Raw genomic sequence first — 72,089 nt, 5'->3', positions numbered from 1 at the left:
TATTGTTTTAAATCACGTCCATGGTGTGCTGTTGATTTTCATTCTTTCGTGCAATTTCATTCGCTTGAAGCAATTATCCTTTCATTTGACTGCTCTGTGGGACTCTTCTGAATATGTGTTTTGGATAAAAAGAACTCTAAAGTGAAAGACATAAACTTCGACGGGATAGGTATACAATATCGGTTCTCGACGGTGATAGGTATACAATATCGGTTCGATGTGTGAAGATATACAGATTACAAGTTATTTTAGAAGTTCTCAAAACCAGTAAAAATAATTCTGCGCGCCACTTATTGATAATTTCTTCTTGTGAACGTCCTTGAATCCGTGACCGCGACCATTGTTTTCGAAGTGTTCGACGGTGGATGATCGGTAGATTAATGAAGATATATGTTACTGAACTATCGTGTGATTGTTTAATAGCATGGTTAGGTAATAGACGGTGTAGTCTGTAGAGGCGATACGGCGAAATTCCACGGCCCAAGGGAGCGTACATCGCATGGTTTCTTACAACGAACCATAGACAGAGCCGTCGGTTTCCATAGCTACTACGTGAAATCCGGCCTCACCGATGTCCCGGGCCGATGTCCCTGTCCTGATTCGGAGAACAACTTTCAAGCTGCGTGTTGAGGTTCAGATGTCCGATTTTTTCATATTCAAAAGGCTTATTGATTTACAGAGAACGCCCGTCTTGTTTTTAGCTTTAACTTAGCGCAAGATGGCAATTGAAAATTCAAAGCCAAATAGCCAGTGGGAAAAAAAATAGACGACTCGCTCTCACCAGCGGTCGAGGTCGCAATGAAAAAAAAATCGAAGTCTCTGAAATCGGTATCATTGCTCCGCCATGTTTATTGTTGGTTGTACGGCCAGTTTAAAGTCACAGACTTTCTTCAAGGTAAAATTCATATAATTGCCATACCGCGAAGTTCCCTGTGCATTTCAATATGTCTATTTGGAAGCAAAAGCGCCACGGACATTCGATCGATGGTGATGAACTTTCTCCAGGGCGTGACATGTCACCAGTTACGAACTTTACCGGTTTTCGATACGAAATATGCAATATATTATCAGCGTTGTTCACGTTGTGTTTTGAGTTTGATATGGAATATAACAGGAAAACACTAACGATTAGAGTGACGATAGAGACCATGCCCGATACGGAAAAATTGACATCAACTACTTGCATTGAGCATTGACCTGAAACTTCAGACTGATATATAAATGTCGACAATATAAAACATTGAAATGCCGGAGAGAGAGAGGGAGAGAGAGGTTTACGCGGTCGCGAACTGATTATACTCTTTCGGATATGACTTCGGTGTAGACGATACACAGACATCGAAAATGTACACCTACTTTCCAGAAATTCGACTAATCTTATAATAAAGAGTGGAACAAATCCAAAAGTGTTGGTGGAAGTAAATCTTCAGATGTTGGTTTTCTAAAGTTAGATAATACTTACAGAAATATGGTCGTCATAGTCTTCTTTAAAAACTATTATCTTCAACACCACGTTTCTTATGATCGGTGATGTCATTTTTTATTATTTTTACAAACTTTCAATGCATCAAACGCTATAAGACTATCTCATCTGCCTGTCAAGGAGTTACAATATATTTCCAAGGGCTGGCACACGATGTCAACTTACGTGTCGTCCGTCGAGCGGCCGGTGGCAGTCTCACAGATTGTTCCGTTTGTAATCGCGGCCATATTTGATTTTGATGTGACACCAACGTGCGTTTGAGGTTTTTTTGTTACGAAATTTGTCGACCTCACAAAATTTCACAGTCCATGCTTTGAACAGTCTCAACATGGCAAAAATGTCTCGCTTAAATTGTCATCCTCGTTGTTCCAAATTAAATTCGACCACTAAATTATTTCGGCAGTTTTAATTTCCTATTAATTCGACGTTTTTCAAATCGTAATGAATTTTTTCTGGTCGAATTGATAGGGTTTTTGGTATCAAGCTTATCTCTTCGTCGGACCAGTATACCGCGAGATGTAGTACTGTGTTCGGCAGCCATGGCGAAAGTGAATATTGTATATTGGTTGTTGTTTGTTTTATGTTACAAATACCTGTCGCGTGAGGGCGTTTGAAACGCTTCTGAAGCGGCTCAGTCTGTCCACACAGCGATTTGCGGATAGAGTTAATCCCTACAACGGCTCTGGTAGGGCCGACTAAACCGTCTCAAATCTGAAACGCTTCAGAACCATTTCGGAGTGTCCACACATAACTTTCTGTGTCAGTATTGGCCCAGACCGTTTCAGAGACGTTTCAATGGCCTGTGTATGAACGGCATAAATACAAAGTCTGATGGATCATGAATACGAGGCTTTTCAATTTCGAACAAAAGATAATCCCAGGCTTTTTGCTGACTTCAGGCAACATTTGTTAGTGCCCTTTGAAAACAAAAATAATAAAAAAAATATTCCGCTTCTCCGGTTCTGTCGTTCTAGGTGATCATTCACTAAGAAGGATAGATCTCAGTTTGCATTGCCCACTTACCTGCGTTTGTGACATTTATAAGACAGAAAAATGATAACTCCCAGGGGACGTTTGCGTTTCCCTTGCTCTGATTCAATGTAATTACGGTCTCATGAGTAATGGTAGCGCCACAAGGTGGCGTACTATTAGCCCCAATACGTCTTTTTACTGGTCCTGATTATATTTTATTATTGCTTTGAATGTCAAATCAAGGCAATTTTTGTCTTTTTTTTCTGCGAGATATGACGTACTTATAAACAAACTTCTTGACTAATGTATATCTGAGAGCGCTAGTATCTGTGCTGCATGCGACGTACACAGTGTGAAAGAGTCGCCGCGAATTCAAGTCATTAGGATCCTCCATCGTTCCAATTTGCACGACCGGAGGAGGGATATATAATGATAGTTGAAACAGAGCCAAGAAGGTAATATTTTCTGATTCAGCCACGGGGGTACTATGATGTTCAAGTGCTGTATTTTCGCTGTATTCTAAATACTCTTAAATGCAGAGGGGCAATATCTGCGTGAAACTTTGATTAAAATTTTAATATGCCTCCAACGATTGATTATGGAATATGGAATACTCGTAACCGGCACAATCGAAACCGTCATATCGTGCTGTAGGAGTGCAAGGAAAGTATTAAGCTTAGACGAGAAACAATCTTTTAAAGAAAAACAAATTAAAGCTGAAGGATTAAACAGCTTTCCTAGACCCTGTAGGTACGAATGTATAGGGGTAAAACCTTGACTTTTCTGTATTATGTGAACTTTTGTACATGTTTTTTTTTCTTTGCCGATAGCGACGATTGATTTTAATTATCTGTTTTTCTATATAGTTAAATTGATTTTTGTGATAAATGAATTTAGATGAAGCCCAAACAGTGGCACCAAACTGTATAAATATAAAAAACTGACCATCGAAGTTATGCCACTATGGTATGATGAGTGGTCAGGGAATGAGAACAAATATTTTAGTAGCATAACAGACAGATAAATATTTTGCACTCTCCACAAACCTAGATATACTGCATTAATTGTCAAACTTCTACGTGTACCATATCCGTAATGAATAGGCCTATTAATTAATTTTTCGGCAAATTCAAGAAGATGTTGCCTCGAACTGATGACGTCACAAACGCCCGGTACGCAAACACAGACGCCAAGTAATTGCAACACTGACTAATTAATAAAGTTAAAATAGATTTTCACGTCCTTTGAATCACTTTCACAATCGGCTGCAACTCAGCTCTCATGTTGGGTGAAGTACAGTCCTTTTTTGGGGGGGGGGGGGGAGAGAATTAGGGTTAGCAAAATAAATTGTCGCCCTTACGTTTATTAGCCCCCTCCCGCCCTCATACCTTTTGCTCCAAAAATAATTTATCGCCCCTTTTATAATGTAATCTTTGACCTCATTTCCATAACTTTGTACACCTTTCAAATCCTCATTTATGGCTATACCATTTCTTGAATTTGTCAATTTCCAAGTGGTGCGGTCGCATGACTTGTTTGCATACTTGATCATTTCAAATAATGCAGCTCCTGTATTCTCTTAATTGACGTAAAATTTTTCCGTATAAAGGAAGCAGCAGGCGCTTATCTATAGTACCACTATTATACTATTTGTATGTATGTATGTATGTATGTATGTATGTATGTATGTATGTATGTATGTATGTATGTATGTATGTATGTATGTATGTATGCATGATATGATATAATATAATATAATATTATATCATGCTACCATGCGCCATTCTGATTGGACGAGAGCTCATTCCACACGATGCTCAAATACTGTTTTAGCACTGACAGCAGTGTAAAACGGGCCCCTAAACCAGCATTTTCGAAAATTTCCCACTCGCTGCATTTGAACGTACCCATCTAAACCATAGACCCTCGCGAAAAACCGAAACAGTCCGCTTTGTTTCAAGAAAGAATACCGAATTTTGATACACAGATAAAGTGTGGGTCTGTAACTCACCTCTTGGTGAAATAAGTTGGGATCGATGATAAAATACATCTCTGAAGCAGCACATTTGAGTGTGATGTAGACGAATTATTGCATTGAGGCGACAGCGCACCGTGCACTTTTCTTGATATTGCGGGAATCGAGACGTGATATATCCTACCGCCTCTTTAAAGTTCCATTAGCTGTATCTTCTGGCGATTTTTCCGTTAGTTTTGATTGAAATGATCACTGGCTCATGTTGAATAGCCTGTCAAATAACAGAGAATCGCATATTATTCGGAAACATTACGTGCCCGACAACTAAATAACATGTGATTTTACAACGAAAATTTCAATTTTTGTCCGGACAGAAATACAAACTCTGTTGACACGCGGATTCCAACGTAGGCATTCTTCTGCACCTGTGCGAGGAATTTACAGCAATTTAAAAATAAATATTCATTACTTATGCCCGGTCCTTACGTCGTAGTCCATTGTCCGAACACGTTGCGTGGCAAGATGTCTGGCAATCCACGATACGACGCAATGTTGTTTTGATCCTGCAATAAAGGTGAACTTGTCTATCTCGCGTGATCGCGGCGTCACCATATCTGCGTTCTCCCCAGCACGCTGAGCATGCCAGACGTCAACAAACGAGCCGGAAGGGCAACACGTTTGGACAAAAATTAGCAGTTTTATGTGGCTTTAACATCACTAATCATGTTTGTTTCTTCGTAAAACAACATTTTGCAACAAATATGAGCCTCCAACATGGAATTTTCCGGGGTAAAAAATGGTCAAAAGTTACAAATAATGGCCCTTTAAAATGAAGCTAGTATTCGTTCACACACTAATAAATTGACACTTCCTCACAGTAACGGTATGTCAGATATTCTTTACCAAAGTTTGGGCTGCAACAGACCAGGGTGTCCTAACGATGTAGACCAAGAGGTTCAAAATAACAATGGGACGACTCCTGGCGACTGCGACAAAATTTGACATTAAATGCTGCGATGATATCAGCGTCCAGCTCTCGCTGCATCGGGCAACACACACTGTACAACTGTTCATCACAATTGCAGTCATCGTACGTCTGGATTATTTCAAAACTGCATGTTTTCTGGTACGTCCGAATTATCCATCAAAAACACATCCTGTAACTTCACTGTACCACCTCTGAATGTCGCGACGGTCGACGTATACCGTATATACGCGTAGACGGTACAGAATGAGACAAATCTATTTTTAGTATGCCAAAAAAACCAGGACTATTGTTCATATGTAAATTTACGAAAAAATTGTTACTTTTTCTTTAGATTTGAACTCTTGACCTGTTTTCACTCTGCTCGGTTTCATCGGTCTAACAGTCTCGCGTTTCTCTGTTTGACAATCGAATATATACTGTGCGCCGTAATTGGACCATTGGGGAGCCCTTGAACGTGTGTGGTAATGTCAAGTCTGCATAACCACGAGGTTCATACCACATTTGTGCAAGTAAAGTTGAAGATAAATTACCAGGGAGGTTATTACTGGACTTCTTGTTTTTCCAGGATAAATGTTTTCTTTGCCTTTGTGAGAGGAGTCCTATTTGTTATCGAACTTATGCAGAGCGACTTGGCTATGAGGCCCGTTCTGGTCAAAATTATGTTTTATTAATTTTAGTATGTTAGAATTAATTTTATGTAGATTGGAATTAATTTACTAGCACCTCGAATTAATTGTATCTTTCTTTTAATTAATTTTTATATGCTTTAATTAATATTGTGTAGTCATATCGAATTAATTTTATGTGTTCCAATTAATTATTTTTGCTTATCTTTGCTGTAATTAATTTTATGTAGTCTAGAATTAATTTTGCTAACATTTCAAATTATTTATTTTATGTGCCGGAATTAATTTTATGTAGTCTAGATTTAATATATTAATTCCGTCAATTAATTTTGGGTTCAAAATGTTTTCACGTGCTGCAAGTTGAATGTTTGCTAGAATTAATTTCTACCAGTGTCTTGAATTAATTTTGTGTTCGGTCTAAGTAATTATGTGTGTGTACGCTCGAATTAATTGTGTGTTTGTGCGAATTAATTATATGTGTTCGCTCGAATTAATTATATGCGTTCGCTCGAATTAATTTTATGTGTTTGCTCGAATTAATTATATGTGTTTGCTCGAATTATTTTCGGCCGATCCCACAGTCCTTTGCGCACACTTTCTTAAATCAATATGGCGGCTCCCGACCCGGAGTGGTATTATTCAGGCGCGCGCTCGAACCGTGATCTGTAAAAATGGATATCAATAAACTGATCACAAAAACTTTTGTGGTGTCTCCTGTCTGAGGGATCTTGTATGTGATTGCCCATAGAGCCAAGCCCAACCAATTTTGTGTTTTCACCCTTTCTATCGGGCTTTGCCAATCGTGTACTGTAGTGTAGTGCTTTACTGTGAGCGTACGCAGCATTCAAGGCAAAAATGAAGTCTGCTGAACAGATATCTACGAATATGAAAACCAATAAAGAACTTAACAATGACCACAAGGAAATGTCTCCAAGCTTGATTACTGTGAAATGTCCCTAATTACAAATATAGCATTCGGCAGTTTCACCTCTATCTGTATATAGGCCTATATACAGATAGACACAGAGAAACTGTCGCTATACGTGAAGCCGGCCAGTTTTCTCCTCCGGTATACAGGCCGGCTTCGCGTAGCGACAGTGTGTAAGCGCCTGTGTCTATCTGTATTACATATACAGATAGAGGTGAAACTGCCGAATGCTGTATTTGTAATTAGGGACATTTGACAGTAATCAAGCTTGGAGACATTTCCTGGTGGTCATTGTTATTATAAGTTCTTTATTGGTTTTCATATTCGTAGATATCTGTTTGGCAGATTTCATTTTCGATTGCTGCGTACGCTTACGGTACACTGCACTACACTTCAGTACACGATGATTGGCAAAGCCCGATAGAAAGGGTGAACGTTCACGTCTGACGTAAACACAAAATTGGTCAGGCTTCGCTCTATGGGCAATCACATACACGATCCCTCAGACAGGAGACACTACAAAAGTTTTTGTGATCACTTTATTGTATTGATTTCCATTTCACAGATCACGGTTCGAACGCCTGAATAAACCACTCCGGTCGGGAGCCGCCATATTGATTTAAGAAAGCGTGCGCAAAGGACTGTGGGATCGGCCGAAAATAATTCGAGCAAACACATATAATTAATTCGAGCAAACATAAAATTAATTCGAGCGAACACATAAAATTAATTCGCTCAAAGACATAATTAATTCGAGCGAACACATAATTATTTCGACCGAACACAAAATTAATTCAAGACATTAGTAGAAATTAATTCTAGCACACATTCAATTAATTGCAGCACGTGAAAACATTTTGAACCCAAAATTAATTGAAGGAATTAATATATTAAATCTAGACTACATAAAATTAATTCCGGCACATAAAAAACATATAAATAATTTGAAATGTTAGCAAAATTAATTCTAGACTACATAAAATTAATTACAGCAAAGATAAGCAAAAATAATTAATTGGAACACATAAAATTAATTCGGTATGACTACACAAAATTAATTAAAGCATATAAAAATTAATTAAAAGAAAAATACAATCAATTCGAGGGGCTAGTAAATTAATTCCAGTCTACATAAAATTAATTCTAACATACTAAAATTTATAAAACATAATTTTGACCAGAACGGGCCCCCATATGCAGAGCGACTTGGCGCTTGAAGATAATAAAACTTTGCAGGGATAGAGGCGTATTAATAAGTTTTGTCCGAAAGAAGACTGGCTTTGACGTTTTTCACTTGATAATATTGCACCCTGGATTTCTCAGCTAATAGTGTTACGGAGTTCTCACTGTTAGATTGCAGTCGGTAGACCCATGTATAATAATGACTTTACAACAGCTGTACAGAAAGGACATAATTGATTTTTCATCGTTAAGGTAGAACGCGCCTCGAGGACGGATAGTCAGACTATCAAATTTCTACAATTGTTTTCTGATCTACCACTTGTGGGGGCTCATTTTAAAGCTCTTGGAGAAAGAAAAGCTTTCACCGTCTTAGTTTTTCGAAAATTAAAAATTTAATTTTCCCTCATAGAGTAAAAGCATGATTGTCGGCCACTTTGAATTTCAAATATAGAAATTGTTGTGTAATTTGTTTCGCTAGTTCCAAACTCTGTACGGTGACCCCCGATTTTTATTGTTGATTTGGTAAGAGAATGGTTGAAAGTTTCATTCAGGAAAGTATAAGCAAAAGTGTAAGTCTTTCACGTTCGAGGCGCATACTTGACAAAATCCAGGTAAATGACTGTGCCACATATGCCAACCACGTGGTGTAAATAAGATTACAGTCTTTCTTGTATTTTGTAACTGTTTTAGTATTCAAGACTCTCATGCTTTACAATAGTGGTGTAATTTCGATTGGTTACCATGGTTTGTCAGGTAGTCTGGTACTTTTTGACAAATATCCTTTTTTCACAATAGTATCGGTTCATGAATCATATTGACCGAGGATCTTTTCATGTGCTTGAGAGTTACTGAACGACACGATATCTATGTTCTCCAAGTTGCCGAGATAAATATACAAGGTAATGATACGCAGGATGGAATCAGAATACTCTGGAAGATAAATATCACTGTGCAGATTCAACAGAAGTGCTTATCACTCTACTCTAAAAAAGTCTTCGCTTTAAATTGTACCCTATAAGCGAATGGACTACACGCCAAATACCGCAGACCCAAAATCATTGACAGCCTCACAACGTTTGAGTCTTATCGCATTATCAGCCGAACTCCGCAATGACGTCAGTACTTTCTCTGAAGCACAATGGTGCGTTCTTAGGTGTAACTAGATGGAAGACTTGCATGTAAGCTCAGCTATAGAAAAATTAATAGGTGATTTCAATCAAAAAATGTACTTGCAATCATCGCAGGAATACTTTTTTGACTCTTTCTGTCGGTGGCGGCATCTGAACAATTTACGTGGTCTACCCTTCTTCCTTTAACAACTTCTAAACCCTTTTGATACACATGTATCTCCCTGGAGAGCACTGGCCTAGCCGTAATATCCGTCATTGCAGTCGTGGTTAGAGCGAGACCGGGTACCCAGGGGCATAGCTATTAAAAGACATCTGCATCTACACCAGGCGAGTAGCTTACCCAGGCATTGAAACTCGTCCTGATTAAAGATTAAGAAAGAAATCCAAACGTGATGTAACAATGTGAGTTCAGAAGAATTACAGTTGCCTTTTTGTCAGTATTAATCCGATATGCGGATAAGCGATGTTATTAATTCTATATTATTTTCCCCTATAGTGTATACGATTTACCCGCTGCGCCGCGCACTATAAGCAATCGGGTGATGAGTCTCTGGAGGTTCTGTCTTGACGTGCATAGATGAATTGGTGCCAGGGTAGCTGAAACTCTCACACTATTGTCGCGATTTCTCGACGTTCCCATGTGCTAGAAGAAATGCCGTTGTTCATACGCTCATGAATTTTAACGCTTTCTTCGGAGAATAAAATATCCTCACATGTACTTGTAGCAGAGAGGCGATGTCATCTTACAGTATTTTCTGCCCTCCGCATTTCAAACTTCGTTCTCCGTGGAATTCGAGGTTGACCTTGTGGTGGGTGACATTTATAAAACTAGGTCGAGCCTTTCTTAGATGGCAAAGCCAAGGAAGCATGATGTAGAGTGAGATGGCAATGACGGAATCATCCAAGTATAGACTGCATTAAAGATGATGATGATGATGATTAGATGACGACGCAACAATAGCAACAACAAAAGCATTAACTGCAACAACAACAACATCATCTTCATCATCATCAACAACAACAACAACAACAACAACAACAACAACAACAACAACAACAACACAACAACAACAACAACAACAACAACAACAACATACTCTGCACTGTCTCTTCTCCGTGTAATTATTTGAACAAGGGGATGAACTCTACTTGTACGAGAACAAGTAAACTGACATGCCAAAGTTTTAATCAAAATCTTTCGTCATGCATGCGAATCAAGGAGTAAACCACATCCCCAAAAGATCTTGTCTGTCATGTGGAACATTTCTGCACAGAATTCATTAACTAAAATAAAAATTCGATTCTTCGGCAATTCACTGGATGCCCATCAGCTTTTTGTAAAACTGTTTATATCAAACTATCCCGCAATTACTTTGGGTATTCGCAGAATCCTGCCCACTGAACGAAATGGACGTATACTGCATTGCAACAACAAGATTCATATGTAGCAGAATGTGCGAATACATAGTTACTCGCTAATGTTAAAGTCCTAGTCACAGTACAAAGAAAACAGAGGATATAACATTTGGTGTCATTCATTCTGAAGGATGTGACATGTTTCTGTGAGGAGCAGAATGCGTGTAGGCACCATGTCCACTATGTTATGCATATAGGCAAAAGTAGGCCATATTTTGTTGGGTCACCTACCTATATTTTTTATCCTGTTCCGACTTGTCAATGCAGTTCCAGTCCGAGGTTAACAATGCCTGCATACACATTCTCCATTAAGTACGTTTACATGGCTTTATCTTGACACAGAAAGCTTAATGTTGTATCTATTACGCCTTCACTACATAAATCATGCTCGTCGAATATTAGATACTAGAGCGTGTATCAAGCACATTCAACCTCAAATCTATTTTCATTAACATACTTGTCCATTCTTACGCCTGCCAATTTGTACATTTTCACACATCTGACCATGTGCATGTGTCTGCCTCTTTCTCTTTCACTAAATTTCCTCTTTCCCTATTTGTCTGTCTGCGTTTTTCCCCAGCCACTTCGTCTCTGTGTGTCTCATTGGTAAGGCCAGAGCAAATAAAATCTTTGTGTTACGTCCGTACACGCTTTGGTTTTCGGAGTTTTTTATCAAGGGAAAAAAGAACTTTTCTTGCAGATTTTCCATGGCTGATGATATTCTGTTGTAGACCAAAGTAATGGCATTTTACATTGCAACACATTACTTCCAATCATTGAATCATGGATCATTACAGGAATGAGAAGGCTGTAAAATGGTCAAATAATAACATACTATGATTTTTGTGTTATTTTTTGCGCTAACCGCTTACTCGCCCACTTTTCGGAATTTTGAATGGACGTTAAACAAAGAATTTACTTATTGTGGCTATACTTAATATTTCTGATCAGACAGTATGTGGATTTCCATCATTTACAAGAAATAAAGTTCAGTTGATGAGGTCGCGTTGACTGAATAAGTACGCGATCTTCGCAGGTGGTGATGCATTATGGGAATATACAATATGCTGACACAAGTTTAATTGGCGACCTTAACACACCAACGCACAGAAAAAAATCATTAATCTCATCGATACAGCGAAGTCGTTTCCGCCGTAAATTTGGTGCTTGTAGGTTTTTTCTAAATTTTCTCTGCCAGTATTGTATAATTTAACGTTGTCACTATTTCTCAAGGACACGCTATAAGGATGATTTTGAGTTCGAGGGTTCTAATGGTTCTGACGCGCTGCTTAGCTGACGACAGTTGAGACGGGCTCCACAGGGGAACCGAGTCTCGTGTTTGATGAGAGATTAATCACCTTTCAGTTTGTTTTCACGTCTCGTCAGCTCGATTGCTATATCCATGATTAGAAGACTGCAACGAGGGTATACCGCCAACGACGAAGGATTTGTTCCAGTCACTCGCTTCAGACAATATTTCGTCATTGCTTGAGATGTTGGCCATGTTCTGCGGAGTTAAAGTGCTGAAAGAGTCATTGACATACATTTGTTGAAGCAAAGCGCGCCGACAGCTAATAGACTACGAAAGCGATGGTTTAATTTCTTGTACACACTGGGTATGCATGGTCCATGGTTATGCTGACAAAATGACAAAACACGTTGAATCCCTTGTGACATTGTGCAGAGAGATTGCATTAGACACAGGCTTTAGACATAGCTTTATTGTTTCAAACAGGTCTTTTGTTTTTCTTTTCACATGAAACACAATAAATACTTTTGCAGTATTCATCCCGTTACGTGCAGAGAAAACGAACAAAAGGGTGAACTCAGCAGTTAACGTTTAAACAAAATTTATTACGAAAATAAGACTAATTGCTAAGTCAGGGATAGAGTACAAGCTTTAAAAGTGTACAGACTACTTATCTCAGCTGGGACGGCAAAGCTCCAGTCTCAGAGTTGTAACAGTCAGTCGAATGAATGAACAGTCCTTTGGCTTGCAGGCTTGAAGCTGCACAAAGTCCACAGTATAAATCCAGCGTTGACAGTGAAGGTCTTGAAAAGTCTTGAGAATGACTACTGCTGGAGTTTAGTAACACACAAGAGACACGATCCCAAAAGTCTGACTGGAAGCTGTGCACGTCCCTTTTATAAAGGCATATAAGAACAATCTAGAACTTTTATTGACATGCTAATTACTGTTCTAAAATTATCTCCCTTACACAACTAATCAACTTTCCAGAACATTCCAAACATGACTAATTGAATTCAGGTCATGATGAGTGTGGGGGAAATGACCTACATAACACACCCCCTCTTCAAAAAAAGAAAATTTTTCAAAGAAAAATCTTTCTTTTACAAATGTAATCTTGAAAAGGATTTAAGTACTCAAATTTTGTTTTACTCTAAAGTAAAGTTTCTTGAAAGTGAACAACAATAAATTTCTTGAAAGTGAACAACAATAAACTCTAAATACGAGAGAGACAGTCTGCAATTAAATTGTCTCTGCCTTTGATATGTCTAATGTCAAGATTAAACTCCTGTAACATTAAACTCCATCTTAGCAATCTCTGATTTTTGCCTTTAAATTTCTGCAGAAAAACAAGAGGGTTGTGATCAATATAAACCACTATTGGCTGATTTGAAGAAGTAACATAAACTTCAAAATGCTGTAAAGCTAATATCAAAGATAAACACTCTTTTTCGATTGTAGAGTAGTTTCTCTGGGATTTGTTAAATTTGCGTGAAAAAATAGCAAACAGGATGATCTATACCATGACTATCCTCTTGCAATAAAACAGCACCAGCAGCCGTATCACTAGCATCTACAGCTAATTTGAATGGCAAAGTGAAATCTGGTGCAGACAACACTGGGCACTTTGCAGTATGGCTTTAAGTGTATCAAATGCCTGTTGGCATTGCTCTGACCAAACAAACTTTACTTTCTTTTTTTAAGTAAGTTAGTCAAAGGCTCAGTAATTGTGGAGAAATTTGGACAGAATTTTCTGTAGTAACCAGCCATACCGAGAAAGCGCATCAGTTGTCGTTTGCAGTTTGGTATGGGAAAACTTGAAATGGCACTGATTTTGGCATCAACAGGTTTTACCTCACCCTGTCCTACAGTATGTCCGAGGTAAGTCACCCTCGCCCAGCCAAACTCAGATTTGGCAAGGTTGACAGTCAACATTGCTTTGCTCAGTCTCTCAAAGAACTTCCGCATGAGCTTGATGTGTTCCTCCCAGGTGTCACTATACAGGACGACGTCGTCAACGTAAGCTGCACATCCGTCTAGCCCGGATATGACGTCGTTGATCATCCGTTGGAACGTTGCCGGAGAGTTCTTCATTCCGAATGGCATCACCTTGTACTGGAACAATCCGTCTGGTGTAACAAAGGCGGATATTTCACGAGCACGATCCGTCAGAGGGACTTGCCAAAATCCCTTCAGTAGGTCAAATTTCGTCACATACTTGGCTTTTCCCACTCGGTCGATGCAGTCATCAATCCTCGGGATTGGGAAAGTGTCTGTCTTTGTTAAAGTGTTGACCTTCCTAAAGTCCGTGCACATACGATAACTGTGATCTGATTTGGGAACAAGTATACACGGCGAACTCCAGTTACTTTTACTGGGTTCAATAAAGTCATTGTCCAGCAGGTATTTGACTTCTTCCTGGAGATATTTGCTTTTGTTGGATTCAGTCTGTATGGATGTTGTTTTACAGGCTTACTGTCCCCAACATCAACGTCGTGATAGATGACGTTTGTCCTCGTTGGAACATCTTGAAACAGGTGTTTATATTCATGGAGCAGTTCTTTCACCTGTTGTTGTTGTTCTGGCTGGAGGTGTGCCAACTTTGTAGACTCCAGCTTCTCCAGGATTTCTGAGTTCTGAAGCTTGACCGAGCCCAGCTTTGAGTTTAGAGTATTTTCACTCAAGTCAGTTTCAGTATCATTATCTTCGTAATGGCCAGAACTGACGGTACTGACAGGCTGAGTTATAGTAGGATTATCCCTATCCAAATATGGCTTAAGCATATTTATGTGACATAGCTGCTTTTGTTTTCGCCTGTCAGGTGTTATTATGATGTCACTCAATTTCTTATCAATTAGGTATGGCCCAAAGTAACGAGCATGGAGTGGTTTGCCAGGAATTGGAAGTAGAACAAGAACTTTTTTACCTGGTTCAAACTTCCGTTTTGAGGTGTTTTTATCATATTTGGTTTTCATTGACTGCTGAGATGACTCAAGATTTTCTCTGGCTAATTCACATGCTTTAGAGAGTTTTGTACGAAAATCTGACACATATTGCAAAATATTCAGACAATCATCATCGTCTGATAGGAATTTCTCTTTAACGAGCTTGAGTGGGCCACGGACTGTGTGTCCAAATACAAGCTCAAATGGGCTAAAACCAAGAGACTCTTGAATTGACTTCTAACAGCAAAGAGCAAAAAATGAATTCCTTCATCCCACTGCTTCTCTGTGTCAAAACAGTAGGTCCTAATCATGTTTTTCAAAGTTTGATGAAATCGCTCAAGAGCACCCTGACTTTCTGGATGATAGGCGGATGACCTATACTGTTTAATGCCTAGCTGATCCATTACTTGTTGAAAAATTCCAGACATAAAGTTGGAGCCTTTGATCAGACTGGACACATTTAGGGAGGCCGAATAAAGTGAAAAATTTGACTAAAGCTCTCACTATAGTCTTTGTCTTTATATTTCTCAGTGGTATGGCTTCGGGGAACCGAGTTGATGTACACATAATTGTCAACATGTACTCATTTCCTGATCTTGTTTTTGGTAGGGGCCCAACACAGTCTATTAGTATCCTACTAAATGGTTCTTGAAATGCAGGAATTGGCTGTAAAGGGGCCTTTGGAATAGTCTGATTTGGCTTTCCTACCATTTGACATGTGTGACAAGTTTTACAGAAATGTGCTACATCCTGCCTGAGATTAGGCCAATAAAAGTGACTGAGAATTTTATGATAAGTTTTCCTGACTCCTAAGTGACCAGCCCAGGGGGTTTCATGGGCTAGGCGCAATATTTCAGCACGGTAGGGCTTTGGAACCACAATTTGATGTTTTATAGCCCAATCGTCATCAACCAAAACATCTGGAGGTCTCCATTTACGCATGAGAATACCAGATTTTGTATAATAGGAAACAGAGCTATCCGAAGTTTTACCTTCATCATCTACCCTGTCAAACAAAGACAAAATATCTGGGTCTTTGTGTTGTTCTGCAATGAGATTTGATCTAGAAAATGTCTGACTTTGGTCAGCAGAAGTTTTACTGGAAGTTTCAAATCCACGAGGGATAACGGAATGATCCGTGTCAAACACCTGACTGAGAAAGGTGTCATTTAAGTCAACATCTGTGACATTTTTGAGAGTATTTTGATTCTCGGAAGTTTTCTTTGACATGGCTCGAGTAATAGCACATGAAGGAAATAAATCGGGTATCTCTTGTTCAATTGGCTCTGGATCCTGATCTAAAGTAGGATTATCAGTCACAAGTGGATTAGTAATGACCTTGTCCCCAGCAAGGTCGTTTCCAAGAAGAAGGTGAATCCCTTCAAAAGGCAAAAAAGGCCTAATACCTAAAGCCACAGGTCCAGAAACAAAGTCCGAAGACAAATAGACATTATGGAGAGGAACAGGAATGTAGTCATTACAATCTACCCCCTTAATAAGAACTTTAGAACCTGAAAATGACTTTTCAGAAAACGGCAGGGTATCTGCCAACAAAAGAGACTGGGAAGCCCCGGTATCTCTTAAAATTTTGACAGGGGTAGCGGAAGAAAAATCACTAGAAAGTGATATAAAACCATCGTGAATAAATGGTTCGAAAATACCCATAATGCTATCTTGAGAAGAATTGACCTTGACCTCATTAATTGGGGATGAGAGGGATTTAACCTCAGAAAATGTGTTGCACACATTATTAGACTCTAATTGAGTTGATGAAGAAATAAAGCCGGTTGGCTTAGATCCACTTTGACCACTTTGACCTTCACGTTTTCTTTTCAATTTGAAACAATCTGACATTAAATGGCCGTCTTTCTTACAATAATTACAAGAAAGTGTACCGAACTGTTTGTCAGAAGGAGATTGAGACTTGGGATCTGATGAGTGTGAGTGTTACTTAATTTTGTGAACTGTTGTCATTTGATTTCCTACTTTCCTTTGAAAAATTCTTGGATGAAAAGGAGGAGTTAAATTTACCTGCATTGTTTCTGTATGAAAAGGACTGGGATGGTTTGCTGAGAAATGAAGATTTGTGGGTCAATGAATAATCATCGGCCAAACGTGCAGCAACCTCTAATGTATCTGCCTTTTGTTCATTGATAAATGTCTTGATGTCACTCCGAATGCACCTTTTAAATTCCTCAATCAAAACAAGTTGTCGTAATTTGTCATAATTCTGACTGACCTTTTCCGAAGAACACCAACGATCAAACAGTTGTCTTTTGTTCGAGCAAATTCAACGTAAGTTGATCTTTCACCTTCTCACAATCCCTAAATTTCTGACGGTACGCTTCAGGCACCAACTCATAACCTTTGAGAATTAATTCCTTCACAGAATCATAATTTGAAGCCTGCTCTACTGACAACTGAATGTAAATTTCTCTGGCTTTACCCACCAAAGCACTCTGCAAAAGCATAGACCAGGACTCCTTAGGCCAATTCAGACTCTGAGCAATTTTCTCAAAATGGAGGAAATATTTATCAACATCCTTTTCTTGGAAAGGGGGAACTAACCTGAAATGCTTAGTGATGTCAAACTTGTCTGAAGGGAAGAATTTTCCTGACTGTCCAAGCTCTAAACGTCTCATTTCTAACTGTAGTCGATGTTCTTCCAATTCTCTCTCCTTTTCTCTCTGTCTTTCTTCCATTTGTAATTCTTTGTCTTTCATTTGTAATTTTTCCTTTCTAATTCCTATTTCTTAAGCTCCAAATCCTTTCTGTATTTCTAATTTTAATTTTTTGAGTTCGAAGGAAGACTCAGGCTCATAATCTTTTAAGGCAGACTCTTCAAAATGGCCAGAATTAACTAAATGTTTTGCAATCTTGAACTGAATTTCTCGCTTGCGCATAGATCTTTTGACATCTACTTTAAGGAAATTTGCCAGTGCTATGAGGTTGTCTTTTCTGAGGGAATTAAATGTGTCCTGATCAAGGTCATCCATAAATTCGTCTGGTTTAAATTCCGCCATGATTGGATTCGCTGAGTTCACAGTATACAGTAGTTTTGAAAAGGCAGGCAAAATGTTGTCAAACGGCTCAAAATATTCGTATCCCGGACAAGCCCCCAATTTTGTTACGTGCAGAGAGAACGAACAAAAGGGTGAACTCAGCAGTTAACGTTTAAACAAAATTATTACGAAAATAAGACTAATTTCTAAGTCAGGGATAGAGTACAAGCTTTAAAAGTGTACAGACTACTTATCTCAGCTGGGACGGCAAAGCTCCAGTCTCAGAGTTGTAACAGTCAGTCGAATGAATGAACAGTCCTTTGGCTTGCAGGCTTGAAGCTGCACAAAGTCCACAGTATAAATCCAGCGTTGACAGTGAAGGTCTTGAAAAGTCTTGAGAATGACTACTGCTGGAGTTTAGTAACACACAAGAGACACGATCCCAAAAGTCTGACTGGAAGCTGTGCACGTCCCTTTTATAAAGGCATATAAGAACAATCTAGAACTTTTATTGACATGCTAATTACTGTTCTAAAATTATCTCCCTTACACAACTAATCAACTTTCCAGAACATTCCAAACATGACTAATTGAATTCAGGTCATGATGAGTGTGGGGGAAATGACCTACATACAATCCTTTACAGCGACAATACCTGTAATCTCTGATGATATTTAAAGGCAGGGGTCGTCGGAATTGCGCGTGTGCGACTTTCTTGTTTACAAACAATGTATTTCATGCATGATATATAGATGGATCATGTCAACATAGCTGCAACATTTACATTTTACGATATTCATTGTTAACAAATATGTTTTAACTTTCATCAATCGCCAACGTACCATATAGATACAGTGTTCACATCAGTCGTACGGGTCCCTGGCAACCTTTGAGCAGAGTTCCGACGATCCCTTCCCTTTTAATTATTATTAGCTTTGCCTACCCAGACTATAGTCTAAAATATGAAATGCGGTGGTTGGCCAATACATTCTAGACCGGAATAAATATCAACTGCCAATAACATCAATCCCTATAACGTTGTTCATAGAAATTCCATGTACCACATGAATTGCATATAAACTAGAATTACATCGATCTTGTATAGTTATGTTTGAGTACCAAATAAATTTACCTAATATATAATGTATGTCTCCAACTAGTTTTGTTGTTATTCATATTTTCTTTTTGTATTCGTAATTTTTACAGTCATGCATGTCATCTAGAACTGATTTAAACCTGCCTTTGTGTATTGGATGGAGTTCCTAGAATATGAATAAAATTGTCCATCCAGACTTAATACCACGCACATAACACTAGACGCTATACACATAGAGGTTGTGTTGACAAATTTTAAACAGAAAAGTACAGCCAATCATGGGTCACCTATCAGAATACCTATACATGTAGAATGCAAATGCTAATACTGATTAAAGACATAAAAATGTAACAATGATAACATATACGAAAGCAGAAGCTTTCCAAAGAAATTTATTATTTTTGGAGTGAGTCAGTAGGAATGTTGGTATTTTCCCAATAAAAATTAACCCAATCACCACAACCAGCTGTACCGTAGATTTGAAAAGACTACTTAAAGACTGAAAAGGCGGACCTTCCTCGAGGTATCGCAGGAAAATACACATCGTTCATGTCTTAAAGGAAAGGCAACTATCTATCTATCTATCTATCTATCTATCTATCTATCTATCTATCTATCTATCTATCTATCTATCTATCTATCTATCTATCTATCTATCTATCTATCTGTCTGTCTGTCTGTTTGTCTTTGTTTATCTATCTATCTATCTATCTATCTATCTGTCCATAGACCCTCGAGAAAGTTTTTCTCGAGGGTCTATGATCTGTCTATCTATCTATCTACGTTTTCTTATATATTATATACATACATACATACATACATACATACTGGTATTTACTTAAAGTAAATACCAGTATGTATGTATGTATGTATGTATGTATGTATGTATGTATGTATGTATGTATGTATGTATGTATGTATGTATGTATGTATGTATGTATGTATGTATGTATGTATGTATGTATGTATGTATAATGAGAGAGAGAGAGAGAGAGAGAGAGAGAGAGAGAGGAGAGAGAGAGAGAGAGAGAGAGAGAGAGAGAGTTTATACACTCTTTCAAAACAAAAAAGGCCAAACAAACTAACAGACAAAAATTAAAGTAATGTTTATCAACAAAGATGAGATTTATAATCTTCTACTACTATCACCGTCGTCTCTGTAACCTCCATAAATGTAATAATCTCCATAAATGTAACATCAACCATAATTGTAATAAAATGCACGCATTAATGTAATATGATATCACCCATAAATGTAAGAAAAATCAACCATAAATGTAATAAAAAACCAACCACAATTGTGATAAATGGTAACCATAATTGTAATAAAAAATCACCCATAAATGTAATACTTGTCAACCATAAATGTAATAAATCTATTTTGTTGTTTCAATTGAGGAATTAGCCCTTCAATATTTATCTATGTAAAAAGGAAAGCAACTCCACACATTATTCATATCTTAATTGTTTGCGTTTAGTGTGTTTTGTATATTTGAAAGTGTATTTTATGTTTCCCTATTTTGTGTACAGAACTGATTTGCCATGGCGAGACACAGCTGTAATCTGAAGGTCAGTGCAGTCTCTACTCCAGAGTGGAGGAGACTGTATAACACTACGATCCTTTAACGCCGTTTTTTTCGAAATTTGCCGTACTTTCTTAATCAGTCGCCTCAAATTCGTCTTCAGTGGATAAATTGTGTGGAATAATCGATAGATTGTCTGTATTCCTATGTTGTCCCACTTGAAGTTTGTTCCTTCACTGGGGATGTTAGGATGTCTAATTTTGTTCTACTGTGTTCAAGGTAGTGTTCGTATTGTTTTTTCTTGATTGAAATATGGATATATGTTCTCGTCAACATGGTTTGTGTTGTAAGTTTCTGTTATAAGGTTGTATATTTCTCTGTAATTTGTTCTGAGTCATCTGTCATAAACTTTGTGTGGTATCACTGGTTGACAAGTTATTTGGACGCATCCTTATTATGTAATTATCAGTGTCTAGAACTGCTGTTCCACTTCAATTATCTAACGCTTTGATCGGCATCTCGCCGTTTTCTGATAGTGTTCTCAAAAGTATTTTATTCTGTATTTCGGAAAGGCAACCTAGTTTCAGGAAAGTATGCAATAAAATTACACTAGTCTTATTAAAGTTATTATTTACTCAGGGCATTGATAAACAAATGATCACATATACAAGTTTAAGTTTATTACATTTATGGTTTAGTTTTATTACATTTATGGTTTATTTGTTTATTACATTGTGGTTGCGGGTTGTTAGTGTAACATTAATGGTTGACTGTTTTATTACATTTGTGGTTGATTTTATTACAATTGTGTTTGATATTACATTTGTGGAGATTATTACATTTATGAGGTTACAGTCTCTGGCTGTGTGATGCATGGTATTGTTGCTTTAATGATGTTGTTGCATGAGTTCCTCTGTTTTCGCTTTTTAAACACGCCCACTCACTCTGTATGTTTGTTCTTTTGCTGTAGTATTGTGAAAAATTCTAATCGATCCGAACCTTTATATTTAAAAATGTCTTGTCAAGTTGACACCATGTGTGGTTCATAAATTATTGATGAGATACGAGCATTGATTGCTGGATGCATGGAAGTAACTAAACATACTTTCCTGACTGGATGTCGCCGTCTTCCCACGAGCACAGACCGATTAAAACCTGTATAACTTGCTTCTCTGATCCAATCTGACCACCATCTATGGCTCCAAAGTGATGGTGAACATCGCTTTCTATTAACTTTGTTGAATGCCTTCGAAACCTTGTTATTGAATGGCGTGATTTCATAAGGTTTCTAGTAGGCTGACAGTAATCCTGACGTGACTATACACGTCTAGACTGTTCGTTATCATAGTCTTGTCAGAATGCACACATCGTGTAGTGCATTGGTATTGTTCCTGTGGGAATCGGAAGCAGTGAAGCCGTGAACACCGGGTCGTATCCAGCACACTCGCAGAAATGTAGGCTAGCGGGAAGTCATACAAAAGGCGTTCGGCAGTCTACACCTGGTTACCAAACCAGAAACTGAACCCCCGCGCTTGCACTATCGTGGGGCCAGTGAAGTGGGCCGCGAGCGGCGGAAGCCTTGACAGCGAGCAGTGAGCTCATTGTCACCGTTTCGTAACCTGAGGGACTCGGTAACCTTATACCGAGTCCCTCAGATCATAAGTTTGCTGTTATGGGGAAAAGTTGCTCATGTATGACGTTTTGAAGGAGGTTAGGTTTGGTAGCTATGTAAGGGAGCCCTTAGTTTAGTATGATGGTGCTGTACCTGATTAATTTTGAAGGGGTCACTGTTTGGTAAACTGTCCTATGAGGGCCACCTTTTAAAAAATGAGTTAATAGGCGGATGGTCACGTTTACAGAAAGTAGATATATAACCACGACTATTGATCTAAAATTTACCTAAGTTAAATGACACGACGATGATACTTTCATCCGACGGACCTCGACAACCCCTCTGAGCAGTGCGAGGCCCCAACACCTGACAGACTTAGACCGAACAAGTTGATCCGGTATGCAAATAAAATTACATCTATTGTAAGTGGATTCTCTTTAAACTTACAAATATTTTATATGACTCGCTCATGACGTGACTGTGGTAGAGATGTCCTATAATTTTAAGGGAAGTAGAACATCCCTGAATTCATACAACATTCGTACAACCCTTATTCGTAAAAAAATGTATTACGTATTCAAGGAAGGCATAAGGTAAAAGTAGAAAATATACAGGTTCCGAGGAAAGGAAAATCTGTATATTTTACAGTGACGTGCCTCCTGACTATATTTTGTAAAGTGTCGGTTTTCATAAAGTGCCTCCATTGTCAGTATACCTATCTATCACTTGTGATTTACAGGGGAGGAGACCTCGTACTAAGTAGGGAAAAATCACTCGGTGGCAGAAATCAGGCGACCCGTTTTAAATTGTAATGTGAGTTCAGCATGCTTCATTTATATCGTCACCCGGATACCATTTAATACTTAAGTCACTGATTCGGTTGAAATCTAGTGCCGTTGCTATGGAAACTGCGGTATCCGGTAACATTGAAGTACATAGTTACTTTCTCTGCTCGTTCAGGCTAACGAGCTGACGGCAACGTACTCATCTCCGTTGTCGCCGCGTTGGTTGTGTTGCTCAATATGGCAATTGTCGCGTCTATCTGTCGATGATCGTGATGATGTTCTGCCTGACTACCATGGGTTTAGGAAACCATAGATTTGCAGTGTCAAAGGAGAAGCTGACAAGGGCAAATTTGGCTCCGTGTTTCCTTCTATAAACTTTCAATGTCTCTTTTTGCTAATGGGTATTTACTAAGCGTGTGCGTTCATTCTATTTGACAGTGAACGGGACAACTTTCCTGGAAAATCTGATGATGCTGTGGGTTCTCTTTAGTTGTCTATGCATATTTTTCAAACAGTGCCATTGATGTTCCGTAACTGTAAGATTCAAGGTCAAGTATTGGCCTCGTCGAAACGATGAACTCTCTGCAACAAACTGAGCTTGTAACACTTTAGTCCAAGTCTACAAGCCTAGTATTTGCAAATGCTGTGTTTTGTATTTTGTGATCATTGTTTACATGAAGATCATGTGGTTGTCTGTTTGCATAACCTCCTTAAAATCGGTTTTTTAATTTCTCCTTAATAATAAAAAAATAAAAAAGTAAAACAGCATCGTAAGACATCTCTTTTCGAATGTTTTACCAATTGTGTAGCATACATTTATGAAGACAACTTTCTATTACTTGGTCATTTGTTCAAGAATATTCGACCAGTGATTGCCTGTGACTATTTCAATTGACGATTAACTCTTCACACATTTATACCTTCAGATTCTAGCGGCTGTACTAATTTGCACACGGTTCCGCTCTTTCAGTGACACTCGTGGAAAGTACTTTGACTACTGAGACGTTGATTATCACCAAGAACATCGTGACATAGCGTTGAGGAAGAGACTCAGCATCTTCCTGATGTATCTGTTACACTTTTGTACCGTCCAAATCAAACCCACTCAAATCAAAGGAGTTCCGTCGACGGCGCCAAACAGACAAGGTTACCCTCATGCCTCTGAGACGAACAATTTTCACGAACACGCTTCGGTCGGGCACGCTGACACTTGAAAGCAAACCGAAGCGATGGTATTTGCGTTGCCATGGCGATTTGATTCATCCCAAGTGAGTAAAGGTCGAAGGAAAACTCAATATTAACATGATGTTACATTAAGCTTAGACATCATCAAAAGAAATACGCATCGCGACATCACAAACACCAATACCTTGAGACACTATTTCTGCCACAAGCTTAAAAAAAATTCAAAAATCCCTTACATATCAATACATCCGGACCGGGGGGGGGGGAGAAAGGGATATTTTGTCAAATCTTATTATTATCATGTTCAAAGGGATGCATTTCAAATTTACCCTCACGACGCATCAATTATAGATATAGACCTTTCAACGGAGGTTTGGGGTTATGAAATCAATGAGGTATCTGAACCCGTTACGCCTTAAAGTCCCAGTAGCCTTTACGTTTAATGGTTTTGATTTACTAGTTTTTGTGTTCATTGTCAACAACAGTCCGTTGCAACTGCACTCCCCTAAACATGTTAAGATACGAAGTGTTGAGCTTTTCAATTCAGCCTGTACACGTGTAGACTTATATGTTATTGTTGACAAGTATATTCTGGTCCGGACAAGTATTCAAATGTAACAAATGAAACTGCATTTTACACGTACAGAAGTGCTGTTGACAAGTTAAATTATTAGTGTTTTAACTTGCTTTGGAGAATAAGAACTTGCAAGTGACATAGAAAACATAAATACAAAAACCGATAAAAATACAGCCCATGACCCTTTAACTTCCTATCAGGAAAGTTCTGGTGTTGAACATTTACAAATCCTTCCGCAACCCCGTCATACCTTAAGGACACCAGGCCACGCGCTCCTCGTGGTTAGAAATCAGTGCTTGTCTAAGGGTATCTATCGAGGTGAATAAATTAAAACGTACCCCTTAAGATGACGTCGAAACCTATGGCAACTTATCATGGACCCTGTATTCTTTAGCCTTCTCGCAATCATTCCAAAACGTTTGCTGCTTCGGGTGACACCGTTGAAATTTTCAGGTTTAATTTAATATATATTTTGAATTCGTGAAAAATGGGTGAGGCAATTTGCCGAGTCACTGCTTTCGGTTTCAAATGCGTAGCTACGTTGAAAATTTATTCTGGCCAATTTATTGATCTCACCATAAAATGCTCAAAATGAAAACTAATATTTGCTGATTCCAAACTTTTCGGTTAATTAACTACAGGATTTTGATGACGATTCAACGTTCAGCAAGATGATTTTCAACATTTTATATTCGAGGCTAGCTAAACAGGGGTTTGAATATCCATGATATGATCCCAAATGGTGGTAAACAAAGTCTTCTGCACTGGATATTTACTACTCATATTTTAAGGCTTCTCCGTAGTCGATAAATGTTTCGAATTTACACAAACAGCTTGCTTTACATTTTCATGTCAAAAACATCTGGAAGACATAGAGCCCCTGGCAAGGTGCAGAAAAATGTCTTGTCCAGGGTCTATATAAATGCTGGCCGCGTGACTGTCATGAGTTCTTTTTCGAACAAGGATAAGATGGTATATAGTTCATCTAATGCACAGTGTGAGCATGTAAGTGATATCACATTTATACTTGCAACTCGATATTTTGCATCGCGCATACGTACTAGAGTATTGCGTTCTAAATAGACCTTTTCCCGGTTATCCTACAATGCGTTGCTGTGGCTGTATAAAACATCATATACACACGCGAAACAACAAACATACTGAACTGTTGTACAACGGATTGTTATACAACAATGACACAAATTTGCGATGCCAAAATATGCCTCGTGTATTTTGTATCTATCGGCGACGAACATATGGGTCAGGGTGTAACCTGCCATAGCGTTCAATGAATAACATACCCTGCTTATACCCTACGGCAAAAAAGGTCTATGAGTAACAGACGCTAATTTGTATACCCTAGCACGCACTGCATCATGGAACCGATAAAAGAACTATTCCCTTGCACGTGCCCGCAGACACAATCACTTTTCGAGTGGCCAAGGTTTGCTGGCGAAGACTTGACACCCGTTTCCCAATTTGCAAAGAAACCGTCACGTGTGCGGAACGACGGGGATAATCGCTGTTTTTATGAAACGTGCAAATCTCACAAAACGGGAAAATGAAAAAAAAACCCAATATGTACGTGACAAATAGATTAAAACTGCGGATGATCCATCTTGCCAATAGCATCAGCATAACCTACGACTCCCTGATAATGATTGCGCATGTTTCAGAAGGCAAAAGTGAATTCTCCCCGTATTTTGTAATTCCAAGGACGACAAACACTCCAATTTTTCAATTCTCTCGTTTGTTATTTTACTATTCACTTTCTTCCTTGTTTGTCGATGGTAAGAGATCTAGATCACGATTGTTCAACACTCGGAGCAAAAAGAATCGCCCTTGCGGGTTTGATAATGAACAGAATAAATATGTGGAAGTCAAGAATTTTACGAAGAGTTATAGTAAAATCTGCATCACAACAGATGGGACAGATATTATACAGCAGTGTTCTGTGAACAAATTGTAACTGTGGCACTTATTTCATTTTCGAGATAATGCCTGCACCAGCTGGGTTATACTCAAGACACCTTTTGCATTTTATATAGTCAAGAATGAACAAGTGTGAATATGTAATTACCCTTGTTAAAGTTATTATAGAGAATGTCGAATATCTTTTCTATTTAACAATAAACATTTTTTTCCATATCACAGATTCGTTTTCCCCCTTTCGCTGTTCTTTTATTTTCCAGATTATACTTTGAACAGATAGAACACACTCGATACCAGTACGAAATATTTCAATTTTTATTGAAAACGTTTAGATAAGGAGTCCTTACACACTAAAATCAACAAACACGAACGTACATTTTAGCTGCCCTTCACGAAATCAAGTCAAAAAACTTCAACAGACATTAATTTTTTTTCAGTGATGTGATCCTGTAAATTGGTATAAATTCTCTACTAGTGATACGATACATTTTTGAGCCAAAAAGTACACCTCTATGAATATAAGCCAAAGCCTCATTTATAGCCTAAAGACCATAAATGCAACGACTCTTTCAAAGCGATATTAATATCAAAGGATGAGCTCTAAATATAATCAGGAGTATCTTTAAACATTCATTACGATGTTTACGTTCGCATGTGTATTTCAGCAGACATGTAAATCCAAGGTCGTTATCGTTACGAAACCGTACTCTTCCGTTACCGCCCACTCGGTGAGGGGGCACTTCCTCACCGTCTCACGTTCATAAATGAACTTACACCCAAAGGGTCGTCATTTCTCGTTTATTTCTGTTTAAATGCAATAGGTGAAGGCGATGACTCCTGTCATATGATACAATAGCTACAGTACAGTAATAATTGAGCACTAATATAGCGCTATATATCCACAAGAGTGTTCATATAAACCAAACAAAAGATTCTCCAGTAAAAAGAATGTGACCCTTGAAACGGTAAACAGATGATCAACGTTACAATATCATGTAAATAAGTAAACAGACACCCTTTGTCATGTAAATGTGTAAACACTGATTCAGAACTAGTTCCTACAAATGCAGATTTTTAAAAAGTGAAACTCTATGTTGTCTTTAAAAAATTGACAGGTATTGTTCGAGGCAAGGTATATTGTAACTGTAAAATCCAACACTTGTACACATGATTGTAAATGTAAAGAACTGTAAAAGTTTCAAATTGCTCTCATTTCTACAAACGGAATATTTAAATTTCAATGTCTAATATAAACGGATTTGTGCAAATTCACCATAAACACAGCGTATTGTTATGATACACCAATAAAACAGCCATGTTCATTACAGAACTCATTAAACAGATATCTTGTGTGCAATTTATGCCGAATTTCTAAAAATCTTCATATTGAGGTATTGACTAATATGTACATTGTCATCGCCAAAAGAGTACTCTCTGTCTCTGTCTCAGTCTGTCTGTCTGTCTGATACATACATTGGGAGATTGCTATGACACGTCTAGCAGTGCTATAATCCAGCATTTATGCCTTATTCTATGCACATATAGGTTATAAAAATTTTTTTCATCTCAGGCATGTACATAATACCTAAATTTATGAGTATACTTTTATATCTACACATTAACTCACAATATTTTCGGAAACATATCTATGTAGTCAGTCAAAAACATCGGTACTAAAATCAATCATTTCATGTTTAAGTAACAGGAAGCGAACTCGTTCAAAAGAATTAATTTGTGCTTCAATTTCGTTTCCGTACTGAGACTTCTTCCGAGAATTTTCATTAAGACCTACTCGCTCATTAGTCAATGGAATGTTCGACTCACTTACCGTGGAAACAAGATGAAGGTATCCGATCGGTATTAATTAGGACAGATTTCAGCGATGTTGCCGTAAGAACAGTTAATTATTGGAAGCGGTTTTGTGACCTGTGTACGTCATGGTGATGTTGCTCCCGCGATTTGCCTCAGAATTTGTAGCAGTTGTAGTGATCTGCTGAAATCAAGGATCTTTTACTTCACCGTAGATATTTAAAGGGTGGCCGTCACGTGATATTTGTGCTCGATGATTTCTCCTAGATTTTCTTTTGGAGTTAATGACACACAAGAGGTGTTGTAACAATCGTTTACTGAACAATACAGGTTATCTGTTCGAAACAGAGCAATGGTCAAAATCTCGTTTAGTGACATGTTATATTTATTAAATGTCCCATGTATCGAAAGTCACGCGCCTCCAAGGAGTCAATAGGACGTAGCGGGTCGCATACTCACAATTTGACTTTGAGTGACCCCGAACTATTTTTAAACTTGACCCTTAGGGATATAAATAGATCAAGTTACATGTTGACAAATGAAACACTGTTTTTTTAACAATAAAAATTGATAAACCGCATTTCAGTGATTTAAAGATATCAATGCACTTTTCGATGATAAAAATAGTTCTAATTTTTAACGGTCTCACTCTATCATGGAAATAAAGTATATGACTGTCATTTGCATGTAAACCTAACATTTCGAGTGAAACTATGTAAAGAGACATGTAATAACAACATTACAGCCCATACACTGATACATGGGAATATACCCTAGAGGCAGGAAACCAAATGCGCTCCTGGCGTCGGGAAAATGGTCACCTCGGGCATATAGTCTCTTTTTAGGGATATATATATATATATATATATATATATATATATATATATATATATATATATATATATATATATATAAAATCAGAAAAGCTACAAATTCTCAATGCTTACAATCAAAACTGTTAAACAAACGCTCTGAGTTGGTTTCAAAATGTCGCCACAACAACAATTATTTTTTATATATTGATTCTATTTTTACTACACAATCTTTATGATCATCCTGGTAATGATTATCATCAATATTAACATCTTTGTCATCGTTGTTGTTTTCGTCATCATAATCGTCATCAATGGCATGGTCACTACCAACACATCGTAACAACAATCATTCATTACTCATCGGCTCACATTTACCATTAAAAAGATTAATATAGTTTCATTTTGTTGCTCAAGGCAACTTTTGGCCACCTAGCTAGCTTACTATTATCAGACTTCGTTTTGTTATGTCTGTTTATATCCTAACGATTTTACAAGTTGTGCATACACTGTCGAGAGCGCAGTACTCGCCTTAATATATTCTCTCCAGTTCTTCTGAGAACATACGCCTCAAGTCTGGGTTTTGAGAGTCGGAGACAACCTAGTCAACTGTTTTGCCCAGACTTTGGCATCCGTCTGTAGAAGAGTTTCTTGTGTCGTTACTGCATCAGATACAACCCAGACCGTCCGTGTTCGTCAGCATGAACTGAAGGTACACGGTTTTGACGCTATCTTGCTTGCTATAATGTTTTACCTATATGTCTGATTCAAGCGCTCACTGGAAAATTGATGTTAGCACCATTGATGTTAGCTTTGAAACGTAAGGTCTTCCAATTCATATATCAACATACATATAGAAAGTAGCACATGGTTCAAACGATGATTCTGCTGTAAATGCCGCTTAAGAGACATTTACAAAAGCTAACAAGGATTAAAGCACTAGTCCTAATCATACTAATAAGCAGAGTCTAATAGAGCTAGTTATAAAGAAATGATATACTTTCTAGTGCAAATTAGCCTACAGGTTTGTGAATATTTGAATCGGAAAAGTACAAACAACATTTACATGGATTAATAATACTGTTTCATCATTGTAAAAACGTGACTTTCATCATTGTCTCTCTAAGGTTTTCTCTGTCAATTAACTAAATACATATTATAACTAATCGTTCCGGCCAGCGGAAGTTTTTCTGATTCAGCTTCTCATTCAAGCAGTGATAGGTTGGCAATCGAGAATAATAAACACAGAAAAAGAACTGAAGAAAAGAGCTGTACAAAGCATTTTTAAGCACTGCGATGAAACGAGATCCCTTGCGCAGATATTATGCTCACGAGATGCCCGTTATAAACACGATTTCTGTAACGGGTAAATTTGTTCCCATACTTCACATCTACTTTTCTCTCATTTGAAAAAGAATGAAAAGTACGTTTACTTTTAGTACATATCACACGATACATTCTATATGGTGATCTTTTTTAAAGTTATAGCTCATCTTGTAGCCACTGAATACTATAATTTCCGAACTCGTGATTCATCCTAGGGATTTAATATACATATGAAACATCATTATAATAAGCTTATTTGTATTCATATTTTCTCGCATTGGGGGAGAAAAGAACCCCATGCAGAAATTCACTAACTCCACCTTAGCCCGTTGCCGTGTGGAATTATTGTCTCAGGTCCCATGAATCCATGAGAGAATTGGCATCGTATTTTATTGTAGAAAACACCATTGTCATCAATAACTTTCTTTGATTTATATCATTCCCCTTCGAAAAACATAGTCCACATCCTCTCATATATACACATGTAATTATATACGAAACATGTTGATACTGATGAAAGTTTTCTTCTCACTCCTCTAACAGCTTTTAGTATTAATAATTTGGCGATGTATTAGTCAAAATAACCGCATGGCATCATGCTTTGGCCAATCTTCATATATATTAGTCACCAACGGGGAGTGCACAAATCTATTCACTTTGAAATGTGTCGTCTGCCCGCGCAGATTTATAGTACGCGACCGCCCATTCGTCAAATAATAGACGCGGCTTTTGCGCGGGGCAGCAAATGACCATTGAGCATTCGTCAAACGAAACTACATTTCGCTCGCGTGACAATACAGAGCGTGAGAACAAATTGACCCCACAATGGTGTTCTTACACTCCTATAGCGTACTAGGAATATGAAAAATAATCTTTTTCCCATATCTTCGAGAGTATTCTTCATGACTGGTACTCTGAGTGTTTAGAGTAATGGCTGTAATTCTTTGAAATTCACTGTAATTGACATCCATCGTGAAATTTGGCGGATTGACCTTTGGCGGATTGAAATTTCAAAATAAAGGTTCGAAATACCCTAATTTGGTATTTGACATATGTTTACTATTGCTGTACATTGCTAATTTCTCTAACACCATTAAAGTTCTCGTGGATGAATGTTTTTTCAAAGTCATTTCACGCATTTGTTTTATAATCATTCTAGTTTCGGCCCATCGCCTGTTTCTAGTTTGTCTGGCACTGTTCCGTTCGCGATGCTTTATTGACTTTCATATTCTCGTCGACTTCGAACTTTTGCTGGAGATGGAACTACCCCTGCGGGCTGACGTGCGTATGCCAGCCAGACTCCCAAGCCCTCTCCTCTTCAAGTGGTTATTGAAACCTACGAAGGCCTTCAGCATGGCCCAGCTCTCCTTGCGATAGGTCTCGTTCAGCACGTAGAAAACAACGGTGTTCACGATACCGTTGACCATAGCGATGGATTCCACCACGTAGAACATGGTCATGTTGTTGTTTGGTTGATCAGTATGCGATCGTTGAAGTGCACGGCGATGTTGTACGCGTGGTACGGACCCCAGCAGACGCCGAAGGACACCACAACGGTCACCAGCATGCGTATCGTCTTCTTCCTGGGGTCCATGACAACCTCCCGCTGCTGCTGCGTCACGTAACCCGGGGTCCGACGGAACCAGACCTTCTTCACGATGCACAGGTAGCCAAAGGTCATCAGGAACATTGGCATCAGATACTCGAAGACGGCGAGCAAGACGATGTATGCCTGTGCGGCCAGCCTCCGGGTCCAAAACTCGCCGCAATAACGCACCTCGTTGTAGTCTTTGTCGAAGCCGCTGCTGACCCTGGCGTACATAGGCGTTGGTATGGCAATCACAAGTGACACTACCCATATCATTATGGATATCACTAACACGGCACCTTTCTGCAGGCGTGGTTTAAGAGGATGAAATATGACGTAGTACCTGGAAGGAAACACAAGAGCACGATTCTATTCAATAACTATGTATGACAACTATATCAATAGACGATAAATACACACAAATCAATGAATGAATAAATGTGATATATATATATATATATATATATATATATATATATATATATATATATATATATATATATATATATATATATATATATATATATATAAAAGTGTGTTTCAAGGTTCTTTCTATATTGCGTCATTTAAGTCCTTGTCGATTGTTTAGTCCGCTGCCACAAGAAAGAAATCGTGAACGTCGTCACATCAATTTATATGAATGTTTGTCTCCGGTGTCATGAAATTTGATAATCACAGATGCAAGGAGTTGTTTATATACAATAAATTGTTATTAATACCCAAACGACATCGAATTAAATAAATCAATATTGTCTAAGGTATCGTCTATGACTGCAAAGTGACATTTTAGTTCGAGTTGTTTTTTGTATGAATTTCGAGGACATCAGTTGCCAAACTGCGTATGTTCACAGTAAAAACAATGTTTAGGAACACGATCAGCCCTGAGTCAGTGCCTGTTACAGTAAAACTCAAAAATATACACACATATACTCATTTCCCATTTAGATGCAAGAAATGATCTTAACAATGCAGTGTTATGAAAATGGTGAAATCTTAATTTCGACTTCAACTGTAAGGAAGATCAGAAAGTGAATTCAGCTGCGATAAACCATTGATGGGATATACACCACCTGGCAACTGTTTTTATCCGTCTGCCCATCCCTCTGAGTCGTATAATTTTCGCTCACTTAATGGTATATATAGGACTGGCAAACCTTTTATGTAAACGCAATCAGTTTCCATTTACTTACAAAGCTCACTTGCGTTTTCAAAGATTATGGTCATATTACGACTTAGTGTCCACATGATGTACAAAGAAATAATTGTGAATAAAATTCATGGACAAAAATGTCTGGACTAGAAAGCTTTATCAAGCTTGAAATCAATTACTTAATATGTCTTATTAGTTTCGTTTTATTTTCAATAATTATACACTCGTCGATGTACATAAAGAAGTTCTACAGTAGCTGTAAGTCGTCGGAACTGCACTCAAAGGTCGTACGGGAGCCATAATACCAATGAAAACTGATGGTGATTGATGAACGTTAAAACATGTCTGTCATAATTGACATCGTATGATTTAAATGTTGCAGCTATGATGATAAGATGCATCTAGATATCGTGCACGAAATACATTATTTGTAAAATTGAAACTCGCACAGGCGCAGTTTCGACGACGGTTTCTCTTTAAGTTTGACCATAAGTACTCCTTCTTTCTCTACTCTTAAAACTTCTTAATGACTTATACAACGCCAGATGGTTTGTTTGAAAGACCGCTGTAATTTGTTTGGTGAGTATACGTTTTCAACACACCCTTTGACCGAGCAGATGATAATGGATATTGGATATGACGTGAGTTGGTCTCAAAGTACCTTAAAAGTGATTTGCCATTGATACTGAAGAAAATGGAAACCTAAACGATAACTACGCGATATCGATCATCAAAAATTAATCATAAAAGACATCGCCGCAGGACAATCTATAGCGGAGAAATCCCGACCGACCAGCAAACCTTATTGCCAAACACGTGCATTTAAGATAACGATGATGATGAATTTACTCTTCGCACCAGGCTCATACAGCGGTTAGATATCTCTGTCGTTTAAACCCGCACTTTTTACTTAAAAGGGAAGAAATTTAAACACTGAAACAACTAACATAAACAATCTCTCTTTCCCTCCCCCTCCCTCTCTGCCCCTCTCTATCTCTGTCTGTCTCTCCCTCACACACAAAACACATACAGAGTCACACAGATAATTTATTACTGCTATTTTATTATAGTCGTCACAAATAATGCTTAACGTTGTTCATGTTTGATTTTTTTCCAGTGGGTGAGCAAGTGACCAATTTTACCAGCAGAGGGAAGCCAGACGCAGGTAAAAGGCCGGACAGAAGGAAGCGAACTTGGATAATTACCTTAGGTTAACGAACTTCTCGAAAGTGGGTCACTTTAGATTTCTTTCAACTATTATGTTGAATGTTTGTCTATTATCTACTGATATGTGAATTTCTCTACACATGTTTCAGTATACTGTATATAAGCGCGTATGTCTAGTTTGCGACTTTGCTCGGCCATCATTTTGATGTAGGTTGGAAAAGACGGTAATTTAAATCAAATCTAGGCAATTGAATTTGGATATCTGCGCAACAACCCCACAACTCAAGTTTTTGGAGATGAAGAAGAATACAGTCTGAAGTGACTGACTTTGATTCCGTTTCATTATATCTATTACGGTTTGGCGATTTCGATTAAAGTCATATTGGCAGTTCAAGTTGACATAATTTTGTGATCTTACGGAGCCTCCTAGCGTCCACATATTCATGGGCGGTTTGTGGCGAAGAAGTTAGATTTTAGAGCTCAAATTACAGCGCTGATTTTGTATCGGAAAGATTGCCTTGACACATGGACGGGTTGGCAATAAAGTGAGTGCTGTGGCCGTAACATTTTGAATAAATTCTTAGACAGGTGTTTACAAGAAATACCATATAATCGATGTTGGGTATACACTGCATACACTGCAACAGAACGAAAACCTCAGTTGTTCTGTCTTAGAATACACCTTCCACCGTTAGTTGGATTGGATTCAAGTTGGATTCAAGCTTTCGCAAGAAGTTATATTGGACTTATAGAAACGGACCATTTCGCTATCGGGTCGGGGAAACCAAGCTACCTTGCGAACAAAATTGAAGGCAGGGGTTATACTTGCCATCTCACGATATACGTGAAAATAGGGGACAATCAGAGTGTCGATGTTACAATGAACATGGCCATAGCCTACTTTTCCTAAAGAAGGTAACGGTTTCTTTGACCGTACTTGAAAAGAAAATTCAAAAGATCTGTACATGCACCGGTCTATGAAGTTGATGCTGGTTCAATGGCCTAAACACAGTCTGAAGAACTATAAGACGAGAGATAAATTCAATAAACCATAGACAATGGGGAAAGAAATGAACAAGTACGCTCTGATTGGTGATTGGGAAGCAACATAATCTTTTATTTATACAAAGTGTGGTAGTGACTAATAAGTGGTTATGCCAATCAAATTATTATTGATGGTTAATATTCATTGAAAAAGTATTCTGTGAAGTAAAAATGGAGATTTCAAGTCGTTACTGATCATGAAGCGAGTCATGTCAGGAATAACGGAACAACTTGTTTGGAGATATATCCCTGACATTAGCGGGTTGCAGCTATGTGGTTGACGAGCGACGTTAAACACCGGTTATTAAAATCAGACTCTGTAAATGTTGCTTTCTGTCAGCCATGAATGTGAAACACTTTGGTTACTTTAATGGTAAAATATTAAATCTTCTATTTTCACGAAACGAGATAGTGAAAAGGTCATTCACGGGCTTAAAGTTGGTCGGAACACAAAAAGCGGAAAAGAGAAGTTATGTATTGAAGTGTATTGTAAAAAAGTAAGCGCCCAAAATAGTAAGAGGGCTGCTGCAGTGGGCGAAGAAGTGCCGGACGTGAGCCCAGCCCACGTGGAGCCGCCGCAGGTGCTGATCTTCGTGGAAGTAGCAAATATTCAGCGCTTGCTGAAACCGATTTGTTTTGTCAATCCCTGTCTCCTGGAATCCTATTGGAACAAAACGATCGCTAAACTGGCAAGAACGTTGTAGAGTATATCTAGAATTCTTAAAGTTGTGCGCCAAATTTAGCGAGTCATACTGAGTTAGTTTCTGAGCCAAAAACCATCAATCATTACGTCATTCCGAGGGCTATTGGTTATCCCGAGAGCACGTTTCGACCAAATGATATCTCCTTTGGTCAGTTTTCATATCTTATATACCGTAATAGATTCGAAGTTGGAGCAACATGATTTAACCTTGCAGGGTTGTTTCTATTTTTGTCGAAACTAAGGCTGGGCAGCATAATGTACCATCTGCAACTTCAAGGCAATAAATTTGAATGAAACAAAAACACAATCGATAATGGATGTAAAGGAGGAAGCCACGATGATTTTTCCTAAAGGGAAAGGAGGTAAGGTTTTTCTGACACAAAATAACATTCTAAAATGGGTGACCATGACCCTTTGTAACACTCACTTGACCGAAAAGTACAGCTCACTCTGCAACTGTCGACCATGACTCCGATGTATAACATTCACTTAAGAAAGCGTATATACGTCTCAAAGTTGTCATAATGCGAATAAGAAAGCGTACAATCGTTTATACAACATGCTAAAAGTAGTTATTAATGATAAATAACATTAAGTAGACAGTCGCAGTGAATGTAAACTTTGTGGAAAGCAACCTCTTTCCAGTATATAGGCAATTCAATGCAGATGTTTTCAAATCTGTAGCAAACAGGGACTCGTATCTACACCGAAACGGAAAACCGTTTTACCCCGAAGTAAAGAGTGTCCCACTTGGTATCAAAACTAAACATACCGTGTCTTAGAGATTTTCTCCGGTGAGTTTTCTCAGTTCAGCCCTTGAAGATTTTTTTGTTTCCCTTGTTAACCCGAAATTGCTTTCTGACAAAGTGTAGCAACAAACAAACAAACAGGCAAATTCACTTTGTCACATATCCATTTATAACCTCTTTCTAAAATTTCTTCACTTAAGCAAATTCAGACTCCTGTAAAATGAGACTAATGTGGAATTAATCATCTTACCCGCGATTATTTTTTTATATAATTTGGTGACTGATTGCTGTTCAAAGTTCAACCTTTTTGTCGGCTTTGAAATGAAATAGCTCCAAATGTAAACACGCCCCTTTTAAGTGCGAAAAAACAAAGACGGCATTCATAATTTAACAAAGTTAAGGGCAACAAATCTAAAACATAGGACAGTTTAAATGATGCATAAAGTGTATCGAATAACATGCAAAAACATTTAGAAGAAGCCTTTGCATATGTTTTTTATTGATTAAAGGTCCCTCTGTCAGGGCCATGGTCCACCGGTTTGTTCAGTTCGAAGAAGTCGATTAGCCTGAATTATACTTGTATAAATTGCGTTACTATCGTCATATTTGCATAATGATACAGTCTAAAATATCTGAGAATCTCTTTCCCGAGCATGCGCAGTGTTACCTGTTCGCCACGCCTGTGTTCGACAAACACTGTTCAAGGCCACACATTCTGACAGTCATTACAGAGGAAGATCTGCCGGTGTATTTATGGATTGAGCACGCCCCTTGGCCAAGCCTTATGGCTGTACACTAATGGAAATGCTTGCAAAGAAAACTACACTACGTGTTTACCTTTTCACTCTGGAGTTTACCTCAAGTGAGCATTTATCATGTAGTATCAGAATTTGACCAATCATAAGGAAATCCGCACAAATTTCAATTTTTATAAACATGCATTTTGATAGCATTTCACAGAATATAGTGATCCACAAAACTGACACTTCTACACACTGGTTTACAGGAAATTATGTAACTCTATTAAGACCCAGTTTATGTCTTTAGGCAAAATCCTCCCTGGGACAATTGGGACACTCCAATGATTTAAAGGCCGGTCTGCTGGTCGTTTGGACTCAGTATCAGAGCCTTGATTTCATGAAGATCGACATTTCAATTTCTTCCATAGAATTAACACTGAGAGCAGCGGCCGTTTGAATTTAAATTGTCGGCAAATTTCGGGTAGTTTGTCACTCTTATCCCAAACTTTGCACGGAGACCAATGATGTTCATTTTTTAGTCTAATAATCTAAGCTATGGTCAAAGGTTTGCTTGAGGAACGTTTGAGTAAACCTTTAATACAATTGTAGAGACGCGCATTGTCCTCAGGTAGTATGGTCCCCGAAAAGGAAAGATATAAACTTTTGCTCGAACTTTCCTAAAGTTAAACTTAAACCATTCACTTTCAAAAGCAAGAATAAAAATAAGTGGTCATCGTGCAAATTCCGGTATCAGAAAAGCAAAGTACCTTAAACTTACGGATATTTGAAATTCAAAATACACGCCATCCCTTCTCAACCCTATCGGGAAAATAAGACGCTTACTCCAAGAGTTTAAACTTAATCTCCACAAGTGGTACATAGGGAAAGCATAATGGAAAACTTTCGGGAGTCCGTATATCTGTCTCCACTCCGAGATGCCTTCTATCATAGGAAATATGATGCTTAAATGAAGAACTAATGCCCCTTGGACCTCGGCCATTTCGTTTTGCAAAACATCAAAAGAGGCACGCTGTGTCAAACAGAATAGCGAGTTCAACGGTCATCGGCTCTGTTCGCTGTCGGAGATGGTAAGGCGTAAGATCAGAACATTTTGTGTTTCCGTTAAAGAAGCCCCAGGAAATAAGGTAGTCGGTCGGGAATATAGTATTCCTTATTTGTTCATTTTTAGTTCAGTGTGACCCCATCAAAAACAGTGAAATTCGGCAAAATCATGCGTGATTCTTGAAAATGAGAAAAATAGTTAGGATCCGGAGGGTTTAAAATAGGGTAGGTCGGGGTTTTTTATTTGGTCTACTTAAAATTCGGGCAACGTGCTCCTTTCCTCCCCCTCGTTTATGTCCACAGGTCTAAATCGATAGTAATCGCCCCTTCTTTGCACTGACCGTGGTGAAGCTGTAATACTTTGTAATCACCAAATCAGATAGATTATCGCGTAAAGTGCATACGCGTGTGTGCCGTTTCTAAGCACTGTCCACTCGCCTTAATTTCACACGGTTAATTTTCTAATAATTCCTGTTTCTGCTAACGTGGTATCACACTTTATCACATCTGACGTCCACTTGAGATGACGACAAAGGTATTTAGCATTTGAGTTTACAAGTCAGGATTTGACAGTCGAGCAGAGTGCAATTTATTATGCTTTTGATTACTTTTGCGCCCAGGTTCCCTGAGTATAAAGACTTACGGAGTCGATATTTGACGCATGCGATCGCCCCATTACGCACGTCTTCTTCACTTTCTTTCGGTTAATCAAAGGAGCATGCAAAGCCTTTAGGGAAATCGACATGGTTGAAGACATTCTTCGATATACATCACATATCATCGTTTCGCTTATCGTTTGGGGGCAGGGGGCTTGGACTGTCACTACGGTACTCTCCCTATTGTAAGCTAATGGGAATAGAGAATATTAAATACTAACTTAACAGTCTTTTGTAAAATTGCGAACCTACACACCAGCGAATGTCATACGCGACTATTACAGCCATTGTCCCGTTGCAAAGAATATGCTAAGTATAATCATTTGTTGCTGGTAATTAACATTCGAAAATCTTTATACTATTTTCAGATTTGCTGTCCAGTCTATGATACCTGGCAATTTAGGTGCGAGATTTTTGCCATAACAGTAACGGTTTGTTTTCCCTGATTAGAAACTTTTTTTCTTCGTTTCGAGATCCTCAAGGATGTGGTAGGAAGGCAACGATACACGTAGAGTGTTAACGTAAGTGCTACATACTGTGAATCATTCAGTTTACGAGTTAGATGTTTTTCTTTTACTGTTGAACATACCCATCCATAAGGCGAAAAGGCATAAGGCGAAGGTCTCAAGGTGTAATGGCATAGAACAAATAGACCTAGCACTTATGATTTACTTTTAAGAGACACAAGTGCCCCGGTTATCTACACTCATCTCATATACTTAATAGCAAAAAGATTTATATATGTAATGAAAATGAATAGTTTGAAACCATCGTTTGCTCTGTATTTGCTACAAATTAAACACAAGTACCGTTTAGAGTACGGAAAAGTGCCCTGGAAAAAGATACATTGTTGTAAATGGATTAAAATACTACCAACAATATATGATCATGCAGACCTGTACGTATACTGTCACACCTTTCTGACAAACACTGTAAAAGTTACCATTATTTTATTGATACAAACAAAACATCTTCATATTCAAAAATGTTTGCATGGCCTATATATTGAGTAAAAAAAAGCACAGCACATAAATTAATATCATGTGCATGGATAATGGAAGGTCAACTTTGTTCATGCATTGGATTGTCAAACGAAGACACAGTTATTATGCCGGTTGAAAATAAAGCCCTTCTACCTGATCTCACAATCGGGTCCCTTGCGTCGTTCAAGAATGATAATAAAACATGACAGTTTGTTTGAAAATCCATCTAAGAAGCAATTACACTTTCATAGCCATGTCGTTCAACACCCCGTTTGCATATTCTTGCCACGTGTTAATACGACATTCTCTTTATTATTAAATTACAATAATATCCTATGGCAAGGAGGTCACTGCAAATGTCGGCAGTGGCCCCCTGCATGGCTATGCAAGGGTTACTCGAAACTAGACATGTTAAGATGAATCTACAGCGTGACTCACATACATTTGTTCTTCGCATATTGAAATTTCATGGATAGGTGTTGATAACACAACCCAGTTTTTCGAATGTTCTCGCAATCTGCCATGCATGCATGTGTACGAAATTTGCAGAAAGGGTCGCCTATCTGTATTCAATATGCATTTATTACTTTCCGAAATCTGCTCGTCCTTTGACTTCAAAAGTTTGCGACTTCTACAACTAGATTTAAAAGTTTGCGATGTTAAGAGTCCAGTGAGAATAACAATTTAGGTTTCCTAGGACATAGTCTGGTGTGATGGGCCTTAAAGTCGAAACAGCAACTAAGAACACAGGTTCTACGGTTGAACTCACTGGATGTGGATGAGACGCCATCTTGATTAAGTATTAAATTGCAATATCCTAAGCAAGGAAAAAGGCGAGCCTCCATGCGATAGAACCGATAAGAGTTGCCATGGACATAACTCGCTTAACAAAGGAAAAAAATCAAAAAGGATCGAATGAGATGCATTGATACTGTGATAAACCTAAGAAAACTAAAGTTAAGCAGTGGAAAGCACCAGGTATATTTGCCTTGTGCCAACCACGTGATATGTTGCCATGAAGAGACAGATTTTACAGCAAAAGCTTTGACTATTTAGGTATTTGTGTACTGATGACTTGCCATGCGTATTTAACCAAAGAAACACATTTGGTATTTCCTTATCAAAGGTAATCTCATATCAACGCAAGTCGATAAACTCATAATCACCGGTTGTGAGGGTTGATTAAATGTTGGTTAGACCAGTAGATTTGCCTCTAAATCGCCTTTTCTACACCATCGAATTTTCCCGGGCCGATGGAGAGAGATACTATGTGAAAAGTGTTTAATGCACAAATTGCGTCCTCTAAATCGATTTGCGCAAGGCACGAAACGAACTCGCGCGAGAGAAACGCAATGACAGCCTACAAACTTACTAAGGCGCCATTAGCTATCCCTTATTGTGTATTTGCCTTTTAAGTTTGAGGCATGGCCATGTCTTTTTGATTCTACAGGTAATTTTGCAGACGGGCAAAACTGTGAAGTGTTCTGACTCGTCAATGTTACAAATGTATACCCTTTCCTTTTACTATCTGTCTGCAGGGGCCAGATCTTGACATGGCATCACATTTTGATGGACAGTATCTAACGTAGATACTAAGAAGCGTGGAAATATAAAAACCAGAGACTGGCGTCGATTTAATCCCTTCCTTCTGACGTCTGAATGTACACATCATATCAAGAGATAAGTTAACTAAAATGTTGCCATAATCACGTATACGGTTCAGGGACCTGAAGTTATCAAGTGCTTGGTTTTAACCAAGCCTACCCAAGCTGACAGAGTTAACACACTGGAGAGTGGAGAGGAAATGAAGTAGCTTTGGGAAGATACAGATAATTAGTTGCTAAAATATGGACATAGTATGTTTCCGTGTTTAGCTGAGACATAGTTTGAAATCAATGTATTAGAGGCTATCCAAAATGTTACTGCTTTTACAGTAGCCGAGGGGTTTTCGATACCCGACTCAGAAAACTCTCTCGACTTCAATAGCTTCGATATGAGCCTTTACAAGCGTTAGACCAGAAAAGTGTTGTTAAAATTTGAGAGGACAATTATCTGTCCCCTAGGTGCGTTCCACCTGAATCAAAAGATAGTTTGTAGCATCTCTTGACGACAAACATTATCCTCTAACATCAAATACACATTTTTGCACTACCTTGTCTGCTACTCTTACGATGAATGCCCTTCTACCCTCAAAGTTCACACCAAAACTTCACTTCTGATCTCGGCAAACTGGATGCTATTCCATCTATACCTACCAAAGGTACATATTCTTTCCGGCGATTAGAAAAAAGTTCAACATCTCTTTTCATTCTATATTGTAATAATAAAAGGCATTGCGATACAGTATAGAGCGAAACTATTGCATAGTATTTTTGTGATATGAAAAAAATCAAAGATGTGTTTGTCTCATTGTTTACTGCCATTGTTAACGAAAACAATGTTTTTTTTTGCTGATAAACAGTATTGTAGGAGCGTGAAATTTGTGTGTTGCTCCTCAGTATTTGACAAAATGAGAGCACAATGGTTCGTCACCTTTCTCCATCGCGAATTATGAGCATAGATTGGTCTGTACATATATTTTTGGGCTCGGTTTGTGAAGTCGGAGTTTGTTTGACATCCGAATGTTCAGGAAGTTGATAATTACTTCCATTTTTCAGTTTTGAACTCGTGACAATTGGCAGCCATATTACACAAAAATCGCACCTTCATGGCGTGAAGTGTTCAGAACGAGGTCAATTTCAATGCGACCATTATTGATCTATATTTATAGTATGGCCATCAATATAGTATCGAAGAAGATATCGATGTCAGGAAGGTGTGAAAGAAATTGTGATGAGACTTTTGTCTCTGTTGAAACGGAACGACGGTTCTTTGAGACGTGACTTGATATTTAAATTATCCTCACCTATGCGAGAAATAAGGTCGGAGAAGGTTGTTAATCAGTGGGACCGAGTTATTATATGCCATTATGTTTACACACGCAAGCACTTAAGTCAACCACGTACAACAACGACAATTTCATGTTGAGACGAGATGAGTTTTGCATGAACTCATTATACCAACGATACAGATATACAAGGTTGAGCTATTTGACAGTACGTTGCAGGGAAAAAGTACAAGACGTGTTTTTTCACTCCATCTGTCGGAGAAGGCTGTCTAATGCTGCATGGATATGTCCATGCAAGACGACGTTTCACCTGGCGGCCGTTTGCTAATATTCACATACAACTGCCGCATCTCTTGATTTTGTTTTTGCAAATTACCAATAAATTTTCGGTTGTTACAGTTTTCCGTTCTTTTTTATTGACCCATCTCGGCGGAGTAACTTTGTCGCCGATACTATCCTCTGTAGGTCCGTGCCTGGTGGTCCATCACTGGGTAACGAATATTGAGTTTTGCTTATTTCGGCTGATCCTATTAGGCTATTCGTCACGCTGTATTTGGTCTGAAAAGGAGCAATCATTTGCGCTAGGATCTACCTGGCAAAGTAACAGTTTTCAGGCGAAATTAAAGACAACAATGCGAACAGGAAAGGGTCGAAAGTTAAAAGAAAAAATGTACAGCGTATTTGAATCTTTCGGAGCTGCCGATTGGTCATTGGTTCCGCGTTATCGGTTTCTATAGGTGATATGTTACCCTACGGACCATTAAAAGTAAGAAAGAAAGAAAACTACTTTATTCAAAAGCGTCTTTCACAATGATCATAGGTTACACTAAAAAACACACACACACACACACAAATCTGCTTCTTTTCAATACGTTACATAAAGGTTCATGCATGAAGCACTTAACAGTCGCCGACCTCTCAATGGCAGACACCGATGTTATTGATTGAAACACAAAACTATCCAAGGAGACAGCTGGTGTTTTACCGGAATGTTTCTATGAATGATTTGATTTTATTAACTAAGTGTGTTGTATGACTTTCTTTTGACCCGCAGTTTATGCATAACATGAGCATTTCATGCGATGGCTTTGTAACGTGTCAGTGAAGAACATCAATTGTGACACGTACATTGTAGGTCATGTGATCACCTTAAGAACTATATAGAAGTTTATGAATGGATCAAGTCTTTTATCTTTAATTCATATGATTGAAGCTACGCTTTTAAGGTATTATTAAAATCTCTATACTTTGACAAAATCGCTAGTGCTCTATCTCTACCGCCTGACAGTATATAACTCCTAGACATAAAACGAGTATTAATTTTTAGAACTAAGAGCCAATACTTGGATTGTGTATCTGGACGACCTCTTGCTTCCAATCCCCAGATGGGAGACAGTGAACTGTAATACACGGTGGAGACACATTAAGCTCTCAGTCTTCACAGTTAACACTCGTTTACTTGTTACATGTAGACGTTACATACTGTCTGCTGTAAGAGATAGGAGGCTTACGATCCATCCATCCATCCATCCATCCATCCATCCATCCATCTATCTATCTATCTATCTATCTATCTATCTATCTATCTATCTATCTATCTATCTATCTATCTATCTATCTATCTATCTATCTATCTATCTATCTATCTATCTATCTATCTATCTATCTATCTATCTATCTATCTATCTATCTATCTATCTATCTATCTATCTATCTATCTATCTATCCATCCATTCATTTATCTATCTAAATGGAACCTCGTATGCCCAAGTACGCTTCAGAAAATGCGTGCATATATTCGCATCTGCACCGCTAACCTTTACTATCATATGCTCGTCTCTTTCTATCTCGGTTTGAATGTACCTAAATTGTCTCGTTGACACTACACTGCACTAGATGTTTTCTTGACCTTGCCACTACAGGTTTGCATTCATTCGTGTATTCCGTGTGAAGACAACTCCTTCGTTAACTCAAATCATGACGTCACAACTTGCGAGTGCGAGGGAACAGTCTGAAGATGGATATTATCAAATGTGCAATAAAAGTGTGGTACGCACCTTTATATTGATAGCTGAGAATGGTTGTCAAACGTTGGAATGTGTACACTTTGTGCAATAGTATGCGCAGTCAGATTTGCAGCTGTTTAAATGTGATACATTTGTCTATAATAAATATATGTCTGTATGTATCAGTGTGTTAATGTATGTATGTATGTATGTATGTATGTATGTATGTATGTATGTATGTATGTATGTATGTATGTATGTATGTATGTATGTATGTATGTATGTATGTATGTATGTATGTATGTATGTATGTGTGTGTGTGTATGTATGTATGTATGTATGTATGTATGTATGTATGTATGTATGTATGTATGTATGTATGTATGTATGTATGTATGTATGTATGTATGTATGTATGTATGTATGTATGTATGTATGTATGTATGTATGTATGTATGTATGTATGTATGTATGTATGTATGTATGTAGTGTGTATGACTGCTTGTACGTATGTATGCGAAAGCATGCATCTATAATGAGCTCAATCTATCTGTCTGTCTGTATGTCAGTCTGTCTATCAGTCTATCGATCGATCGAACGAACGATCGAGCTACCTCTAGACCTATCTATTATCGATCGCAAAATCGAGAAAGGCATCTAAACATAGTTGCGATCATCTCGCTTTGCTTATCGTCTATAACTTAAAGTTGCAGCTGTAGAGATACGGAGGCCGTTCTAACGTAGTTAGGTATCAATTATCTTGTCCAAGATGTAATTCTCGTCAGAGTGCAGGTTAACTAGATATTCGTCATTGCCCGTACCAATTAAACGATCCAATTGAATTACAGCAGAGGCGAACGCGATTTGAATTGTTAATTTCTTCAGCGATTGAAACGTGCTCTCCAGAAATCCTCGTTGATGTTACAAAATTTTGTACGGATCACTGACACTTTTCTTTGCTTGTATTGAGCGTACAGTATAATTGCAGGTTCAAAAGGCTGGCAATGAACCCAGTTGTAATCAAATTACCGAAGTCGTGCGTTAATGTATCGTCACGCTGAAGAATTTTAGTCTCGTGTACCGGATATACAAGAATATTAAGCAACGATTCGATCAATGTGAGAAAATTGAATAGCTTTGTTACGTAAGGAATACAGAGTGACTGTGGAAACTCTATCCCTCATAAAGATATACTTCTCTGTGGAGAAAATATTGAATTGTCTATTTAAAGTGAAATCCGCTCAGAATGACTTTATCGGTTTATCATTTATGCAAACGCATGATTATTTATTGAAAACGTGCTTCTCGGCTGCTGCCGTGATCCGAAAACTATAGTCTAAATCCTTAACCTTTAAATGATGTGATTCATTTCATTCACGAGAGAGAGAGAGAGAGAGAGAGAGAGAGAGAGAGAGAGAGAGAGAGAGAGAGAGAGAGAGAGAGAGAGAGAGAGAGAGAGAGAGAGAGAGAGAAGGAGAGATATTCGGCCACGTTCATGTCAAGATGTCTTCGGATTCCGGATTGACAACGACTTTTCATTACCTCCATTGTGCCTTGGTCTTGTATACGAACTGACATCTAACCAAAAGGTTTCGGCAATGTTACAAAAGGTCAGAGATTTAAGGAAACGGAAATTACAGAAAATCGTCGTAATTGTGGTTTCGACGTTGCTGTAAGAGCTCTTTAGTTTGATCACAATTTGTCTCCTAGAGGTTTAAGTATCCCACAACATTTACACAGTTTTGCAACTTATTTTGAAGTCGACGAAGAGAGGAAATACATGATTCTTGGAAATGCACAGTGTTTAAACCGAATACCAACAGGCACGGATAACCACAAATATTCAACGATGAAAGGGCAATGTTTAAATCCATTATGAAAGCCAAGTGTGTTAGAACTGACAGTACCAAGGCCAGGGTCAACGATCGCCACGCAGCAGATGCATCCATAGACAATTTATTCTGATTGGAAAGGCCTCCAGGGCCCTTCTTTGCTTGTCGCTGGCATTGTTACCTTTTAGAAACCAGCACGATGCACAAATGGTCTACTAAAACCTTAAACAGGAATTCTTAAAACAGCCAAAGTACATACTCGTCCAAGAGTGACTTTTGCTATTTAAATGTTCTACATGTCTGTCGATTCATAATATGGAAATGACAATAGATAGATGTTCCCAGGGAGATTGAATTGTCTATGAATGGAGACAATAAATGTATCAAGTTGTACAAGTTGCTTTATTCCACATTCATCTCCTTGTATGATTTTATCTTTGCTCACATGTCCCATATATTACTGAATATGTTCCTTTAATCCATCACTACACGTTAGGTTGAACTCTATGTTATCGTACACAATATGAAATAAGAAACTACGTACAAGCTCGCACTTGTTTGTAGAATTGTGTTCAGACGTTCAAACACATATCCGCGAGACACTCTCTACAGTTGTGAATGGCGTTACCCGGGAACATGTTCTGAGTTTGAACATCTCACGTTGACTTAAATGGCATAATTTATTGGAGGGGTTAAGGTAGAGTACGCCTCGGGGAAAGATATTCTGATTCTCAATTTCTTACATTACCCTTTTGGTATACAGCTTGTCGGAATTCATTTGTAGCTAGTGGAGTAAGTCAAGTATTTAGCGTCTTATCTTTTTGAATGAACACGGTTGATACGGGGATGGAAGCCATTTTGATTTTTATTGGTATGTTTTGGATGATTTGTTTCTCTGATATCACATTTTGCGCCGTTATCTAGTTTTCACCCAGGATGGCATCAAAAGGGCGGATTTTCCCCCTTTACCAGAAAATTTAGGGGGAATTACACCAGTTCATGTGTTCTACTTGTATCTCTAAGGTATGACTGAAACCATTTCATGGGGGCTGGTTCCCCCTAGAAAAATTACTAAGGGTGCCAACATATCAACAGAGAGGGAATCCCCCTTCCCCTCTCTAGAAGAAATACTGTGTTACCCTTGATCTTATTCATAACTTCGAAAGGAAATGGTTTCAAGTTGCCTTGAGGAATATTTGCGAAAAGGTTGAGCCTTTGAATTTCCAGGCGTGTACTACCTTAATGTAATGTTTTGATTTCAATACAGCCAACACAATATTTTCCCGACTTTGCCGAGGCACAGACATATAGAGAGACAGACTGGCAACGGGTATTGTTCAAGGTATGAAGCGGTTACGTAAGCCCTCTATGTACGCCTCGCCTCAGGCAGCTTTCGCCTCTCTTTTCCGAAGAGTGCCGACCATCCACCTTTCGGCAATTTCCGGATTTTCGTCAATTTTTAAGCCAAAGTATGTTCGGCAAAGTCTGTGTTGTTGTTGTCGTGTTGAGCTGAGCGGAATTGACGTGCTGGGGGAATGGGAAAATTTGAGCTTCGAGAAAGTGAGTTTTACCATTTGAAAAAATCCTCTCACATTTTTATGAATATATAATGAGTGTGTACTCAATAGTTTACGGTCAGTCATATCGTCTTTAAAAGTTGGTCATGGAAGGATGTGTTTATGAAACTGCTGGCGTGTTATGTTTTGATTGGCGTGAAGCAGTGTTTCTGCCACGAGAGCTCACAGAGTAAGTATGGTTGCTACGCGACTGGTAGCACGATGCCATCTCGTCGTACTTTTCGCATAATCTCGTGCAATTGTCAACCACAAACAATGTCTCCAAAAAATATAACACTTATGAAGCTCATTTTAATATGAAAAGACCATAGTCTACCGAGACGACCGTGAAACAAAAGGCATGCCGCGTTGCTAGTCTGTCTTTCTATTTGTCTGTGGCCGAGGTAACTACAGAGGAATTATGTGTGGCCACCGTTCACCTATCTATGGACTCTTGAAACCGTCATTTCCGCTCTCACTGACAATTAGCGCTGATGTAAAAGATGCAGAGACCTTCTTCTAGACGTCATTCCGGATCATAATTGTAAAAAATATTGGGCTTTTTATCGAAGCCTAATAGGGCAAAGAGTTGAAATGTTGTCAACTTCGTATTAAAAGAGTGACGCATTTTGCCAGATATGATTTGTTCCAGCTTTCGGCACACACAATTTTTCTCTAATAATAATAGCAACCCTAGGTTCAGTCACATGTATAAAATGCTGCAAATTAATGGCAATTGACATTTATCGTACGCAGTCTTTCGTTTAACAAGCATGAAATAACGTGTTTCTCCAAGCATGTCTCGTTATCTAGAGCTAAGCAATCTCTCGTAGGTACATCCAATTAAGCATAAGATTCCCTCAGAACTAATTGCTTGACACTTTGAGTATTGTAGAAAATAAACTCGCCTTCGATTGCACTGCTCTCATGGCTTTACAATCCCGCCACTTAGTTAAAGAATCTGCAATCTCCAACTCTATTGAAAACTCTGATAGCTTTATAAGGTAATGTTTTCAAAGCAAAGATCTCTACAACATTAATGATCTCCCGGGAGATCCCCTTGACGCAATCATGTATCTCGGGAAGTTGTCCGGATACGCCTCGGGGTTGTCACGTAATTCTCCACGTTTTGAACGCGAACTTGTCATGTTTTCTCGTGGCTCATGTCCACAGTTAACAACCTATCTTCGTTGCTCAATCTCCCAGTTATCAAACCGTTTACTTTCCACCTTTTTATTTACGGTATGTAACTTATACTCGCTCGATAGAACATTAACAGTTTGTATATTCATCCATTCTGCATTAAAGATGTTTGGACAAACATCAACGTTCGTATAGAATAGTGAATTGAAGTAAATTTTTAGAAGACAGTATCTGACTGATAGTCCGACTCTCAAATTTTTACAGTTCTTTTCTGATATACCACTTGTGGGGGCTCATTTTAACCCTTTAAGGCTGTAATTTTTCCCACCAAAATTTTAGTGCATAATTTTACCAATTTTTATGAATTTTTCCGTGAGTCTTTTAATAATTTTGGACAAAATGGACATCATCTTCCATTGGCTATAGCTTTCTATCAAAATTTCGATAAAATTCAGAAAAAAATTGACTTAGATATATTTTGTAGAGGCGGCAAAAATTGACGTTGGCGCTCAAGGGGTTAAAGCTCCAGGTGAAAGAAAACTTTATTTTTCTCTTTAGAGTTAACACAGGGATGGCGGCCATTTTAAATTCTAAATATCGGTAAACTTTGGGTTATTTGTTTCTCTAGTACCAAAATTTGCACGGTGATCCCCGAATTTTATTCTCGATTTTTATTTTGGTTCCTTAACGCAAAGTTGAGCAAAAGTTTAAGCCTTTCTCTTTCGAAGCGCATACTACCTTAACAAAATAAAATCCAATTTCACCGTCATTAGCTGAACATCTCATCTATCGCGAAATATATTTCTGTGTCTGTGATGACATATGCACGCCACGCTAAACTAGGTGTCGCATTAAATTATTGGAAAATTTGCAATTCTAAGTGCCTGGCACCATGACCACTATAATGAATGATAGCTGCCTAAAACAATAATGCATATTGCAGTGTTGGTTACTGAATATAGGAAGTACAGTGTATCATACCTTTTGTATCATATTTCACTGAGTGGGCAAGTAATTTCAAGATTTTATATGAAATATATCTTAGCTGCATTTTAAGATATTATACATACGTTACGCATGCGTTATGTTCACAATTACGAGTGTAGTGCTTGGAGGGTGCATAATCAAGGCTCTTTTAAAAAGTACAGCAACATAAGGTGACGTAAGTTGCGAAATAAAATAATGAAAATATAGTGACAAGTGGCAGTTATTGATTCTGTAATAAACACAAGTACATATCATAATACATGAGTCGGCGCAAATGTACGCATATTCTGAACCCCCGGGTCCTTTGACTATTCAATTATCCTTTGAGTATTTTACATCGACATTCTATAAATTTGTTTTGCTTTAGATGAATCGTTTCTGGGAGCGACACATCGAGGACTCAGTGAAAGTAAGACGAAACTCGGGGTAATTTTTTCCAATGTTTCGCAGATCGGGGAAGAAAAGATTTGTTCCTTTCCTTGCATTTTCAGAGACTGACTATTATTCAATTTTTTACTGTATTATTCAATTAACAGATCACTTTAAACAGAGCAATTTATGAAATAAATCACCTTCACACTGAATCAAAGACCTAACATTGACACACTATGGCAAAATGAACGAGTTACACCAAGAGTGTCACCGTGTTTGGATTTCGCAAGTAGTCAAGTTGTCTAACGTCACAACTTTATGCGATTTAGAATAGAGTCGCCAGCTTTTAGCTAGATCAGAGCGACCAGCAAGCTTGATTGAGCACGTTGGCGTCAAAGGTGTTCGCAAGCGATTTCTTGGGAGGGGGAGGGGCAACATTTCCTCATATCGGCGGCCGAGGCAAGGCGAGCAAAATGTAATCATCAACGAACGGGAAATAATAAAAAACTCACCCGGCGGGCAGCATTCAGTTGTAGGTGGCAGTTGCTCGCAAGGATTTGTCCTGTGAGATTGCAAAATTGCACGGCAGGAAGAAGGCACTTTTATAACGGGGAGAGGGCGAGCAGAGATTTTCCCTGGTATAAAAGGGGGGGGGGGCAAGAATATCAGGCGGGGTGGAAAGTTTTAAAATAACACGATTGGAACTAATTTGGGATAATTGGATTTTCATATTTTTCAAATTTCTCAAAAGTGTTAGGTGCCATATAGCTGAATGTTGCGATGTTACAAAATACTCATAAAATCAAGTGTGTAGGTTACATTCGAAGATTGAATCGACATTACTTCATCATCAAATTATCCCAAATTAGTTCCAATCGTGTTAAATTGTAGCAGGAGAGCTGGTATAGTTGCTGACAGTTTTCTCTGTCCCTCTTCAAATTTTTACTGTTGTTCAAAAATCAAAGAATATTGTTTTCACGGGTAAAACACACCGGCCATGGTTACGTCTTCGCGAGTTTTTGTTGGCTGTCCCCCTGTGCCCTACATGCGGAGTGGAAAGGTTGAAGCAAATCGATCTACAGACTTGTCGTACGGAAGGTCTACTGTGCATGCGCAACAAAACATGTCTGTGTTAACTGAATTTTCCTTGATTCAATCAACGATAGCGGCGGACGGAAGACGACTCTGACACAAGACAAAACTAATATGAGTCAGACACGGTACGGTGTTTTATTGCGTGTATTGTATTTCGCTCCCGTCTATGTCTAGATAATGGAAGATGCTCGATACTGCGTCAGGTATGTGTGTGTGAAACCTGAATGAAAGTTCTTAATGTAATCTAAGCGATGCTTTCCTATACGCAGGCGGTTTGGGAGGCAATATCAGCATTCGGCCGGGGGTTTCTTTGATGACCGTTTACTCCCCCCTTTTCGCATACACGGTCTTCTGGCAAAAAAAGGCATTGACGACATCAATAACACCCTTCGGAACGGATCGATTGCGCCAGGGACGGGTCGGTCGCGCCAGGAGATTCGGCACACGGCGGTAAGGCTGTGGTAGGCATTCCGAATTATATGATGTATCTGGTGAGCGTCTCCCGTTAATTTTAAGTTTAGAAGTACGTTGCTGACATTAAGTCACAATACCTGTAAAAAACAAATATTCATCTGATAGAAAGACATGGAAACCGTAGGTATCACTTGAATGTTTGCATTTGAAAAAGAAAAACTCGCAGCCAAAGACATGTTATGATAGACTTCACAATTTAGAAGAATTGCCGTCTTCACTTGTTTTGCCCGATTCAAGGACAGCTTCATTTTCTCATGAAGTAATAACGAACCGTAAAAAAGTTCGATTTTTAATTTGCCCACAGCAAAATTAAAGCAACGGATGAAATAAATACGGTGTACCTGTCAATCATCAAAACATAATTGTTTTCAGATCGGACAGTAGGTTAGTAGGGCCATGGGGGCAATTACTTGTAGACCTAACCACACAAATAATTGCTTTAGCGCGGTAACCTCTAGGGTCGAAAGTCATATCACGACCACTGAGAGATATTCAATCTTCAGGCGTACTCAACAAACGACTGGGCGTCGACTTGGGCTGACATTCGCCGTACTTGAGAAGTTCAGAACATACGTTCAGCCCTAAACTGTTGAACTTTTGAGCAGTCACGCTTTGATGAAGCCGTGCAATCCATCTCAGATCTACGCTACATTATATCTAAGGTTGCTCGTTGCAGGTTTTGAACAGGACGCAAACTCAACATCGCGCTAAATACATGTATTTCCTTTTACCTATATAATCACATTATTTAATCATAAATTGATCCTATTACTAAGGCTTGTATATATACAAACAAAAGCAGTAAAAGCCAACTAACAATTTACGACAAAACTAGCCAAATTCCTTTAGAAACACACAAAGAGACATTCTCCGGCCGTTTGTTTAGACATAGACCTTAGGAAAACCCCCACGAGGGTCTATGATTTAGGCGATGTCAAAGTTGCAATTCTTCTTTTGACAATATCTGATTGAAAATCTCCGAACGTTTCAACTTTGACGGTCAGGGCAGATTGTCTCTTCTTTTCCGTGTGCCGCCGTGATACTTACAGCCATGATGCCAAATACCTTTCTTTCTGTTATGTCTTACTCGTTTCTGGCACACGTCTGTACACTTTTCGTCTTTCTTTAACTTGAGAGAGTCGAGTGAAAGAGCGAGACAGGCCAAGAGCCCCTGCAGTCTTTATCAATGCAGGAAGGTAGCACTAAGAGGCCGTCTGGAAAACCACCTATTTGGCCGATAGCAGTATCAGAGTGCTGATCACAGTCGCCGTTCGCCTCTCCATAATGTAAAATCAGTGTTTCAAGTAACTTGGAAAGGTTTACTCACGTAACGACTTCTCCGTGCCACGAGACTCAAAATCTGGATGGATCGCATGTCGTACAAATTACCGGTTATTGCTCGTTATCTTCCGGAGGTGACATTTTATGGTAGTAACTGGTGCATTTTCTCCGGAAAATGGACAATTTTTCTCACATAACTTCAAAATCAGTGTAAAAAAACCGCGATGGTTAACGTCAATGCTGGACATAAACGTGCTTTGCTGTTCCCGCCAAAACTGTACACATGAAATATATCGAAGTGAAGAAATATAAAGATACAGTGTTTGAACACCTCTAATCAGACAAAACATTATCCGAATATCTATTCAAACATCAGGCATAGAAACGTCGGGGATTCCCCATGAGTCACGTGTCATACCTCCCTGAAAATAAGGTCAATGATCCAACAGGTGTGTGCGGGAAACGTTGGCAGCTGCTCGTGCCATTGTGGTCTTTGCTTGTCCGAGCATGTCGAATGTTTAGCTTGGCACAAACGAGTCCCCTAGGCCGTCTGCTTTCCGGACAAGCATATTATTCGTACCTATTCTACAACACTTGCCACACTTGGTACGTCGGCACTTAAATCAAAGAAGCACGAGGAACTGTCGACAGTCTAACTTTTTGGAGGATATCACGAAATGGTAGATGAAATACTGTACCTACAAGACAAACGATGCATCAAAGCATCAAAATTTTTTGTAGAATGCGACCATCTTTTAATGTGATCCAAAGATTGATGTGTGTCGCGCGTCATACGTCGTGCGCAGGATGTGCTCACCCTTTCCGAAAAACCTGACACCAATTATTGGCTTTACAACCAGATATCGTACACCTTTTCTCTGCTGTCTTGTTTTCTGTACTTTGCTGGTAAACTACTAGTATTCCCAAGTGTGTGTAAACTTGAATATAGGATTCACTAATTTTCGAATCATCATGCTAATTTCTTTTCCTAGACACGAGATGGATCGACATATCCTCGTGACGTCATCAACTTCACATACAATCTCATAGGACAAACCATCACAGTCAACAATAACTCGATGTATACCTCCCAATCTGAGTGTCATCTAACACGTGGCATTATGAAGATCATACGTTCACCCTTGGCGTCTCACCCCTGTGCAGTGTTACGGAACGTCGCGTCGTATTGTACATAGAGATTTGTCATCGACTTCAATGTTCAACAGATTGCGTAGATTCTTCATATCGCAATTTGATGAGGAAGATAAAGCTCGCAAGGGCTCCTCTTAAATATCAAGTCCAAGGCCACAAGGAGAATTTTTATGTTACGGTCGGACTAAACGTGCACAAGGGGAGAGCGGGTTTATCGGGCACAAAGATATCGTCGAAACTGACACAAAATATCAATGTCAGCCTTATTTTACATTTTAGAAGTCCCATTTATGATGCAGTGTTTTCAGGACATTTAAAACTCCATACCAGCACAAGTGGAACGCCCGCTCTTGTCAAGATAGTCGAAGTGTTTCTCCAGATTTTCTCCTTCCGGTCAAATTTTGAATACCTGATATTCCCCCATAAGTAGAACCCTTGGTTAACTAGCGTATAAACCCTAGGTTTCAATGATTGAGAGGACAGATGCAAGTATTTTCTCATGTTAATGCTCTGCAAACACAGTGCTGTCTATTATTTTTTACGAGAATTTCTGCCTCTGATTAAATATCTTCCCTATTATTACGACAGTTCACATCATGGTTGTCACCGAGCGCCGCGGGAAAAAAATGCAGCACCTATTGGAGGTATATTGCCGCAAGACAGTTTGTGAGTGTTTGCGCTCGAAAAGCAAAGCAGTTATGTTTGTTTGATGATTTCAACACAGCAATATTGGCTTGTTTGTATTAATCTGAAGTTCTCTGCGAAGAGAGTATGCGATTCCACGGCGTAGCCCACTAGTTCAATTTTCTTGATCAGTTTGAGGTAACCATCATTTGTTAGAATAATCATCCAATCGATTTTTCTGGCGCCTTCCAGTAATAAAAAAGTGTGGTCTTTCCGTTTCTACGTCAGCGCTCCGGTAATCAAGTATGGCGGGTATTACATCGCTTAAATCAAGTGCAATTTTGACTTCCGTGAACCCACACACGGTGTTCATCTGTAATGCATAAACACGTTGAAGGTGAAAAGCGGTGTCACTTTTCGCTGGCATACAAATAATGGCACGCCAACGTAGACCTCTGGGAGGGTATCGAAGGCGCCGAAAGAAAATAAAAACAGCTGCTATGACGTCATGAACATTTCAGGAATTGCGTTTGTTTCCATGCCTCCTCCAGCTTTTGACCTTTGGATCGTCCCGTTGAAATGTCACAATATCCAATAATGTCATCAATTTCCTTCTTCTACGCAAAACCGTCTTGGTACATTTCATAAAAAGACGGGGGGGGGGGGACTTTTCTCATATGAATGAAGGCTTTCACTGTCTTTACCATGCTTTTCATGCATGAGTAGCTTTATTTGACGTTTGCCACATGTCAACAAACGCACATACACATAATATTACACATACACATGCACGCATGCATGCCTGCCAGTCTGCCTACCTGCCTGCCTACCTACCTCCCTACCTACCTCCCTACCTACCTACCTACCTACCTACCTACCTACCTACCTACCTACCTACCTACCTACCTACCTACCTACCTACCTACCTACATACATACATACATACCTACCTACCTACCTACCTACCTACCTACACCTACATACATACATACATACATACATACATACATTTGTCGGACTACGCTTATGTCTGTACATTAGTGGCAAATTTATAGTCTCATCGACTTGTTATGCTATTCACTGAAAGCAAATACGTAATCCTCGCTTTCTCTCGATTCCTAAATCCTACCGAATGACTTTATCTCTTTCTGTCTATAGGGAGTGCTTGCTTTTCCTGTTTTGCGGATAATCGCTATCTCACATCTTCGCATTCCAGAGAGAGTTGCGGAAGAAGTATTACGCGGAACCTGCTGTTCATTGTCCAACCCGACACCTTTGAGACCCTTGAGTGCCAGGTTTTCGCAAAAGATCTCACCAGGACAAATTGATTTGGCGCCTCCAAGTCTTTACAACAACACTTTTAGCGCATTTCTCTTATGATAGTTCGTCAACAACAGGAAGTGTCATTTCATTAGTTAGAATTCTGATTAGGAATCGGCGTCCCGTTATTGTTTAATAAAACATTGTGCAGCTTTCTATGCATGTATAATTAGTTTCGCTGAGCAGCTACGGAAGCCACGGTCCCTCCACGAGGACCGTGCAGAAGCCAATCACTAAATCGCCTTAGTCAAACATCATTATCATTTTAGCTAATCTTTACATTTTTATTAGTTTTTCAAAAGATAATCATTAAGGAGCTAGAGAATGAAATTTGACTGTGTTTAAGCATGATTCAGAAATTTGAACGTTATTACAATACATCGAGATCATATACGAAAGGAGGAACGAAATTCTATATAGAACCTCTCAGGCATATAAATGTACGCCATCAAGGATCCTTGAATATTTTATTGTCAATACAAAGGTAAATTTCATGAGTAATCTTGCTTTCCTAGAACGACGAAAAAATAAATAAAAGTTTTAGCCTTAAGGTAGTATGGGCCTCGAAAGTGAAAGACTTCAACTTTTGCTCAAACTTTCCTCAAGGATGCAACCATTCTCTTTCAAAATCAAGAATAAAAATCGGGGGTCATCATGTAAATTTTGTTGATAGAGAAACAAATAACCCAAGATCTACCGATATTTGAAATTCAAAATGGCCGCCATCCCTTTTATAACTCTATGGAGAAAAATCAAATTACCGAATTTCGTAAAAATAAGCAAATAAATAATTTTCTTACACCAAGAGCTTTAAAATGAACCCCCACAAGTGGTATATCAGACAAAATAATTATAATAGTTTGAGACTCCGAATATCTATCCCCGAGGCACGTTCAACCTTAATTTAAGGAAATGGTATTACTGCATAGTAACATTATGTAACGGCCTTAAACTGTTAAACTTACCAAAAATCGCGTTGCAAATATTTGTTTGAAAAGGATGAACTAGTAACCAAACTATTGTGACTGCATTACAGCCAGTTATCTGTTGATTATCATGTTTGTATGTTTTCCGAAGCGAAGTGAGTTTGTGCAAGATAAAAATAGTGATCATTAAGAAATGTGAATATAAACAGCAGGTTTACATTTTTACCATCTTTCAAAGTACTCTTACCAGAGAAAAATATAGGTCAGGAAGCGGTGCCGCATCTGTCACATTTATTGCTATATCGCTGCTTTAATTTTCGAATGTAAATATTTAATATGTTGATTCAATCTTCAGTGTATGATAAATGAAGAAAATGAAATATATCAAGTTACATGAACTTCGTTGGTAAAACGGAAAATGAATTCAAGTGTACGAGAAGGCCTGGGTGGATTATAATTTTTTGGCGGTCTGCATGTCTCGAAAGATTATCTAGGATTAGTAAATATTTTGTACGCTGTATTTCGCATTTCGAACAATTTTAAGATTTTTAAGATACAAAGATCTCGTAACAGATAGCGACATGTCATCCGTTGTCACACAATGCCAGAATTTCCAAGACAAACATCCTTCCACTTGGGTGGCATACCAAAATGACTTACGACCAAGTCCAATATGCATACTTATGCACCAGACACTCTTGAGATAGGCAACCAACGGTCATCGCTTTCAACACCTGAACACAACTGGAGATAAAGAGGATTTAGAATAATGTGAAGGGTCTCACTTTATCCAAAACATTTACGATTAAGCCACTTCACATTTCAAGATGACTAAAGATTACAATACACTGAACGACCGCGCTTTTATCTTTGGTGGCCGGCGCCGGGGAGAATCTACAGCTTCAGTCGCATCAAGTTTTGGCAAATAAATCGTCTGCAGGATAGAGTATGCCTCGAAGACAAATTTTGGTACACTGAAATATTTGCATTATTTCGCTGGTCTCATTATTAGGCCTGCGGAATAAAATAAGTTTTCACTGTCATTTTTCTTCAAAATCGATATTTTCCCGTACATATAACTCGTCGTTTTTCTTCAAAATCGATATTTTCCCGTACATATCATTCGGGCAATACAGCGGCCATTTTGAATTTCAAATATTGGTAAATGTTAGGTAATCCGTTACACTAAGCTCACCATTTGCATGGTGATCAATAATTTTAATGCTTGATCGTGAAAGGCAATGGTTTAAAGTTGCCTTGAGGAAAGTATAAGCAAACGTATAAACCGTCCTTTTTGATGTGCCTATAAACCCAATGGAGGTTGGCTCAAAGGCAAGCCATTCTCCGATCATTCCCGCCTGTATGAACGAGAATATCACCGTAGTATGATCAATCAACGTTTTGGTTATATTAAAGTCCTACTAGCTGTAACTCTTGCAATTTGTTGACCTCAAAATATCTTCCTATTCTCTCCTGGGTTTCTCTGAATTCTACCCTCTGAAGGGATACGGGCTTTTACTGCATTAGGAAAAATTCCTTTGTGAAACATTTGAGAAGTCAATTCAAATTTTAACAGTCATTTTGATTTCCCGCCATTTTCAAAAATTGATAATATTACAAAGGAAACAGAACAGACAATGTCACAGTTGAAAACATTCACCCCTAGGCATTACATTGGACTACTCTGAGCAGTTTGTGTGAAGATTTCAGGGCAGATATGCACAGTATCCAAGTTTTTTTCTTTTTCGCATTGGGCTGCGATTTAATGTTTGGGCAAACATTTAATCGCAGTGTAATCTTGTTCAAAATTGTAAATACAGTCCCAGCTGGTAGTTAATAACAATAAGTGTATACACACACCTAAATTAGTACATTCTCACAAACATATTTTAGTTTGAAAGTAAAATCATAAAAATAATGCTAAAGTGGGGCTTTAAGCATTACAGCGAAGACATTAGACACACCAACACCGGCCGCGATAAGTACTATTTCGATTACCGGACATGATGTCAGACGTATGTATGGCGCTGAACTTAAAAACGGTCGCTTTTAGAATAATTTTTTGCCGAATTTTTTGAAAGGTATTCCGCCTGTAAGGCACCTCCCTCGAGGACAAGGGACGAGAATGGGATTTCCTCGCGATTGAAAAGCGTTCTGCTCATTCTTGAAGAAAAGTCACATAATTGAGACAAATGGATTTACAAGGACATTGTCAATTACGAAAGCACAGACAAGTAAATGTGTACATCAAAGTCAATTCACTCAACTCATTGTATCGTTTTCCTCCTCAAAGAAGACCCCTCTTGTGCATAATTGATAAGAAGAAAAATCTTCCAACTCTAAACAAGCCTTTGAATGAAAATCGAAAAAAAGCTACAACAATAACATGGCATATGGCAAATCCCTATGGCCTGCCGTTTCAATGTCGGCATTGTATGAACTGTGTAGCGTGAATTCATGGAAACTGAACCCTCTCTGCGGAGAATTCACCACACTTTACAATGCGATTTCATCGTGGTGGTACATTTTAGCATGATCATAAAAAAGTTTTCGTACAGAAAACTTCACAAAATTCAATTAGAGCCCCAAAATTACAAATAATCAGGGATTTCGTGAACTGAGTAAGATATTAACTTTATTTGAAATGCGCACCAATCAGAAACGATGACGACTTCGATTATTCGATAAATAAAAGTTTTCAGATAGTCAGATTTTATGAGCAAATGGGGGAATGGAGGTTAGAAGTACAAACTAACAAACGAGCGAATGAAAATATGACGAACTGACTACTGACCTAATTGACCATTGGCTGACCGACTGACTGATCAAATAATTAATATCTACATGTAATTCATGAACTAACTACCTAAGTAACCAACTACTTACCTACCTAACAAACAAACAAAAACAAAGTAAATCACTACGATGCAAGAATCAATCAATCAATCAATCAATCGATCGATCAATCAATCGACCAATCCATCTGCGGATATTTGATTATTTATTACTATAAGATTTCTATGGGTATAAAATGGTATAGAGCGTGCGTTTGCAGTAACACTCAACAATTTCATGATGTCGAACTGGGATGCACGTGTGAGTGTTCCAGACCGAATCGTTCAAAGGACCTGTTGCCAATCGCATGCAAGACGCGCTTTAATGTTGATACGGTGTTACTGAAATATTTATGTGTTGATAATGGGCACAGATCAGTTATCCATGAATTGGAATGAGCCAATGTACGTGCTCTAAGGCTGAAATCTATGCTCGTTCCTTCCAGCTTTTCATTAAAGATGTACCAACTGGGTCTAGGTACATCGCATTCTTGCCTGATCACATTACCCAGTTTCTCAGCATGGCAAGACTAGTCGCCTACTGTTTTACAGCGATCACCACTTCTTAAATGAACTTTATACATATATTCATGGATAATAGACACCATGAGTTTTCATTTCGTATGATGCTGCATAATGTTCATGGGACTTTACAACAAACCCCGTCGTACAAACGTATTGATGTCGAAAATGCAAATCACCGACAATTTGGGGAATTTTCGGAAAGTGGCTTTATTTTTGTTGGGAAAACTATATTGGTTAGCGATGACACGTGAGCTAATTTGCATACATACACCCCGAAACCAATATGGCCGCCGCTATGTACTGTCCTTCAAAGATTAAAATACAGGCCATCTGGCATTTAGGAACATCTGGTGAAATCCCTTCGTGACTGTGATCTGAGAATATTACATCTCAAGAATTATTTTAAGACACTTTTGAAATCATTTCTCCTTGTGTACTAATAAGGTAGAATTGACCTTTGTGACAGATTCTCAATAGCTTTACAAAAGATATTCATCAGCGGCCAAAGCTTGTGCGATCGTATCTATAAGAGAAAGGTAAGTTCGCACACATAGCGTTACAAGTAATACACTTAATACAGGTGACTTTGATTTCTAATATCTGTAAGTTTGAGAAATATTCGCTTCTCTCATCAAAGATTTCTACAATGATCGCTTTCTTCCTCACTGTGAAAGACGATGATTTAAAGTTTGTTCCACTGTCAGCTTACAAATGCATATACACGATCACAATCCCTGTAATCACAATCACAACTTATTGATGAAGACATCTGTTGTGGATATGCCACAATCGGTCATGATTAGCTTAAAGTTCCATTAGCTGTATCTTCTGGCGATTTTTCCGTTAGTTTTGATTGAAATGATCACTGGCTCATGTTGAAAAGCCTGTCAAATAACAGCGAATCGCATATTATTCGGAAACATTACGTGCCCTACAACTAAATAACATGTGATTTTACAACGAAAATTTCAATTTTTGTCCGGACAGAAATACAAACTCTGTTAACACGCGGAATGCAACGTAGGCATTCTTCTGCACCTGTGCGAGCCGTTTACAGCGATTTCAAAATAAATATTCATTACTTATGCCCGGTACTTACGTCGTAGTCCATTTTCCGAGCACGTTGCGTAGCCAGATCATGCAGATGTCTGGCAATCCACGACGCAATGTTGTTTTGATCCTGCAATAAGCGTGAACTTGTACATGCCAGACGTCAACAAACGAGCTCGGAAGGGCAACACGTTTGAACAAAAATTAGCAGTTTTATGTGGCTATAACATCACTAATCATGTTTGTTTCTTCGTAAAACAACATTTTGCAACAAATATGAGCCTCCAACATGGAATTTTTCCGAGGTAAAAAATGGTCAAAAGTTACAAATAATGGCCCTTTAACTTTCTTTTGATTTAAAAGTACACGGAACGGCGTTTTTGGATGATTTCGAAACGGTGGATGAGGTCACTTAACTTCTAGACGTCATGTTATGTCACAGATTGCTTGTGAAGCAGCGACGGTCGGTATCTACGATGCAGTGGACTCTCCACCCAGTATACGGTCCCCGGATATTCGGCAAACAGAATGTAGAAATAATAATTGTCTTAAATACGTGCAGCACGGAGCCTCGTTTCCTCTCAATTCTTTGAGAAATATTTGATTAATAACGAGTTGAAGGATCAGCAAAGTTTGAAATCCCCCCCCCCCGTCAGCAATAGGCATTGTCCACTTTGTAGACAAGAATTGTTTGACCCGCCATGAGGCCAACTAAACGTTCAAAATCTACGCGATACGCATGACCACTACCCATGTTTATGGCGTCTGCTAAATCTGTGGGCACTAAAAGTAAAATGGAGTACCTGTCTTTACAAAATATATCGTTTTAGCAATATAGAAATATATCATGATTGCATTGAATGTGGCCTTTTTCATTTAGATTTAGGGATTTAATTGAATGATACTCCCAAAATCTAAACATTAACACCGAACAACGGATGCAGCGACAACTATCGGACACGAGTATTTGTAGCTTTACATTTACCGAGATCACGGGTGTTGTTTGAAGCACGATAAATAGTCGTTGCAGAGTATCTGACGTTGAAGTTTGATTATGGTTTAATTTATGGGAAAGATATATTCAAAAATCTACTATTGGCTCGAAAATTGTAGGTGCTATCTCATTGTTTGCAATGAAAGAACCTGTAGTCGTACGTCGTTCCTTGTTAATTAGCATTATCTTACATCGAAATCTGCTCACTATCAATGGCACCGTGTCCTTCCCATCGTCGTGAACTACAGCCCACTTTACGGCAATAGCAACTCGCGTTACCGGAAAGAGGCAATTTTTGCGTGGGTTCGTTGAGAAGAGAAACAAGCTCTGGCTTACGAGAATGGTATTTCTAATTATTAGATTATGCCTTGTCAAGGAAGACATCTACTAACTTGCTGCAGTTGACGGCGTGTTTATCTTTGGCCTTCATGAAGTCTGCACAACCATTGGATTTTGAAATGTTCTCAGGTACCCGGTTTCAGGCGTAAAATATTGACAGCGTCTGACGTCACTGGAGCTCTCTGTTCAATGTGTTATATTTTAATGACGGTCTCGCTCAATCATTTCGACTGAGCGCTCCTCAGGTTAGAATTCAATACACTTGCATACTTTGAGATACATTTCTTTTTCGGGGACACTCTGTGGATGTCTATGACTTCAATTGTTCGCCAATTCACCCATTCTTTCGGGATGACCTGTTTTTTGTCTCTAAGCAGCCATTTTCCACCTACGCATTTAATAATTGTGAATTTCGGTCGGTGCGAAGTTCAATGTTTGGCATTCACAAAAAGCATTAACAGCATCACGGGGGCAGGGGGTGAAAATATGCTACTTTATGAAGGTGCCATTACCTTTATTACGAGGCATGTGTATCTGGGTTAAGGGGACTTTCGAAGCCTTATTCGAATTTCCAAAGAATCAGTAGCTCTATCTTAGGAGTTACAACAGGGCAAATGATGTTTTTCAAAACAAGATTAGAAAAAAAACAAGGACTCGATGATCCAGATAAATGCATGCATTCTCTTCAGAGTTCATATTTTGTAAGTTTAATAGCCTCCTTAAACTCAATCAATTTTCAGCTCCTCGGTTGTAAACATTTTAAATCCAAACGTGACTTTTTGTCTAAACACAATTCCTCAACCACACTAATCTCGTTATTGTCAGCGGGGCGGGTGACTTTACCATAGGTAGACACTAGTCCAATAGGGGATTCCGGTGTCTCATAAAAGCGGACATGTTCCGTGTTTCAACATAGCCTAAGGCAGTATGCGTCTCGAAAGTGAAATACTTAAACTTTTGCTCAAACTTTCCTCAAGGAATATTTCAACCATTATCTTTCTTAATCAAACAAAATTGGGCTCACCTTGCAATTTTTGGTACAAGCAACAAAAAAAAATAACCCAAGATTTACCGTTATTTGAAATTCAAAATGGCCGCCGTCCAAGTGTTAACTCTATGGAGAAAAATAAAATTTAGAATTTTCCGAAAGCTTAGATAGTGAAAAGCTTTCTTACACCAAGACCTTTAAAATGAACCCCCACAAGTGGTAGATCAGAAAAGGAATGTAAAAGTTTTAGAGTCCGAATATCTGTCCCCGAGGCGCCTTCTACCTTAAAAAAACTTTCTAAATAAAGCTTCTTTCATTTCGTCCGATATTGAAGCTGCGCTCTTTGTTAAGGTACCTCGCCGAGAATGATGCTTTTAAGGCTCCGTAGGACAAACACAAAGTATGCACACATAACTCGAATTTAACGTCAAAGGTTGGGTTTATGCAAAACTGTTTACGTCTGCGGCGATATTCCACACGGGAAACGTACCGCTGCGTCGATGCTGGAATGGACCAGACGAACTTCACGCGATGCCAACAAACCAATTTGAAACTGCAGGATTAATTGCTTCCAGTAAAAGAAAGTCTGTTACGAGCTGTTATTTAATTCCTGGCCTTGGTTTAAGGTACTAAAAGCACATCGCCTGTTAAATGTTGACTCTTACCGACTTTTATCTTAGAGGCTGATGCCAAATAGCGGATCAAAAGAGCTCTTCCTTTTACGTCGGAATCTTTGAAGTCTGCGAACTCTAGGAATTTGTAGACAAATCTTTGGTCATTTATCTCCTACCCTATTTTACCATTTTGTGCATGGAGTCTTGACAAAAAAAACCGTGTGAGTGCGTTTTTCCTCTGTTGACAAGTAAGGTGTAAAATGAAACTTTAATTCTTTATTCTGCCACATTACTGTCAAATTGCGCGTTTTGAGCCGACAAAGGTCATCAAATTGCGACTAAGCAGGCCATTTGTGAAGCAGCGCGCTGCTGGAAAACATGCATTATATTACTCTGCGGTTAGCATGGCCGATACGCGACGGTAGCACTGAAACGATGAAGCTGTAATTCAAGGGAAGCCCCATAAAGCGGGAGAAAGCAGACAAGTTTACGCCATGAAAAAGTAGATGTGTCCAATACGGTTGGTGAAAACGCGGACACTCAACTTATGAGGAGACGGTAGACGATCAAGATATACTGTCGAACGATGACGGTTCACCTTTTCCTACGTGTACGTGTAAACGTGTATGCGTTGTAAATGGGCGCCTTGTCAACCGAATGAACAAAGTAGACACGATTGCATCGTCGCTCGGCGGAAAGTATTAAGGCCTCGGGGGAATCCGTGTTGCTTTTGGTCGAGCTTTTTCATCGGTCGCCTGTGCGTGCAGTCTGTAAAATCTGCTGGATACGAGGATGGCAATGAAACCGCATAAGTGCAAATGCATTGTGATGAGCACAGAGCTTACGGACTCGTTAGCACGTAGGACGTCCATTAGCGATGTTATAATAGAAACATTTTGCGAACGATTTCTCTACCATTGCATCGATACACACCTACTTCCACCACATGCAAGTTTGATATTTCAGAGAACAACGCAGCATGCAACAGAGCAAACAGATCCGCTCACTCCGTCATACACCAATATTTGTGATTTCAAAGGTACTAAATGAATACACCTGGTATTTATCTCACAGACTTAGTCGCAAGAATTGTGGTGTTTCCATATCCTTTGCCTCTGTTGGCACCAGAATGTCTCATCAGAAAATTTACTTACTAAATTACAATTTCAATGGAAAACGAAGGGCTATCACACCTCCGTAATCCTCATATGGACTAGAACAAAGGCGATCCCAGGGATTGTCAAAAGGCCCTTTAAAATTTCTTCGCTGATGAGATACTGTGTGTTTAATAGTCTCATTCAGAGGCCGACTGAGATTAACACTACAATCAGCTTAAACTAATTCGTCGAAAGAGGGGAGTTCAAATCCTGCGTGATCATTGCCACACTTTTTTCATCTGTCACTGAAGAGATAACGAATACGTCGCTTGATTTCTCTCGTCAGCTAATTTTCTTATCCTCGTCGCCATAAGCAACCATCCATATGCGATCATGCGCACTGAGAGAGAGAGAGAGAGAGAGAGAGAGAGAGAGAGAGAGAGAGAGAGAGAGAGAGAGAGAGAGAGAGAGAGAGAGAGAGAGAGAGAGAGAGAGAGCATGCGTGTCGTTCTATTGCTTAACAGTTAGGGCCGTTCTGTGCTAGTTGATGGTGATGTCCTTATTAGGAACATTGTTGACGTCACATCAAGTAGTGTTTGTCTCATAACGAGACTGCAGTCATTCAATAAAGGAATGGTCGTGTATCAAGCTGTGATCGATACACCGTCAACGACCTCGTTTCCATTCATTGGATTAAGCTGTGTACATTGTTTAGAACCCTGATGGTCATGTGTGTTCATCAGTAAACCCTCCTGCTAAAAACCTTGAATGTTTTCAGAATTGTTCAGTCCTACTTCAAACGTTTCAGTTTTTCGCCAGTGCAAACAATGAAGCTCAAGCACATTGGAAAGAGCAGCGACCTCAGTGACTAGAGTTCTGTCTGACGTTTAATGGTCATGAAAAAGATGTCCAGTAGCTTCAACACCGAAAGTCTCAATTCCTCGGACCTATATCGTGTATACCCTCCCCCAAAAAATCAGCAGGGCACACGTCATGTGTATAATCACAATACTATGCTCCATAAAACACTGCCACACATAGATAACTTGTTTTGTCATCACACCACATTCAGTGAAAAGAGCAATCAGTCTCTAGGGATAACCGTTCGCTTCGGTGTTAAAGGCCTGTAGAATGAAGCGAACTGAATACGCGATGGTTTTGCAATCTACTGCCGCATTGATCAGTAACGCAGAAACAGGTTCGTCTCGGTACTAAGCGACTCACATAATACTTGAGCAGAAATTATATGCTTATCACATACACTCGTGTAAAAATCACTAACACGTGCGTTAAAATTGTTATCTACCCGAAGTCATGCGTATGAATGACATATGCATTTATACACATGTATGTATGTATGTATGTATGTATGTATGTATGTATGTATGTATGTATGTATGTATGTATGTATGTATGTATGTATGTATGTATGTATGTATGTATGTATGTATGTATGTATGTATGTACCTATGTACGTACGTACGTACGTACGTACGTATGTATGTATGTATGTATGTATGTATGTATGTATGTATGTATGTATGTATGTATGTATGTATGTATGTATGTATGTATGTATGTATGTATGTATGTATGTGTCTATGTAGCTATCTATCTATGTATTGTATGGAAAATGTATAAACATGTGATCTCGAAGAACCCCATTCATTAACGTTTTGACAAGCGACACTTGAGAAAATATCGATTTAGCATCAAGAAAAGTGGAGAACCGTTCTACGTTCAGCGAAATATTCATCAAATCCTGTTTTTAGGAGTGGCTGGGTGAGTCCCAAGGTGCCATTATAATCACGCGTCTAGAAGATGAAGATGAGTTTAATTTATCTTTTTGGACGCGGGACTTCCATCGAGAATTCCATGCTCCAGTCCTGAAGTAGTGCAATTCAAATTGATTTGATTTCCAAATTATACAGCGTCGCCACTCTTTTCTATTAATGACGTTTCTGCTACTCCCTCTGTATCGAGATTAAATGGACATAACGGTTGATGAAAAAATCAAACAGATGGACACGAGCGCTTTATCTATCCGCGCTCAGTGACTCATGCCCCGTAATACACTTGTTAATAAGATTTTATAGGCCTTTCACAACAAGGAATGAATAACTTATCAATCAGTGACAAGGCGCGGGGGTCTCTAGTCTTTGAATTTGCCGTTGAGACGATCGAGTGTCGAATATGAAATCAGTGTTTAATTCCTTTTCATTATGGCGGAAATAGCCCTCGTTATGCTAAACACAACAGCCAGCGGTTTACGGCAGACCGCTTGGCATAATTGAAATTTGAAGTCTTCAGCATAAACCGCAGCATTGAACCCTTCAAGCGAACAACAGAACTTTTTCAAAAATTCTTCTTTTTTTCTGGAGCGTTCCATCCTCAAGAGTATAAACCCTTCGCGGAATGTATCAGATTCCCTTAGTTAAGTTCTTAACTGGCTGAAGTGTTGATGTATTAGCAATTAGCCACTGGTGTTAGTTTTGAAAACGGGTGACTTTTGCCCCGCACAGATTATCTTTGGAATTCCTGGGTGGTTTCTCTATTTGTTATCGCTGCGGTTGTGACATGTACAGTCGTGTAAATGGTTTATTAACTTTCGCTTGGAGATACGGCAGCTCGGAAACCAGAGATTGTCGATTTTTTTTGGTCTTCAAACATCAAACCTAACTCCATTAAAACAGGGAAGACGAGATACTCGGAGAAAACATGGGCTAGCGATATCGCAATTATGCTGTCGACTTGACAGATGATAAGTGGCGTGCAGACGATGCCCTATAATTTAAGGCGGGAAAAGCCCTACACATATAAAGTGACTTTTATCGCAGTTGTCAAAAGGAAAACCCACAAAAAACAAAGGAACATCGTACACTTTGGGAGAAACATGTGGTATTGATAAGGTTTGGATTTAAAGCTTTCCATCACCCATACGTATCACCTTGGAAATGTTGAAAATTTGTTCCCGAAATGTTTAAAAACTCTGTTTACGTTCTATACGTAAACTGGGTTTCTGAAAGAAGTCAATTCTGTTTCTCATTATGAAGTGAGCTAACAGAAAACCTTTACATTCCTACCTTTCCACGGCGATTGCTAGCAAAGTGTTGACGGAGACGTACAAGGATACCATTTTCAAGGTTGCCGCCACCGTGCACATCGTCTCGCCGAAAATCCAATCTTGCACCAAGTAGTAGTAGACATCGAAAGGCGCGCAGAACAGGGCCACGAACGCGTCAGATATGGCCAGGCTGGCTATGAAAAGATTGGTCACCGTCCGAAGGCGCTTCAACCGAAATATGGTGAAACAAAGTAGAGCGTTTCCGAAGCCGCATATCACAAAGACCAGGATGAATATGGTGGCAAGGAGCACTTTTGCCGCTATGTGAACGTCTGGGAGATCGTTATAGTCGCCATAGTAGTCGTCATCGTTGAATTTGTCGAATAGTGACCGGTGGGCCTCTAGAAACTGCAGCCAGTGCTGATTCGTCATGTTCGTGGTGTTCTGCAGAAAGAACGCCATGCTTGCCGAAATCATATTGCATGGAGCGGGGAAACAAAATCACAACTCTCCGCGGAGTTGGTCTTATTTTCTAGCTACAGTACCAGTCCAGCGCTGCAGTGGCGCTGTCGGGTGTGTTAATGCACTACGTTACTGCGAGCTGCGTAGCCTGTGATCAGCGGGAGCATATCGAGTCGTCTGCTCGTCATGAAGCGAGGCCACTTTATATACCAGAGAGCGCCACGGTGCCAGCATCTACATAATTCCCCCTTGATCCGGAATCTCGGCAAATGAGACGGGATGAAACGTGACGTCAAACTGTGAGTTTTCTTTTCTCTTCCCCGGGAGATTCTAGCCATGCATGAACGTGTGGGCTTAACTGAAAATTGGCAAATCGCCGAACGTATGAAAAAGAATTTTGCCAGAAGTCAGCGGTGATATTTGATTAATTTACACTTTTCTTCCGTGTCCTTGGAGCAGATAATAATTTTCATCTACGCATTTCTATAACTTTAGATTAGTTCTAAGTGAAACTGTAGCGTTGCTGTGGCACAGTCATTCGATACGATGCAGCAGTCTTCCAGGTTGGGTTGTGGAGCTCCGTTTTGCTGTTCGTCAACGATTCAGCAGATTTCAAATATTGTTTAAAGTCTTCTGAAACATCGACGAAGTGGATTTTGTGAATTTGGTGGCCAGTATTTTAAACACATAATCTGATATTTACATCGATTTTTGTTGTCGTTTTCTTTACTGCTGATGTATAAAATCAGTCAGGCGCAACAACTAGTCGTTCAAAGAACGTCTCCAGTACAATACTCCACCTACGAGAAGTTGCGCAACAGAACTTAAGGTAGTAGGCGCCTCAAAATATTAATATTTTGCAAAATCAATTCTCTCTCAAAATAAAAATAAAAGTCAGCGGTCACCCTTGGCACTTGGGAAACAAATTGCCAAAAACTTACCGATATTTGAAACTCAAAATAGCTTGTTATCCCTTTGTTAATGCAATGTTGAAGAATGTTTTTTTTTGTATTCTGACAAAAACAAGATAGTAAAGACTTTATTTATTCTTCAAGCTTCGAAATGAGTCCACACGAATCATTCGAGAGCTGGGATGTCTCTCCCCGAGGTTCAACCTATTCTAATCGTTAAATTTACATGTTACAATCGCTCTGTCGAATCTTAGTGAGTTTCGCTTCTACTGTATGTCCGAATTTACAGTATGTCTTCAAAAACCCCCAGACAATCTCGACATTTCTTGAAACACTGTTTTATTGAACAAATGAATTCTACACATTTCAGAATAATGAGCTTCAAAGCTTCTGGATGTTTGTTAAAATGGAAATTTTTGCGATTATCCACGTAAGAGGCGCGTAACCTTGGGGTTATGTAACAAACGCATGCATGTGTCACAAGTTGTCGTCTGCCAGCTCTGATTGGTCGGCCTGCATTTTTTTATCCATGAAATTGAATATGCGGGCGGTAGAAGGTGAAAGGTTGACTGTTAGCGCCGTTCGAGGATATTTGATACGATAAAGATAAAGAGCACTATGCAATATTTCTGACGTTAAAGACAGGTCGAAGATTTGAGATATGAGACTTGTCTATTAGGAAACGTGTATGGATGAGCTGCAATAAACTTAATGTTTCTTAAGCTTTGTCAGTTAATTCCAGAGGAGAAAGATTACAGGCACCAGTTCCTGATTTCTGTGGCTCTATCGTATTGATGACTCAGAATCGAAAGGCATCGCTCACTTTTTGTAAATAAGCGGCGCTCATCTGAAGCTTTCAATCTCGTAAGTCGTGTCGAAACGGACATGCTACCGAACCTCTAGCGTTACAATAATCGGTGATGAAGGTGAGAAGCCAATAGATGTAAAGACATTTTTCGACCCGCTGATCATTTTGTTGTTCGCAATACTTGCACTATCTAATTTACACTTCGCGAGTAGCTCCAATCATCAAATATTAAATCCATTAAAAATTAGATTTCTATTTCACCAGTAGTCTCATCATGATGAGTCATATGTCAAGCGCATCGACGCCAGTGCAATAAGTGTAATAACAATTATGCTGTCATTCAGAATCAACTA

The 72,089-nt window shown here is 38.8% G+C and overlaps 1 protein-coding gene across 1 annotated transcript; it reads right to left on the bottom strand.

Moving 5' to 3' along the window:
* Positions 1-30,917: 30,917 nt before the first annotated feature.
* LOC139130955 (prokineticin receptor 1-like) lies at positions 30,918-70,148 on the bottom strand. Its single transcript, XM_070696811.1, has 2 exons — positions 69,575-70,148; positions 30,918-32,484 (listed from the first exon to the last, which is right to left on the bottom strand). The coding sequence occupies exons 1-2, from the start codon at positions 70,030-70,032 to the stop codon at positions 32,010-32,012; spliced, it is 933 nt and encodes a 310-aa protein (XP_070552912.1). The 5' UTR covers positions 70,033-70,148; the 3' UTR covers positions 30,918-32,009.
* Positions 70,149-72,089: the final 1,941 nt, after the last annotated feature.

Source organism: Ptychodera flava, chromosome 4 (assembly GCF_041260155.1).
Source record: "Ptychodera flava strain L36383 chromosome 4, AS_Pfla_20210202, whole genome shotgun sequence".
In the NCBI taxonomy this organism is placed as follows: Eukaryota; Metazoa; Hemichordata; class Enteropneusta; family Ptychoderidae; genus Ptychodera; species Ptychodera flava.
The sequence above is the reverse complement of the archived record's forward strand: the minus strand, read 5'-3'. Positions and strand labels throughout refer to the sequence as shown.

What these genes read in the sequence shown, in the direction of transcription:
- LOC139130955 (XM_070696811.1), bottom strand. Translation starts at nt 70,032, where the DNA reads ATGATTTCGGCAAGCATGGCGTTCTTTCTGCAGAACACCACGAACATG. An exon ending in CTAGCAATCGCCGTGGAAAG is followed by an intron (nt 32,485 to 69,574) that starts GTAGGAATGTAA and finishes GTTTCCTTCCAG; the next exon opens with GTACTACGTCATATTTCATC.